The sequence below is a fragment of the Salmo salar genome, chromosome 18 (genome assembly GCF_965601325.2).
Source record: "Salmo salar chromosome 18, fSalSal1, whole genome shotgun sequence".
Classification (NCBI taxonomy): Eukaryota; Metazoa; Chordata; class Actinopteri; order Salmoniformes; family Salmonidae; genus Salmo; species Salmo salar.
Window position 1 is genome coordinate 100,213,749 of NC_138308.1, and position 72,089 is coordinate 100,285,837.

The 72,089-nt window shown below is 42.4% G+C and overlaps 1 protein-coding gene and 4 long non-coding RNA genes across 5 annotated transcripts in view; 3 read left to right on the forward strand and 2 right to left on the reverse strand.

Moving 5' to 3' along the window:
- LOC123732518 (Fc receptor-like protein 5) overlaps positions 1-5,174 on the forward strand; it is a 20,601-nt gene extending 15,427 nt beyond the window's left edge. The window contains exons 6-7 of the mRNA XM_082965436.1: positions 3,278-3,319; positions 4,538-5,174. Coding sequence (XP_082821562.1) covers positions 3,278-3,319; positions 4,538-4,560 — 65 coding nt within the window. The 3' untranslated portion in view covers positions 4,561-5,174. The remainder of the gene's footprint in view (positions 1-3,277; positions 3,320-4,537) is intronic.
- Positions 5,175-9,850: 4,676 nt separating this feature from the next.
- LOC145861822 (uncharacterized) lies at positions 9,851-13,028 on the forward strand. Its single transcript, XR_014381524.1, has 2 exons — positions 9,851-10,006; positions 12,765-13,028. It is a non-coding gene; the product is annotated as an uncharacterized LOC145861822 (long non-coding RNA).
- Positions 13,029-13,643: 615 nt separating this feature from the next.
- On the forward strand, positions 13,644-14,354 carry LOC145861823 (uncharacterized). Its single transcript, XR_014381527.1, has 2 exons — positions 13,644-14,089; positions 14,201-14,354. It is a non-coding gene; the product is annotated as an uncharacterized LOC145861823 (long non-coding RNA).
- Positions 14,355-28,435: 14,081 nt separating this feature from the next.
- LOC123732539 (uncharacterized) lies at positions 28,436-52,030 on the reverse strand. Its single transcript, XR_006763206.2, has 6 exons — positions 51,893-52,030; positions 51,660-51,716; positions 44,500-44,577; positions 44,330-44,387; positions 43,362-43,404; positions 28,436-29,307 (listed from the first exon to the last, which is right to left on the reverse strand). It is a non-coding gene; the product is annotated as an uncharacterized LOC123732539 (long non-coding RNA).
- LOC145861825 (uncharacterized) lies at positions 52,020-55,450 on the reverse strand. The gene is made up of 4 exons (XR_014381530.1): positions 55,309-55,450; positions 53,320-53,595; positions 52,360-52,602; positions 52,020-52,106 (listed from the first exon to the last, which is right to left on the reverse strand). It is a non-coding gene; the product is annotated as an uncharacterized LOC145861825 (long non-coding RNA).
- Between the last annotated feature and the right edge of the window lie 16,639 nt (positions 55,451-72,089).

The following is a 72,089-nucleotide window of genomic DNA, read 5'->3' on the forward strand; positions in this document are numbered from 1 at the left end:
CCATGTTGTAAAGTGTTGATAACTGTATCTCTGATTGAACCATGTTGTAAAGTGTTGATAACTGTATCTCTGATTGAACCATGTTGTAAAGTGTTGATAACTGTATCTCTGATTGAACCATGTTGTAAAGTGTTGATAACGGTAGCTCTGATTGAACCATGTTGTAAAGTGTTGATAACTGTATCTCTGATTGAACCATGTTGTAAAGTGTTGATAAATGTAGCTCTGATTGAACCATGTTGTAAAGTGCTGATAACTGTATCTCTGATTGAACCATGTTGTAAAGTATTGATAACTGTATCTCTGATTGAACCATGTTGTAAAGTGTTGATAACTGTATCTCTGATTGAACCATGTTATAAAGTGTTGATAACTGTATCTCTGATTGAACCATGTTTAACTTCTAAGGGCTAGGTGGGAAGTTAGCGTCCCACTCTATTCAACAGCCAGTGGAAGAGCGTGGCGCAAAATACAAAACCTCAAAAATGCTAAAATGTCAGTATTTCAAACATAAGACTATTTTACACCATTTGAAAGATAAGACTCTCGTTAACCTCTTATGGCTAGGGAGCAGTATTTTCACGGCCGGATAAAAAACGTACCCGATTTAATCTGATTATTACTCCTGCCCAGAAACTAGAATAGGCATATAATTATTAGCTTTATGGCTAGCCGTGATGGCTGGGCTATCTACTGAGAATATTGCAAAATGTGCTTTCACCGAAAAGCTATTTTAAAATTGGACATATCGAGTGCCTAGAGGAGTTCTGTATCTATAATTCTTAAAATAATTGTTATGTTTTTTGTGAACGTTTATCGTGAGTAATTTAGTAAATTCACCGGAAGTTTGCAGGGGGTATGCTAGTTCTGAACGTCACATGCTAATGTAAAAAAGCAGGTTTTTGATATAAATATGAACTTGATTGAACAAAACATGCATGCATTGTATAACATAATGTCCTAGGGTTGTCATCTGATGAAGATCATCAAAGGTTAGTGCTGCATTTAGCTGTGGTTTTGTTTTTTGTGATATTATATGCTAGCTTGAAAAATGGGTGTCTGATTATTTCTGGCTGGGTACTCTGCTGACATAATCTAATGTTTTGCTTTTGCTGTAAAGCCTTTTTGAAATCGGACAGTGTGGTTAGATAAAGGATAGTCTTGTCTTTAAAATGGTGTAAAATAGTCATATGTTTGAAAAATGGAAGTTTTCGGATTTTAGAGGAGTTTGTATTTCGCGCCACGCCCATCATTGGATATTGGAGCGGTGTTCCACTAGCGGGACGTCTAGATAACCACATTGTCCGATTTCAAAGGCTTTACAGCGAAAGCAAAACATTAGATTATGTTAGGAGAGTACATAGACACAAATAACCACACATTCATTTTTCAAACAAGCATATATGTCACAAAAACCCAAACCACAGCTAAATGCAGCACTAGCCTTTGATGATCTTCATCAGATGACACTCCTAGGACATTATGTTATACAATACATGCATGTTTTGTTCAATGAAGTTCATATTTATATCAAAAAACAGCTTTTTACATTGGCGTGTGATGTTCAGAAATTGTACTCCCACCGAAAACTTCCGGTGAATTTACTAAATTACTCATGATAAATGTTGGCAAAATAAATAACAATTATTTTAATAATTATAGATACAGAACTCCTTTATGCAATCGCTATGTCAGATTTTAAAATACCTTTTCGGCGAAAGCACATTTTGCAATATTCTGAGTACATAGCTCAGCCATCACGGCTAGCTAATTTGACACCCGCCAAGTTCGGGGCTCACTAAACTCAGAATTAGTATTAGAAAAATTGGATTACCTTTTCTGTTCTTCGTCAGAATGCACTCCCAGGACTGCTACCTCCACAACAAATGTTGTTTTTGTTCCAATAATCCATAGTTATGTGCAAATACCTCCGTTTTGTTCGTGCGTTCAGGTCACTATCCAAAGGGTAACGCGCGAGCTCATTTCGAGACAAAACACTTCAAATTGTTCATTTACCGTACTTAGAAGCATGTCAAACGCTGTTTCAAATCAATTTTTATGCTATTTTTCTCGTGAAATAGCGATAATATTCCAACCGGACAATGCTGTATTCATTCAAAAAGGAAGAGAAAAAATAGCGAGGTCTCGTGAATGCGCATTTCCAATCTCTTAGTCACTAGGCAGTCCACTGACAAACTGTGCTCCTGTACTCTGCCCAGAGACACCTCAATCCACTTTCTGAACGCTTTAGAGAGCCAATGGAAGCCTTCGAAAGTGCTACATAACCCCACGGGCACTGTAGTTTCGATAGAGATGCAAATGGAGAACTAAAAATTCGCAGACAGGCCACTTCCTGCTTGGAATTTTCTGAGGTTTTTGCCTGCCATATGAGTTCTGTTATACTCACAGACACCATTCAAACAGTTTTCGAAACTTCAGAGTTTTCTATGCAAATCTATGCATATTCTCGTTTCTGGGCAAGAGCAGTAACCAGTTTAAATCGGGTACGTTTTTTATCCGGCCGTGAAAATACTGCCCCCTATCCCAGACAGGTTAAAGCATTGATAACTGTATCTCTGATTGAACCATGTTGTAAAGTGTTGATAACTGTATCTATGATTGAACCATGTTGTAAAGTGTTGATAACTGTAGCTCTGATTGAACCATGTTTAAAGTGTTGATAACTGTAGCTCTGATTGAACCCTGTTGTAAAGTGTTGATAACTGTATCTCTGATTGAACCATGTTGTAAAGTGTTGATAACTGTATCTCTGATTGAACCATGTTGTAAAGTGTTGATAACTGTATCTCTGATTGAACCATGTTGTAAAGTGTTGATAACTGTATCTATGATTGAACCATGTTGTAAAGTGTTGATAACTGTAGCTCTGATTGAACCATGTTTAAAGTGTTGATAACTGTAGCTCTGATTGAACCCTGTTGTAAAGTGTTGATAACTGTATCTCTGATTGAACCATGTTGTAAAGTGTTGATAACTGTATCTCTGATTGAACCATGTTGTAAAGTGTTGATAACTGTATCTCTGATTGAACCATGTTGTAAAGTGTTGATAACTGTAGCTCTGATTGAACCATGTTTAAAGTGTTGATAACTGTAGCTCTGATTGAACCCTGTTGTAAAGTGTTGATAACTGTATCTCTGATTGAACCATGTTGTAAAGTGTTGATAACTGTATCTCTGATTGAACCATGTTTAAAGTGTTGATAACTGTATCTCTGATTGAACCATGTTTAAAGTGTTGATAACTGTATGTTTAGGTGAAACCAGGGTACCCAGGAAGACCCACCAAGACCAATTAGGTGAGTTTCTACCTTACAACACAACAGCTGCAGGGGCACAACATGGTATTCTGAACACAGTGTGTACTATATTATGTTACCTCCTAGTAGAAGTAGAAAGTAGGATGGATTAACTACCACAATATGTAATCTAACTGATATGAACTGATAAGGAGTAAATAGCCCTGGTATTGATGAAGAATAAACATCCAAAGTATTGATCAGGAGTAAATATCATGTGTATTGATAAGGAGTAAATAGCCTGGGTATTGAAAAGGAGTAAATAGCCTGGGTATTGAAAAGGAGTAAATATCCTGGGTATTGAAAAGGAGTAAATATCCTGGGTATTGATAAGGAGTAAATTGCCACATACTGATAAGAAGTAAACAGCCCAGGTATTGATAATGAGTAAATAGACCTGGTATTGATAATGAGTAAATAGACCTGGTATTGATAATGAGTAAATAGACCTGGTATTGATAATGAGTAAATAGACCTGGTATTGATAATGAGTAAATAGACCTGGTATTGATATGGAGTAAATAGACCTGGTATTGATATGGAGTAAATAGACCTGGTATTGATGAGTAAATAGACCTGGTATTGATATGGAGTAAATAGACCTGGTATTGATATGGAGTAAATAGCCCTGGTATTGATAAGGAGTAAATAGCCCTGGTATTGATAAGGAGTAAATAGCCCTGGTATTGATAAGGAGTAAATAGCCCTGGTATTGATAATGACTAAATAGCCCTGGTATTGATGAGTAAATAGCCCTGGTATTGATAAGGAGTAAATAGCCCTGGTATTGATAAGGAGTAAATAGCCCTGGTATTGATAAGCAGTAAATAGCCCTGGTATTGATAAGGAGTAAATAGCCCTGGTATTGATAAGCAGTAAATAGCCCAGGTATTGATATGGGAGAGCTGGACATAAGTAGTAAAAAGCCCAGGTATTGATATGGGAGAGCTGGACATATCAGCAAATAGCCCAGGCATTGATGAGGAGTAAAAACCCCTGGTATTGATATCGGAGAGCTGGACATATCCGTAAATAGACCTGGTATTGATAAGGGAGAGCTGGACATAAGCAGGTTCCTCATTGGAAATAATTTGATAGGATTCTAAGTAGCACAGTATTCACTAGTAAATCATCTGATATGATTTACATTTCTAAGTGGTTCTGTATTGGATAAGTAAATACATGGCCACACTGATGAACTACTTCTGTGTTGAACAGGTGATCATGTTGAAGAAGAGTGAGGCTGAGATCACCTGATCACCATAACAACCATCAGAATGGAACTCATGGAATTCTAATATAGAACTGTGAGTCACAATGCTGTATGTTGTTACATTGTAGCTCCACCTGCTGGAACAATAGTGGCATTTGATCAAATGTGATCTATTAACTGATACATGTATTATTCTGATTGGAATGTGTTTTAATATAATGTGTGTTGTATTATTCATTCAGAAGCTGTCCTTTAACATCAGTCATATACTGGTCATATACTGTATAGCATTATGGTTGATATATTGTAAATGCCTTCACTTTTCATGTCTATACAGATCAACTGATAGGTGTTGAGGTTCAGGCATTATTGTTACAGGTTCAGTATAATGTTACATGTTACAGAGATAGAAAACATACAGGAGAGGAGAATTCAATTATTACAATTATTTACTTTATTTTCCAATTTAGGTCTCTATAGAAATTCATCATTATTTGATTTGATTTAAACATTAAACTCTTGTAGGCCCTTTGTTATATTGTGGTTGTTTTGTGCAAAACCATTATTTTTCAATTAATCATCTTGGTAAGATATTGCTTTTGTCTTTGTAGCATATAGAATTAAATTAATGATTTTCCTCAATCATGTAGCCTGTTTTTAATCTGTTCTGAATGACATCACAACCACTCAGTTTTTAATTTCATTCACTTCCCTTCATGTATCTTCTAAATACTCCATTCCAGGTTCCCCCTACAGCCCCCAGGGCCTTGAGTATCTTCTAAATGATCCATTCCAGGTTTCCCCTATAGCCCCCAGGTCCTTGAGTATCTTCTAAATACTCCATTCCAGGTTTCCCCTACAGCCCCCAGGGCCTTGAGTATCTTCTAAATGCTCCATTCCAGGTTTCCCCTACAGCCCCCAGGGCCTTGAGTATCTTCTAAATACTCCATTCCAGGTTTCCCCTACAGCCCCCAGGGCCTTGAGTATCTTCTAAATGCTCCATTCCAGGTTTCCCCTACAGCCCCCAGGGCCTTGAGTATCTTCTAAATGCTCCATTCCAGGTTTCCCCTACAGCCCCCAGGGCCTTGAGTATCTTCTAAATACTCCATTCCAGGTTCACAACACAACTGACTGGCTCAAACACATTAAGAAAGTAAGAAATGCCACATTAACTTTTAACAAGGCAGACCTGTTAATTGAAATGCATTCCAGGTGACTACTTCATGAAGCTAGATTAGAGAATGCCAAAAGTGTGCAAAGCTGTCATCAAGGTAAAGGGTGGCTATTTGAACAATCTCAAATATAACATGTTTCGATTTGTTTAACACTTATTTGGTTACCACATGATTCCATATGTGTTATTTCATACTTTTGATGTCTTCACTTTTATTCTACAATGTAGAAATTAGTAAAAATAAAGAAAACCCCTTGAATGAGTACATTTTCTAAAACTTATGAATTGTAGTGTGTGTATATAGGTAAACAGGTAGTGTTCAACCCACCTGCCCAGAATGACGGGTCGCCACTGTTGTCATGTTTATTTCACGATTCACATTTGTGCTCCTATGTGTTTTAGGACATTTGACACAAAGTTAATGTCCATATCAGACTATCCTACCGATCCTTGATTTTGGCGATGTCATTTACAAAATAGCCTCCAACACTCTACTCAGCAAACTGGATGTAGTCTATCACAGTGCCATCCGTTTTGTTTTGTTACAATGAACCACAACTAGTTGCTATACTTCAATCAAGTGATCTGGATACACTTATTGTGACGGTGGAGTTTGTAGTATTTATATCCACAGTGATTAATTGCACAGGACAAGTGTCCAAGAAGTCCAAGAATCTGGACATCATTATATCTGAAGCCGGGACGTTTTTGGGCCTCCAAGACTTAATGGCAGAAGTACTGCAAGGACTGTCCCTCTATCACATGATCCTTCTGAGCCTGTGTAGGTACCTGATTAAAACAGAAAAGATGATTTAACATTTCGTTACTGATAGTTTGTATGGATTAATTTTTAAATCCTTATTACCCAGCTGTACAGTAGGTGGCGGAATGCACATATCATTGTTGCGTTTTAGGTCAAAACATTTGTCTCCGTCTGGGCTGGAGAAGAGGGAAGATTCACGCAGGTGAAAAAGATGGCGGAAGCGGATGATGAGTTCTGAATCTAATGGTGGTAGAATCAAGGAGAAGTGGAGTCCAAAACAAAGGAAAAAGGAGCAAAGTAGAGAAGACAGAGAAGAGAATGTTACTTTGTATCTTGTAGGAGTACGGTTTGTAAATGAGGAGCAGCTGAACCAATTACCAATCTGGAGGAATCCATTTGAGGTATTCAAACTGGTGGAGAGAGTTCTGGGTAGAGTGAGGATCACTGGAGGCTGTCTCATTTAAATGTTTTGTGCTTCTGAGGAACAGAAGAAATGTGTGTTGCGTCTCACCAGTTTGATACGTTTGAAGTGTCGTGTTTCTTAGGAAAAGGGAACCTCTCAAGGGGGTAATATCTGGAGTCTAGTGGGAAGTCGATGTTGAAGAGATGAAAAATATTCCTGGAGTGATTGATGCACGTCGGATGAATCGCATGGTGAATGAGGAAAAAGTGAAGAGTTTATCAGTTCTTTTGTTTTTTGATATGGAGTCTCTCCAGTGCAGTTGGGGTATATTAACTACAGAGGCAGAGCATTTATCCCAAGACCAACGCAGTGGGATCACTGTATAGCTTTTGGTCATGTATCAAGTGTTGGCAGAAGGGAGAAGCCGAGATGTCCAAGTTGTGGAAAAGACCATATTATGTGTTATAAAAGTGATGAACATGTGACATGTTGTAATTGTGGTGGGAACCATGAAGCCACGTCTTCCTAACGCCCCACAAGGGGGAAACAGAATGAGGTGGCCAAAGCCAGGGCTGTCCAGAGCATTTCAGCAGCTGGGAAAAGGGTAGAGGGGTTGAATGGTGCATCAGAAGAGCCCATGGAGTTACATGGAATATTTGCACAAGCCGTACCACCCTCTCAGGCCCTAGAGCTGTACCACCCTCTCAGGCCCTAGAGCCGGACCACCCTCTCAGGTCCCAGAGCCGTACCACCCTCTCAGGTCCTAGAGCCGTACCACCCTCTCAGGTCCCAGAGCCGTACCACCCTCTCAGGTCCCAGAGCCGTACCACCCTCTCAAGCCCTAGAGCCGGACAACCCTCTCAGGCCCTAGAGCCGGACCACCCTCTCAGGCCCTAGAGCAGTACCACCCTCTCAGGTCCCTAGAGCCGGACCACCCTCTCAGGCCCTAGAGCCGGACCACCCTCTCAGGCCCTAGAGCCGTACCACCCTCTCAGGTCCTAGAGCCGGACCACCCTCTCAGGCCCTAGAGCCGGACCACCCTCTCAGGTCCCTAGAGCCGGACCACCCTCTCAGGCCCAGAGCCTGACCACCCTCTCAGGCCCTAGAGCCGTACCACCCTCTCAGGCCCTAGAGCCGGACCACCCTCTCAGGCCCTAGAGCCGGACCACCCTCTCAGGCCCTAGAGCCGGACCACCCTCTCAGGCCCTAGAGCCTGAAAAGGGAGATATGGAAAACTACAAGAAGGAAGAAGTGGGAGTTTGTTTGTTTTGGCAGTGTACTATTTTAATTAGGATGGATTAAGTTAGTTTCACTATTCCGCATGGATTTTACATTTTGGGGTTTCAAACCGTCAATTTGGTGGCATAAGCAGAACTCTGGAAGGGGAAAATGGAGTCCCTAGAGAAAGCAAGTCCAAGATGTGTGTCAGGGATGGAGCAGCAGTATTAACATAAGGAGACGTGAACGTGGAAAACGGAGAAGGATGAGGAGGGAAAGAGGGAGAAGAGGTCTAAGAGAGGGAGGGAAGAAGAGGGGGAGCTGGAGTTGTATAAAAATGGTGGGAAAAAGGGAGATGGTTTGTTAAAGAAGAATGGTAGGAAGTGTAAGCAGAGGGAGCTGAAGACAGGAGGAGAAATGGAAGTGAATGAGGGTGAAGTATCAGAGGTGGTAGGTGTAGTAAAGTTATCAGAGACCGAGGCACCGAGGATCAGGAAAAAGATGAGTCTGTGACAGTAGGAGTGAAGTTTATGGAAAAAGTGGACTCTTGCCTTTTTGCTGATCCATTTGTGGTTTCACGGTGGGTGAGAAAAGAGTTGGGTCATGTGGAGTCGGTGAGGGTAACTAGAAGTGGTCTAGTGATAATCGTTTGTGTTTCTGTTGGGCAGAGGAAGAATGTGCTCAAAGTAAAATGAATGGGGGCAAGAAATGTGAATTGTTTCTTTCTCAAGAAAAGGGCACCAATGAAAGGAGTGATAACTGGGGTAGCAGTAAATAGAAAAGTTGACCAGCTGAGGGGAAAGAGGCCCGGTGTATGTGATGCTCGTCGTTTGATGCAACGCAGACAGGGTGGGGAGAGTGGGGAAACAGAAGAGTCATTGTCTGTTATTTTGAGTTTTGAAGTTGAGTCTCTGCCTGACAAGGTGAAGTTAGGATATATAAGTTATCCTGTAGGAGCGTATGTTCCGAATACATTACGATGTTACAGGTGTCCAGCTGATGGGCAGGTGGCAGCAGTGTGTAGGAGGGAGGGTCCAAGGTGTGAGAAATGTGCAGAAGGGCACGAGACAAAGGAATGTGTAGTATTGGGGAAAGTAGTGGTATCTGTTAATTGTAGGGGTGCCCATGGAGCTGGGGATCAGAAATGTCCCGTGCGAGAGAAGGCAGGTTGAGGTTTCCAGGGTCATAGTAGCGCAGAAGTTGTCATATGCTGAGGCAGTGAAGAAAGTAGAGGAAGATGGGTTAAGGGGAGGAGTGGTGAGAGTAGTGGAGATATACCAGTACAGAGGGATAGGACAAAATGTGAAATACGTTTCAGTAAGATTGGATTTTTAGCATTTATAGCAATGGTTATCAACTGTACAGCAGGGATGGATCTGAAGTCTCAGGAAATAGAGGTTGTGGTGGCAGCTGCAGAGAGGGATTTGGGTGTGTGGGAGACTTGACAATAGAAAGAGTAACAGGGTGTGTTAAGTGGTGATGTCCCATCCTTTCAGGGTGATGGCATGAGGTAGGAATAAATACATTTAATTAGTGGAGTAGGGGGGTGTTCATTTTATTCTATATAATTTTGAAATTAGTGAGTATAGTGTTAGATGGTAGGGTATTTATTCAGTACATTTTTTCTTTTTCAAGTAAAGTATAAGGGAGTTGTACTCCAGGCTAGTAGGTGGCGGTAATGCAACAAATTGGATGCCAACCGCCGTTAAACCTCAGAAGAAGAAAATTGATTGGAACGTCTAGACGGAAAGGAAGACGTCATTAGACGGAAGAGGAAGGAAAGTGTGTTTGAAACTAAAATCGCTAGTAACAACCAGCATCAAACGTAACATTGCTTGTCAAAATGGATATCATTTCTCGTTATGGTTTGTAGTTATGCTGGCTGTGCTTCTGCTGTCTTTCTACAACATCCGAAGGTGGGTTGCTCACACCATCGCTTAGCTAGCTTCAGAAAGCTCAGCTACCTAGCTAGCTAAGTTAGCTAGTAAACAAAATGTAAGCTGGCTAGCAAAGATACATCCTGAAGTGATATAACGTTGTTAGCAATACGATGTGAAGTTCTATGGTGTTATTCTCAACTTGCTATCATCTTAGATCATCCAGATCCAAATTAACTGGGTCAGCATGTCATTACGTTAACTAGTTAACTGGGTCAGCATGTCATTACGTTAACTAGTAATGTTGACATTATGGTCAACTGTGGCTCCCGAGTGGTGCAGCGGTCCGGGTTTGGCCCGTGTAGGCCGTTCATTGTAAATAAGAATTAGTTGTTAACTGACTTGTCTAGTTAAACAAAGGTCACAAAAAATGACAATTTCCAGTGACACAGTAGCCAGCTAGCTCTGCAGACCCTGTTGTACTTCAGTAGCCAGCTATCTCTGCAGACCCTGTTCTACTTCAGTAGCCAGCTAGCTCTGCAGACCCTGTTCTACTTCAGTAGCCAGCTAGCTCTACAGACCCTGTTCTACTTCAGTAGCCAGCTAGCTCTACAGACCCTGTTCTACTTCAGTAGCCAGCTAGCTCTGCAGACCCTGTTCTACTTCAGTAGCCAGCTAGCTCTGCAGACCCTGTTCTACTTCAGTAGCCAGCTAGCTCTACAGACCCTGTTCTACTTCAGTAGCCAGCTAGCTCTGCAGACCCTGTTCTACTTCAGTAGCCAGCTAGCTCTGCAGACCCTGTTCTACTTCAGTAGCCAGCTAGCTCTGCAGACCCTGTTCTACTTCAGTAGCCAGCTAGCTCTGCAGACCCTGTTCTACTTCAGTAGCCAGCTAGCTCTGCAGACCCTGTTCTACTTCAGTAGCCAGCTAGCTCTGCAGACCCTGTTCTACTTCAGTAGCCAGCTAGCTCTGCAGACCCTGTTCTACTTCAGTAGCCAGCTAGCTCTGCAGACCCTGTTCTACTTCAGTAGCCAGCTAGCTCTGCAGACCCTGTTCTACTTCAGTAGCCAGCTAGCTCTGCAGACCCTGTTCTACTTCAGTAGCCAGCTAGCTCTGCAGACCCTGTTCTACTTCAGTAGCCAGCTAGCTCTGCAGACCCTGTTCTACTTCATTAGCCAGCTAGCTCTGCAGACCCTGTTCTACTTCAGTAGCCAGCTAGCTCTGCAGACCCTGGTCTACTTCAGTAGCGAGTATCAAGTGAATGAGTGTGTCCTCATTGCACGTCTGTTATTTGATGTCGCACCTCAAATGATGAGCTGGTGGACTGAGACCAGATGGGGGGTGTAATAGGTGGTGACATGACAGTGTGTTATCAGAGGACTGAGACCAGATGGGGGGGGTGAAATAGGTGGTGACATGACAGTGTGTTATCAGAGGACTGAGACCAGATGGGGGGGGGGTGAAATAGGTGGTGACATGACAGTGTGTTATCAGAGGACTGAGACCAGATGGGGGGTGTAATAGGTGGTGACATGACAGTGTGTTATCAGAGGACTGAGACCAGATCGGGGGGTGAAATAGGGGGTGACATGAGGGGGGGTATAATTTGTGGAACGTTCCAACAGGAATAGCCAGGTTGCCAACAAACAACGCAAACAAAGTTGTAGAATGAGATACCGGGTAGAGAGTGAACAATGTAATAACGTTTTTCAACCACCACGTTTATTCTGAAAAATGTCTCTCTTCGTTCTGGTAGCCTCCACCATTCCTCGTTCGTTGGTTTAGTTATTATTTCCGGGGTTCCTGCATTCGCCAGGTGAACTCTGTTGCGCCTCAATTAGGGAATCGCTATGGTTGAAATGTAACTAATCACTGCCAGCCCCAGTATTTTATTAGCTAGGTGGCTTGGACACAATTGTTACCGATGATGCTGTATACACCAGCCTACTCGTACTACAGAAACATACATTGTATTTTACCAAGTTCTCTCTGTGTTAATCCTGTTTTCCAAATATATCAGCTAACTTGTGTCGATGTTGTTTAGTTCAACTTGCCTAGTTAAATAAAGATTAAATAAATTAGAACATATAAAATATATGCTTTGACCTATTCCAGGTAACCTAAAGATGCTTGATTCACTACAGCTGCTTTTGAGGAACTTTCCAGTCGTTTTTGCTTTACATTCCGACTTTACATTCCGACTTTTGAACGTCTGTTTATTGGACATATATATTAGTGTCTAATAAAACAGAGCAACGTATGTAAAGCATCCCATCTGTTTTAAGGTTATAGTTTGTGTGATGTAGTTCCTCTTGATGTCCACTAGGTGTCAGCACAGTTTCAATAATGTCACACCAGGTTACTACATGTTTTCATGTTGTGAATGCTACATGTGTAGACCTTACAGTGAAATGCTGACTAACAAGCACTTAACCAACAATTTAGTTTTAAGAAAAATATTGTGTTAAGTAAAAAATAAGAAATAAAAGTAACAAATAACTAAAGAGCAGCAGTAAAATCAAAATAGCGAGGCTCTATACATGGGGTACCGGTTAGTCGAGGTAATTGAGGTGTTCCTTTCAAGTCCAGTGGTGTAAATTACTATTAATAGTATAATTAGTACTTAGTATTTATTATTATTATTATAACAAAAATGTTTTTTAAACTACTCCACTACATTCTGTTTATATATCTGGTTATTTTTTATCTGTACTTTTACTCTTTCTGTTTCTTTACAACTTAAAATTTTACTTCACTACATTTCTAAATAAAATAATGTTTTTTTTACTCCATACAGTTTCCCTGGCACACAAAAGTACTTGTTTCAATTCGAATGCTGAGCCGGACATTAAAATGGTCCAATTCACACACTGATCAAGAGAACATCCCTGGTCATCCCTACTGCCTCTGATCTGGAGGACTCACTAAACAGAGAACATCCCTGGTCATCCCTACTGCCTCTGATCTGGAGGACTCACTAAACACATGCTTCATTTGTAAATGATGTCTGATTGTTGGAGTGTTCCCCTGGTTATTTCTTAAATAAAATAACAAGAGAATCGTGCTGTCTGGTTTGCTTAATATATGGAAGGTCAAATAATTTATACTTTTACCACTGTACTTAAGTATATTTTAGCAATGACGTTTACTTAGTATTTTACTGGGTGACTTTAACTTTTACTTGAGTCATTTTCTATTAACATCATCTTATTATTGTACCTTTTTCCCTTCATTTGCCTCCTACTGTCTATAAGCTGTCATAACATGTGGGTTTTTTCATGGGGACCAGGTATCGGAACGCCTTTGAAGGGTCTACAAAGCCCCCAGGTAAAAGTTGGCTTTTGCAGACAAGGATTGTATTGTTACTCCACGACATAATATGTTATCACAACTCTATTAAAATTACATTCTACACAAGGTGTCACTTCATTCCTTCTATTTGATGGGAACTCCTGTTTAGGAATGGTGAACGAGTGCTCTCTCTCTGGGGAAAAAACATGTTTATACCTATGCAGTACCTTTAGCAATAATAATAATAAACCTCTACTTTAGTAAAGTTAATAATTATGACAGGTGTGTTGTAATAAAAATGAGTGGTGTCCACTGACTAAATGCACTCTTTCTGGAAAACCCAGATATTCACGAAGTGTTTGATGAATGACACGTTGCCTCTTCATGCAAAATAGATTTGACCTTTAAAATTCAATTAAGCTGCTTTATTTTCAGGGTTTAGTGAAGGTGGGTCATTTTTTACCCTTGGGACAATGGGAGTAAACAGACTGCTAAGACTACACAAGGGTTAAGTCAAGTATTTACAAGGTGTCTAGTCATTTCTGGTCGTTAATGTCTAATTGACCACACATTAGTGCAAGTTGAAGTGTTGTCAGTGCTACACAGGTGTCTGTAGTCTAGGTGCTCGTTATAAGTGCTTGAAATCATAGATTGCCGTGTTCCAGAGCATCAAGACTGTGATCGAAGGGTGAATTGTGACTGAATTACTGAGCTACAAATAATATGAAGTAGTTATTTATAAGTCAAGGTTACTCTACATCACTCTCGACTCGCCTTAAAAGTCATCTGCAATGTGGAACCTCCAACAATTCATTGACACAGTTGTGACTGGTAAGGTTTATTTGTTATAGCATCACATTTTACACTAAACATGCCAAAATTCATATAAAGATAATTGTAACATACACATGCCATTGTCATGTCTCATTGTTCCTCCTCCAGACTCCTTCATAGCCGTCGGCCAGCTCTTTCACATCCACCATCTAATTGAGGTGAAAGGACAGAAATGTTGAAAGTGTGTTTTCTGCAGCACCAGTAAGGACCGTTCTCCTATGATGTAGTCGACCCTATCAGAAAACATTTACTCACTTTTTGCTTTTATACAAAAAACATGCCATTTCTCCATTTTGGTGAAAAGTGGGCCATTAGCTAAACCACAACCTTCCTGTCCAAAGACCTTCATGAACTAATGAAACTATATCTGACAGTTTGGGGAGGAATTCATTCTAACGGGTGAAAATGAACCAGGTCTTTTCTGTGTATGTGCCGGTCTTTAAGCATAAATGTAAATATATAAAATATACTAATAATGCATCCAGTCTCTGGTTATTGGTGATACTTCCCATTCTGCACAATTGTGACCTTTGACCCCTTGCACGTGGTCTTAAATGTCCACATTCTGGATGACATCCTGCCAGACTTTGTTGGTATTTCACTGTTTGATCTAGCATGTGACTGTTTTTCCCCCCCAGCACTTGTCCCATGTTGGCTGGCCCACTATGCAGTTAAATGGAAAGGTTTTTCCCCAGCACTTGTCCCATGTTAGCTGGCCCACTATGCAGTTAAATGGAAAGGTTTCTCCCCAGCACTTGTCCCATGTTGGCTGGCCTACTATGCAGTTAAATGGAAAGGTTTTTCCCCAGCACTTGTCCCATGTTGGCTGGCCCACTATGCAGTTAAATGGAAAGGTTTTTCCCCAGTACTTGTCCCATGTTGGCTGGCCCACTATGCAGTTAAATGGAAAGGTTTTTCCCCAGCACTTGTCCCATGTTGGCTGGCCCACTATGCAGTTAAATGGAAAGGTTTTTCCCCAGCACTTGTCCCATGTTGGCTGGCCCACTATGCAGTTAAATGGAAAGGTTCTACAGATGTAGACGTGTGAATTGGGATGAGGGGAAATGACAATCAATGACAACTGAAATAGCAAACATTATCTGTATATCGCTATATTTGTTCTTGTAGATGTACTTTGAATATGTTTAATATGTGGGGGAAGCATTTCATTTGTAGTCTTTCTTAATTTGTCGTTTTCAGTGGCCTGTGAATATTTGTATATAATTTGGTCGGATGTCTGTGTAACTAATAACTAATTATCATGATTTCAATTCAGTTTAATGACATCACTCACTTCTCCTGAAGGGCGCACATAATACCATTCACTATTCACCATAAATGTAAAAGCATTAGATTGGCTATGCATTAGTATATATGTTATATATTAGTATATATATATATATGCATTAGTATATATGTTATATAGTATATATGTTATATATTAGTATACCAATTCTCTCAACCAGCTTCATGAGGTAATCACTTGGAAAATATATTTTGATTTGTTTAACACTTTTTTTGGTTACTACTATACAGTATGAGTTATTTCATAGTTTTCATGTCTTTACTATTATTCTGTAGAAAATAGCATAAATGAAGGAAACCCCTTCCCCTCACACATGGTTTAGATGGTAAATATTTATGTTCCCTTAGAGGTTCATCACGTCAGCTAAAGGGAATATGTTCCATCATCTATGTTTATTTACATTAGTGCAAATGGTCCACTGATATTGGTGTAATTTCTCACCCCTTTTGGCTGGAAGTTAATTTCCCCTCAGGGGGACACATTTGTTATTATGAAGGTAATTTGTGTAGAATGTACTTTTCCCACTCATTCACCCCATCTCTTTACATTGCTGATTTATATGCAGTGGCCCAGACCTCAAACCCAATGAAAGTCATGGGGGGAAATGAGGCTGAACGCTACGCACACACACACACACACACACACACACACACCCGCGTAAACACACCAGCACACACACACACACCAGCGCACACATCTACAGGAAGAGAGAGGGAAAGAGTGTCTGTGTGTTTACACGTGCACTTGTTTTATGTCTGTGCCTTTTCATGTGTGTACACGTGTTAGACTTCCTGTTTGTCCTCGTTCAATGCTGTTGTTTCCCCTTCTAGCAGATACTGTGTGAACTAATTTAAATACTATTGGTATATAAATTAGAGTAGTGTTTAACCAAAATGTGATACAGCACTGTGTGTAATTACAAACTGTATGGAGAAACAGTCATGTAGAAAACGCTACAGAAACAAACAACTATTTGTACATACGGTATGTGTTTATAGGTTTGCTTGAGCTGTTCTATGCATGTATGAGAGTGTGCCTGTGGTTGAGGATGACTATATTATTGAGAGCCATTAAACGAGTATATACTTAATTACAACCTTGTTGGTCAACTGCAATTTACAGAGTTATTTAATGAGCTGGTAGAGATATAACGTAGGATAGTATCACCTCTAACATCAGACAGGGATGTCTGGGAGAAAACACGAGTGTTCTCTTTGAAACCACCAGATGGCAGTGCATCCAAATCAAATCAAATTTATTAATATAGCCCTTCGTACATCAGCTGATATCTCAAAGTGCTGTACAGAAACCCAGCCTAAAACCCCAAACAGCAAGCAATGCATGTGAAAGAAGCACGGTGGCTAGGAAAAACTCCCTAGGAAAAACTCCCTAGAAAGGCCAAAAACCTAGGAAGAAACCTAGAGAGGAACCAGGCTATGAGGGGTGGCCAGTCCTCTTCTGGTTGTGCCGGGTGGATATTATAACAGAACATGGTCAAGATGTTAAAATGTTCATAAATGACCAGCATGGTCAAATAATAATAATCATAGTAGTTGTCGAGGGTGCAACAAGCACGTCCGGTGAACAGGTCAGGGTTCCATAGCCGCAGGCAGAACAGTTGAAACTGGAGCAGCAGCACGGCCAGGTGGACTGGGGACAGCAAGGAGTCATCATGCCAGGTAGTCCTGAGGCATGGTCCTAGGGCTCAGGTCCTCTGAAAGAAAGAAAGAAAGAAAGAAAGAAAGAAAGAGAGAAAGAGAGAATTAGAGAGAGCATATTTAAATTCACACAGGACACCGGATAAGACAAGAGAAATACTCCAGATGTAACAGACTGACCCTAGCCCCCCGACACAAACTACTGCAGCATAAATACTGGAGGCTGAGACAGGAGGGATCAGAAGACACTGTGGCCCCATCCGATGATACCCCCGGACAGGGCCAAACAGGCAGGATATAACCCCACCCACTTTGCCAAAGCACAGCCCCCACACCACTAGAGGGATGTCTCCAACCACCAACTTACCATCCTAAGACAAGGCCGAGTATAGCCCACAACGATCTCAGCCATGGCACAACCCAAGGGGGGGCGCCAACCCAGACAGGAAGACCACGTCAGTGACTCAACCCACTCAAGTGAGGCACCCCTCCCATGGACGGCATGGAAGAACACCAGTAAGCCAGTGACTCAGCCCCTGTAATAGGGTTAGAGGCAGAGAATCCCAGTGGAAAGAGGGGAACCGGCAAGGCAGAGACAGCAAGGGCAGTTCGTTGCTCCAGCCTTTCCGTTCACCTTCACACTCCTGTGCCGGACTATACTTAATCATAGGACCTACTGAAGAGATAAGTCTTCAGTAAAGACTTAAAGGTTGAGACTGAGTCTGCGTCTCTCACATTGGTAGGCAGACCATTCCATAAAAATGGATCTCTATAGGAGAAAGCCCTACCTCCAGCCGTTTGCTTAGAAATTCTAGAGACAATAAGGAGGCCTGCGTCTTGTGACCGTAGCGTACGTGTAGGTATGTACGGCAGGACCAAATCGGAAAGATAGGTAGGAGCAAGCCCATGTAATGCTTTGTAGGCTAGCAGTAAAAGCTTGAAATCAGCCCTTGCCTTAACCAGCCCGTCTGGTGTTCAACCTTCCCAATTTCTCTCACGTCACCCCGCTCCTCCGCTCTCTCCACTGGCTTCCAGTTGAAGCTCGCATCCGCTACAAGACCATGGTGATTGCCTACGGAGCTGTGAAGGGAACGGCACCTCCATACCTTCAGGCTCTGATCAGGCCCTACACCCAAACAAGGGCACTGCGTTCATCCACCACTGGCCTGCTGGCCCCCCTACCTCTGAGGAAGCACAGTTCCCGCTCAGCCCAGTCAAAACTGTTCGCTGCTCTGGCACCCCAATGGTGGAACAAGCTCCCTCACGACGCCAGGACAGCGGAGTCAATCACCACCTTCCGGAGACACCTGAAACCCCACCTCTTTAAGGAATACCTAGGATAGGATAAAGTAATCCTTCTAACCCCCCCCCCTTAAAAGATTTAGATGCACTATTGTAAAGTGGTTGTTCCACTGGATATCATAAGGTGAATGCACCATTTTGTAAGTCGCTCTGGATAAGAGCGTCTGCTAAATGACTTAAATGTAAATGTAAATGTAAACCTCTTACATCTAGACGTTCCGCTAGCGGAACACCTGCTCCAATATCCAATGATAGGCGTGGCGCGAATTACAAATTCCTCAAAAATACAAAAACTTCAATTTTTCAAACATATGACTATTTCACAGCATTTTAAAGACAAGACTCTCCTTTATCTAACCACACTGTCCGATTTCAAAAAGGCTTTACAGCGAAAGCAAAACATTAGATTATGTCAGCAGAGTACCAAGCCAGAAATAATCAGACACCCATTTTTCAAGCCAGCATATAATGTCACAAAAACCCAGAAGACAGCTAAATGCAGCACTAACCTTTGATGATCTTCATCAGATGACACACCTAGGACATTATGTCATACAATACGTGCATGTTTTGTTCAATCAAGTTCATATTTATATCAAAAAACAGCTTTTAACATTAGCATGTGACGTTCAGAACTAGCATACAGTAGTATGATTTGATATGTTTTCTTATTTCTCTTAAAAATTTTATCCTGTTTTAGCATATAAAAAATGCTTGGAAAGATCAGAGGTTGGACCTAAGCAAGTGTTTAAATACTTCCCTACACATATAGAATAGGTTAACCTGTTAGGGCTAGGGGGCAGTATTTGCACGGCTGGATAAAAAAAATGTACCCGATTTAATCTGGTTACTAATCCTACCCAGTAACTAGAATATGCATATACTTATTATATATGGATAGAAAACACTCTAAAGTTTCTAAAACTGTTTGAATGGTGTCTGTGAGTATAACAGAACTCATTTGGCAGGCAAAACCCTGAGACATTTTCTGACAGGAAGTGGATACCTGATGTGTTGTATTACCTTTAAACCTATGCCATTGAAAAACACAGGGGCTGAGGAATATTTTGGCACTTCCTATTGCTTCCACTAGATGTCACCAGCCTTTACAAAGTGTTTTGAGTCTTCTGGAGGGAGATCTGACCGAACAAGAGCCATGGAACAATGATGGCCCATTAGACACCTGGCGCGCGAGTTCATGTTGGGTACCCTCGTTCCAACACGTTATAAAAGAGTATGCATTCGTCCACCTTGAATATTATTCATGTTCTGGGTAAAAAAGGCCCTAATGATTTATGCTATACAACGTTTGACATGTTTGAACGAACGTAAATATATTTTTTCCCCTCGTTCATGAAGTGAAGTCCGGCGGGCTTAGATCATGTGCTAACAAGACGGAGATTTTTGGACATAAATGATGAGCTTTTTTGAACAAAACTACATTCGTTATGGACCTGTGATACCTGGAAGTGACATCTGATGAAGAGAATCAAAGGTAATGGATTATTTACATAGTATTTTCGATTTTAGATCTCCCCAACATGACGACTAGTCTGTATCGCAACGCGTATTTTTCTGGGCGCAGTGCTCAGATTATTGCAAAGTGTGAATTCCCAGTAAGGTTATTTTTAAATCTGGCAAGTTGATTGCGTTCAAGAGATGTAAATCTATAATTCTTTAAATGACAATATAATATTTTACCAATGTTTTCTAATTTTAATTATTTAATTTGTGATGCTGACTTGACTGCCGGTTATTGGAGGGAAACGATTTCCTCAACATCAATGCCATAGTAAAACGCTGTTTTTGGATATAAATATGAACTTGATAGAACTAAAAATGCATGCATTGTCTAACATAATGTCCTAGGAGTGTCATCTGATGGAGATTGTAAAAGGTTAGTGCATCATTTTAGCTGGTTTTATGGTTTTGGTGACCCTGTCTTTGAATTGACAAAACATTACACACAACTCTTGTAAATGTACTGTCCTAACATACTCTAAATGTATGCTTTCGCCATAAAACCTTTTTGAAATCGTAAAACGTGGTTAGATTAAGGAGATGTTTATCTTTCAAAGGGTGTAAAATAGTTGTATGTTTGAAAAATTTGAATTTTGACATTTATTTGGATTCAAATTTGCCGCTCTTGAAATGCACCTGCTGTTGATGGAGTGCACCACGGGGGGGACGCCTGCGTCCCACCTAGCCCATAGAGGTTAACAGGAAGCCAGTGTAGGGAGGCTAGCACTGGAGTAATATGATCACATTTTTTGGTTCTAGTCAGGATTCTAGCAGCCGTATTTAGCACTAACTGAAGTTTCTTTAGTGCTTTATCCGGGTAGCCGGAAAGTAGAGCATTGCAGTTGTCCAGCCTAGAAGTAACAAAAGCATGGATTAATTTTTCTGCGTCATTTCTGGACAGAAAGTTTCTGATTTTTGCAATGTTACGTAGATGGAAAAAAGCTGTCCTTGAAACAGTCTTGATATGTTCTTCAAAAGAGAGATCAGGGTCCAGAGTAACGCCGAGGTCCTTCACAGTTTTATTTGAGACGACTGTACAACCATCCAGATTAATTGTCAGATTCAACAGAAGATCTCTTTGTTTCTTGGGACCTATCAACATTCAATCTAACCTATCAAGTGTCTGTGGCGGATGAATCAGAATTAGTTGGGTAACATAGATAATTAAGATGTCTTATCTGTATAATGTGCAGATGTGATATACTTGTTATTAGAATGTATCCCTTCGGACTCTGGTGTTGGCAGTTGCACTTCTTCCCTCAGCTGGGGCTCAGTCACACTGGGGCTTAGTCACACTGGGGCTCAGTAACACTGGGGCTTAGTCACACTGGGGCTCAGTCACACTGGGGCTCAGTCTCACTGGGGCTCAGTCACCTGGGGCTCAGTCACACTGGGGCTCAGTCACACTGGGGCTCAGTCACACTGGGGCTCAGTCACCTGGGGCCCAGTCACCTGGGGCTCAATCACCTGGGGCCCAGACAGAGGAGAAGTCAGGCTTGTCTTTCACATATCCCTGCTGCTATGCAGAATATCAGGAAGGGAAGAGGACAGGATGGAACATTGTCTTCATATGTGAATGTATCTGTTAACCTGTTAGGGCTAGGGGGCAGCATTGACACGGCTGGATAAAAAACATACCCGATTTAATCTGGTTACCACTCCTACTCAGTAACTAGAATATGCATATACTTATTACATATGGATAGAAAACACCCTACATTTTCTAAAACTGTTTGAATGGTGTCTGTGAGTATAACAGAACTCAAATGGCAGGTCAAAACCTGAGAGATTCCTTTACAGGAAGTGGCCTGTCTGACCATTTGTTGAACTTCTTTTCCATCTCTATCATTTACTAAGGATCTCTGCTCTAACGTGACACTTCCCACGTCTTCCATAGGCTCTCAGAGCCCGGGAAAAAACTGAATGTCGTCATTCCAGCCCCAGGCTGAAACACATTATCGCCTTTCTCAAGTGGCCCATCAAGAGACACTAGCTTATGCGCGTGACCCCGACCGCCCCCGCCTTTGGGATTTTTTCCTCTGTTTGCCGAAAAGGAGATTCCCTGTCGGAATATTATCGCTTTTCTACGAGAAAAATGACGTAAAAATTGATTTTAAACAGCGGTTGACATGCTTTGACGTACGGTAATGGAATACTTTGAATTTTTGTCAGGATTTGCGCCAAGCGCATGACACTTCTTTACTATTTCGGATAGTGTCTGGAACGCACGAACAAAACGCCGCTATTCGGATATAACGATGGATTATTTTGGACCAAACCAACATTTGTTATTGAAGTAGCTGTCCTGGGTGTGCATTCTGACGAAGACAACAAAAGGTAATGACATTTTTATAATAGTAAATATGATTATGGTGAGTGCTAAACTTGCCGGGTGTCTAAATAGCGAGCCCGTGATGCCTGGGCTATGTACTTAGAATATTGCAAAATGTGCTTTCACCAAAAAGCTATTTTAAAATCGGACATATCGAGTGCATAGAGGAGGTCTGTATCTATAATTCTTAAAATAATTGTTATGCTTTTTGTGAACGTTTATCGTGAGTAATTTAGTAAAATGTTAGCGAATTCCCCGGAAGTTTGCGGGGGGTATGCTAGTTCTGAACGTCACATGCTAATGTAAAAAGCTGGTTTTTGGATATAAATATGAACTTGATAGAACTAAAAATGCATGCATTGTCTAACATAATGTCCTAGGAGTGTCATCTGATGGAGATTGTAAAAGGTTAGTGCATCATTTTAGCTGGTTTTATGGTTTTGGTGACCCTGTCTTTGAATTGACAAAACATTACACACAACTCTTGTAAATGTACTGTCCTAACATACTCTAAATTTATGCTTTCGCCATAAAACCTTTTTGAAATCGTAAAACGTGGTTAGATTAAGGAGATGTTTATCTTTCAAAGGGTGTAAAATAGTTGTATGTTTGAAAAATTTGAATTTTGACATTTATTTGGATTCAAATTTGCCGCTCTTGAAATGCACCTGCTGTTGATGGAGTGCACCACGGGGGGGACGCCTGCGTCCCACCTAGCCCATAGAGGTTAACAGGAAGCCAGTGTAGGGAGGCTAGCACTGGAGTAATATGATCAAATTTTTTGGTTCTAATCAGGATTCTAGCAGCCGTATTTAGCACTAACTGAAGTTTCTTTAGTGCTTTATCCGGGTAGCCGGAAAGTAGAGCATTGCAGTTGACCAGCCTAGAAGTAACAAAAGCATGGATTAATTTTTCTGCGTCATTTCTGGACAGAAAGTTTCTGATTTTTGCAATGTTACGTAGATGGAAAAAAGCTGTCCTTGAAACAGTCTTGATATGTTCTTCAAAAGAAAGATCAGGGTCCAGAGTAACGCCGAGGTCCTTCACAGTTTTATTTGAGACGACTGTACAACCATCCAGATTAATTGTCAGATTCAACAGAAGATCTCTTTGTTTCTTGGGACCTATCAACATTCAATCTAACCTATCAAGTGTCTGTGGCGGATGAATCAGAATTAGTTGGGTAACATAGATAATTAAGATGTCTTATCTGTATAATGTGCAGATGTGATATACTTGTTATTAGAATGTATCCCTTCGGACTCTGGTGTTGGCAGTTGCACTTCTTCCCTCAGCTGGGGCTCAGTCACACTGGGGCTTAGTCACACTGGGGCTCAGTAACACTGGGGCTTAGTCACACTGGGGCTCAGTCACACTGGGGCTCAGTCTCACTGGGGCTCAGTCTCACTGGGGCTCAGTCACACTGGGGCTCAGTCACACTGGGGCTCAGTCACACTGGGGCTCAGTCACACTGGGGCTCAGTCACACTGGGGCTCAGTCACACTGGGGCTCAGTCACCTGGGGCCCAGTCACCTGGGGCTCAATCACCTGGGGCCCAGACAGAGGAGAAGTCAGGCTTGTCTTTCACATATCCCTGCTGCTATGCAGAATATCAGGAAGGGAAGAGGACAGGATGGAACATTGTCTTCATATGTGAATGTATCTGTTAAACCATGTGAAGGGATGGTGTGATTAATGGGGAACCAATTACTTGTCTCCACAATGTCTGTGAGCAAGTCACTCCCTCCTTTGGCATTGGGGGAGGTGTATGGCGGTGTCTGGACCATTGGATGTCCTCTGATGTTGCACTTATCCTGGGATAGTGTATGACCTAGAGGCTCACTCTCCTCAGTGAGCTTGTCCAGGAGAGGGGTCAAGAAGGGGTTTTACTTGAGATGGGAGTATCTAGAGTTGACAATTGAGTTATGCCATTGGATGAGTTGGTGTTTTTGTGCTATGAAGTACCAGGAATGAGATTAGAACCTCGTTTTAGGGACCAAACTGAACGATCATTTATAGTGAATGCTATCTGGCTACGGGATACTCCTTTCTCATTATAAAGTCTTCCTTTGTGAACTGTTCATTATATCTGTGGTTTGTTATGTCGACTAGGGGGGGGTGGATCTTTGCTATAAAATATCTCAGTAGCCGTTGTGTTGTCACTCTAAACGGATCATTCGAAATGGTGAATCGTTGAAAGTCATTGCTATTGCAAAGCTCTTATTATTAAAGATCTAGTTATAAGTATAACTCTGACTGTGTGAAGTTTGTTTCTCCTCATTTGGTAATGCAGAAATGAACCACCACATGTCTCAGAGTAGAAGTGTTCCTCTCGGATCAGTTTTGCAGTTTACAACAAGAATGAGATTATAGACACATCCTAGATCAGCAATTACTGTGAGATGATTTGTGGATGAAGTCCCAGGTCCCCCTCTGTCCATGTTCTGATGTTCATTTGGATCTTAACATGCCTTTTGGGGGCCCTAACTGAGATTTTGTTGGGGTGCCCCCCACCTCACTGGCAAAACATTTTACCTCCCCCTCCCTCCTGACGGTGGAGTGAAATAGACATTTATAATACATTTCATGCAATTAGACTCATTTTGCCATGGAGCAGTATTGCAGGGAATTTCCTGCGATTCTACACATTTTGCCAAGACTTATGTTTGTTAACCATATCTGAGAGTGACTTAACAAAATTGGTATTGGGGCATTATTACCAGAAGTTTAGACAACTGGCTAGACTAACTTACCAATCTAAATGTTTGTAGCTGACATGTGACTCAGTGACTTACACAACTTGTTCTGATATTTATTATATACATTTTTAAGATTGTGTTTTCTATTGTTAGGTATTACTGTGTATGTGGGAGCTACAAACAAACCTTTTGTTGGGTATTACTGTGTATGTGGGAGCTACAAGCCTTTTTGAAATCGGACAATGTGTTTAGATTAACGAGAGTCTTATCTTTCAAATGGTGTAAAATAGTCGTATGTTTGAAATATTGAAATTATAGCATTTTTGAGGTTTCGAATTTCGCGCCACGCTCTACCACTGGCTGTTGAATAGAGTGGGACGCTCACGTCCCACCTAGCCCAGAGAAGTTAAAATGTAACTAAATGACTGCCAGCTCCAATATTTTATTAGCTAGGAGGCTTGTACACAACAGCCTACTCGTACTACAGAAACATACAATGTATTTTGCCAAGTTCTCTCTGTGTTAATCCTGTTGCCCAAATATAGCAGGTAACTTATGTCTGTGTTGAAGATGTTGTTGAGTTGTATTTAATATATGCTTTGACCCATTTCAGGTAACCTCAAGATACTTCACTCACTACAGCTGCTTTTGAAGAACTTTCCAGGTGTTTGTGATTTACATTCCGACTTTTGAAATGTCTCCTTGATTGGACATATTTAGCTAATAAAAAAGAACAATATATAAAGCATGCATCTGTTTTAAGGTTATTGTGTTTGTGTGTGTGGTGTAGTTCCTCTTGGTGTCCACTAGGTGGCATTACAGTTTCAATATTGTCACACCAGGTTTTCATGTGTAACAATGTTCCTTTTATGTCCAGTGGTGTAAATTACTGAAGTAAAAATACTTTAAAGTACTACTTAAGTCGTTTTTTGGTGTATCTGTATTTATATTTATAAAATGTATATTTTGACAACTTTTACTTTTGCAAAAATTCTAGATCACCTTTACTCCACACAGAGACGCGTACAAAGCTCTCCCTCGCCCTCCATTTGGTAAATCCGACCACAACTCTATCCTCCTGATTCCTGCTTACAAGCAAAAATTATAGCAGGAAGCACCAGTGACTCTGTCTATAAAAAAAGTGGTCAGATGAAGCAGATGCTAAACTACAGGACTGTTTTTCTATCACAGACTGGAACATGTTCTGGGTTTCTTCCGATGGCATTGAGGAGTACACCACATCAGTCACTGGCTTTATCAATAAGTGCATCGAGGACGTCGTCCCCACAGTGACTGTACCTACATACCCCAACCAGAAGCCATGGATTACAGGCAACATTCGCACTGAGCTAAAGGGTAGAGCTGCCGCTTTCAAGGTGCGGGACTCTAACCCGGAAGCTTACAAGAAATCCTGGTATGCTCTGCGACGGACCATCAAACTGGCAAAGCGTCAATACAGGGCTAAGATTGAATCATACTACACCTGCTCTGACGCTCGTCTTATGTGGCAGGGCTTGCAAACTATTACAGACTACAAAGGGAAGCCCAGCCGCGAGCTGCCCAGTGACACGAGACTACCAGACGAGCTAAACCACTTCTATGCTCGCTTCAAGGCAAGCAACACTGAGGCATGCATGAGAACATCAGCTGTTCCGGAAGACTGTGTTCACGCTCTCCGTAGCCGACGTGAGAAAGACCTTGAAACAGGCCAACATGCACAAGGCTGCGGTGCCAGACGGATTACCAGGATGTGTGCTCCGGGCATGTGCTGACCAACTGGCAGGTGTCTTCACTGACATTTTCAACATGTCCCTGATTGAGTCTGTTATACCAACATGTTTCAAGCAGACCACCTTAGTCCCTGTTCCCAAGAACACCAAGACAACCTGCCTAAATCACTACAGACCCGTGGCACTCAGGTCCATAGCCATGAAGTGCTTTGAAAGGTTGGTAATGGCTCACATCAACACCATTATCCCAGAAACCCTAGACCCACTCCAATTTGCATACCGCCACAGATCCACAGATGATGCAATCTCCATTGCACTCCACACTGCCCTTTCCCACCTGGACAAAAGGAACACTTATGTGAGAATAATATTCATTAACTACAGCTCAGCGTTCAATACCATAGTACCCTCAAAGCTCATCGCTAAGGATCCTGGGACTAAACACCTTCCTCTGCAACTGGATCCTGGACTTCCTGACGGGCCGCCCTCAGGTGGTGAGGGTAGGTAGCACATCTGCCACGCTGATCCTCAACACCGGAGCTCCCCAGGGGTGCGTGCTCAGTCCCCTCCTGTACTCCTTGTTCACTCACAACTGCATGGCCAGGCACGACTCCAAATCCATCATTAAGTTTGCAGACGACACAACAGTGGTAGGCCTGATCACCGACAACGACGAGGCAGCCTATAGGGAGGAGGTCAGAGACCTGGCCGGGTGGTGTCAGAATAACAACCTATCCCTCAACGTAACCAAGACTAAGAAGATGATTGTGGACTACAGGAAAAGGAGGACCGAGCACGCCCCCATTCTCATCGACGGGGCTGTAGTGGAGCAGGTTGAGAGCTTCAAGTTCTTTGGTGTCCACATCAACAACAAACTAGAATTGTCCAAACACACCGAGACAGTCGTGAAGAGGGCACGACAAAGCCTATTCCCCCTCAGGAAACTAAAAAGATTTGGCATGGGTCCTGAGATCCTCAAAGGGTTCTACAGTTGCAACATCAAGAGCATCCTGACTGGTTGCATCACTGCCTTGTATGGCAATTGCTCGGCCTCTGACCGCAAGGCACTACAAAGGGTAGTGCGTATGGCCCAGAACATCACTGGGGCTAAGCTGCCTGCCATCCAGGACCTCTACACCAAGCGGTGTCAGAGGAAGGCCCTAAAAATTGTCAAAGACCCCAGCCACCACAGTCATAGACTGTTCTCTCTATTACCGCAATGCAAGCAGTACCGGAGTGCCAAGTCTAGGACAAAAAGGCTTCTCAACAGTTTTTACCCCCAAGCTTTAAGACTCCTGAACATGTAATCAAATGGCTTCCTGGACTATTTGCATTGTGAGCATAATGTCAAAGAAAGTAAATTCACGTGAGCACCACAATGCCTTCTACACCCATGCTCTACCAAGGTTTTCCAACACACAGATTTCACCTACTACGGTAGCTATGTTGGTCTATTTTACTTCAAACAATGTGTTGGCAGGTTGCTTAGGATTCAAACCTTCTCAGATCATGCTAATACCCACCAGACATTTCTAAACCAAGAGGCACAATATCGCCAGACTTTGGGGAATGCTTGTGAAACAGACCAATGAGACCAGGTTGGGGTTTGGGGTTAGAGAAGTCACAAAGAGAAGTGAAACATTCTTCCTGAGTTGTTCATTTTCTCTAAATATAAAGGCACAACCTAGATTAGAGCCAATGTCTTCAGTAGTGGAACATGTTATTACTCTAAACTCATGAAAGTGACAAACTGACTGTAACGGCTGTCGTAGAGAGGGGACCAAAGTGCAGCGTGTTGATTGCTCATGATGAATATTTATTTTAACTCAGAACACTAAAGAAAAAATAACGACGCGAAAACAAAAGCACACAGTTCTGTCAGGTACAGAAAACTAAGCAGAAGACAACTACCCAAAAACACAGGTGTAAAAAAAACATACTTAAGTATGATCTCCAATTAGAGACAACGAGGACCAGCTGCCTCTAATTGGAGATCATCCCAAATAAACAACATAGAAATACAAAACATAGAAAAACACAACACCCCCTGTCACACCCTGCTCTAAAAATAACATCTTACTATGGTCAGGACGTGACATTAGTATAGTTGTGACACTGACACATTCTCTAACAAATTTTAGGAAGCTTAATTTGACAAGTTAGCAACCATACAATGGTGTTGCTCAAGGTAAACACACACAATGACATTACATCATGGACATAACACTACAACTTTCCTTCTGTTAGTAGTAATGAAGCCTTTTCATCATGGACATAACACTACAACTTTCCTTCTGTTAGTAGTAATGAAGCCTTTACAACTGATACTGTCAGCTGGTTCCAGTCAGTGGTGTCTGTATGTTCTCATGATAAACTAACTCTAACTCTGTTGATGGAGGTCAAGGCTGCAGCATCTAAAGAGAAGTACATGATAAACTGACTCTAACTCTGTTGTGGAAACTTCACACCTCTCTGTTGCTGATACTGTTGATGGAGGTCAAGGCTGCTGCATCTAAAGATAAGTGTGCTGGTGTGAAAAGGGAAGGGGGAGAGAGAAAATAAGAGAAATGAGAAGTAAAGAGATGGACTGACAGGGTTGTGGTTATTCACCGCTGCTGAAGAGAGCATCTTTTTCCACCCACCATGACGTTCTGATGAACAGGGTCACTAGGTAAAGAGAGAGGAGAGAGAGATGAGTGAGGGACAGAGGAGCTGATCCAGTCTACTACAGTGAAGACCTCCAACACCACAGGAACATTGATACACCCCTACAGGTCTCAGTGTTTAATGTGTAGTTAGATACATTTATACACCCCAACATACAGTCCAATTATAATGACTGATTCAATCAGATGTTTGACTGGTGTTTTAAGTGTTTAGAACTCTGAATGTACATCATACAGAATACGTACAGTTGAAGTTGGAAGTTGACATACACCTTAGCAAACTACATTTAAACTTAGTTTTTCACAATTCCTGACATTTAATCCCAGTAAAACGTTCCTGTCTTAGATCAGTTAGGATCACCACTTTATTTTAAGAATGTGAAATGTCAGAATAATAGTTGAGAGAATGATTTCTTTCAGCTTTTATTTCTTTCATCACATTCCCAGTGTGTCAGAAGTTTACATCCACTCAATTATTATTTGGTTGTTTAAATTGTTTAACTTGGGTCAAACGTTTCAGGTAGCTTCCCACAATAAGTTGGGTGAATTTTGGCCCATTCTTCCTGACAGAAATGGTGTAACTGAGTCAGGTTTGTAGGCCTCCTTGCTCGCACACACTTTTTCAGTTCTGCCTACACATTTTCTATAGGATTGATGGCAGGGCTTTGTGATGGCCACTCCAATACCTTGACTTTGTTGTCCTTAAGCCATTTTGCCACAACTTTGGACGTATGCTTGGGGTCATTGTCCATTTGGAAGACCCATTTGCGACCAAGCTTTAACTTCCTGACTGATGTCTTGATATGTTCAATATATCCACATAATTTTCCCACCTCATGATGCCATCTATTTTGTGAAGTGCACCAGTCACTCCTGCAGCAAAGCACCCTCATAACATGATGCTGCCACCCCCGTGCTTCACGGTTGGGATGGTGTTCGTTGGCTTGCAAGCCTCCCCCTTTTCCTCCAGACAAAACAATGGTCATTATGACCAAACAGTTCTATATTTGTTTCATCAGACCAGAGGACATTTCTCCAAAAAGTACGATATTTTTCCCCATGTGCAGTTGCAAACCGTAGTCTGGCTTTTTTATGGCGGTTTTGGAGCAGTGGCTTTTTCCTTGCTGAGCGGCCTTTCAGGTTATATCGATATAGGTGTAACGCCCTGGCCATAGAGAGGGTTTTTTTGTTCTCTATTTTGGTTAGGCCAGGGTGTTACATGGGTGGGCGTTCTATGTTTATTTTTCTATGTTGGTTTGTTTCTTTGGTTAGGCCGTGTGTGGCTCTCAATCAGGAATAGCTGTAGATCGTTGTTGCTGATTGAGAGTCATACATAGGCAGCCTGTTTTTCCTTTGGGGTTTGTGGGTGATTATTTTCTGTCTAGGTTTGTGTTAATCCTGACAGGACTGTTTGGCTGTCGTTTCTTTTCGTGTTTTGTTTGTAGTGTTCATTCGTTTATTAAAATCCTTTATGATGAACACATCCTCCGCTGCACCTTGGTCTCATTGCGACGACGGTTGTTACAGAATCACCCACCAGAAAAGGACCAAGCAGCGGAGGAAGGAGCTGCACCAGGAGAAGAGCATGGTCTCCAGTGCGCCGTTTCGGTCCAGGTTATCCTGCGCCGGCTCTGCGCACTGTGTCTCCGGGGTGCTGGGAGGGCTCAATTCGCCCTATGCCTGCGCTCCGCCCGTGCCGGCCAAGAGTGGGCATTCAGCCTGGAGTATGGGTGGCAAGCCTACGCACTAGAACTCCAGTGCTCCCCCACAGCCCGGTTTATCCTGTGCCTCCTCCCAGGACCAGGCCTCCAGGGGGTCTCACCAGCCTGGTCTATTGTGTGCCTCCTCCCAGGACCAGGCCTCCTGTGGGTCTCCCCAGCCTGGTGAGTCCTGTGCCTGCGCCCAGAGCCAGGCCTCCTGCATGTCTCCCCAGCCTGGTGAATCCTAGTCCGGAGCCGCCAGAGCCGCCCGCCAGTCCGGAGCTGCCAGAGCCGCCCGCCAGTCCGGAGCCGCCAGAACCGCCCGCCAGTCCGGAGCCGCCAGAGCCGCCCGCCTGTCCGGAGCCGCCAGAGCCTCCCGCCAGCCGGGCACAGCCAGAGTCGCCCGCCATCCGGGCGCGGCCAGAGTCGCCCGCCAGCCGGGCGCGGCCAGAGTCGCCCGCCAGCCCGGAGCTGCCAGAGCCGCCCGCCAGCCGGGCGCGGACGAATTTGTCCCACCTACGCATCAGCCAGTGTAATCCAGTGGCGCGATTTTCAAATACCTTAGAAATGCTATTACTTAAATTTCTCAAACATATGACTATTTTACAGCATTTTAAAGACAAGACTCTCGTTAATCTAACCACACTGTCCGATTTCAAAAAGGCTTTACAACGAAAGCAAAACATTAGATTATGTCAGCAGAGTATCCAGCCCAGCCAGAAATAATCAGACACCCATTTTTCAAGCTAACATATAATGTCACAAAAACCCAGAAGACAGCTAAATGCAGCACTAACCTTTGATGATCTTCATCAGATGACACACCTAGGACATTATGTTATACAATACATGCATGTTTTGTTCAATCAAGTTCATATTTATAGCAAAAAACAGCTTTTTACATTAGCATGTGACGTTCAGAACTAGCATACCCCCCGCAAACCTCCGGTGAATTTACTAAATTACTCACGATAAACGTTCACAAAAAACATAACAATTATTTTAAGAATTATAGATACAGAACTCCTTTGTGCAATCGAGGTGTTCGATTTTAAAATAGCTTTTCGGTGAAAGCACATTTTGCAATATTCTCAGTAGATAGCCCAGCCATCACGGCTAGCCATTTAGACACCGACCAAGTTTAGCCCTGACCAAACTCCGATTTACTATTACAAAAGTTTGATTACCTTTGTTGTCTTCGTCAGAATGCACTCCCAGGACTGCTACTTCAATAACAAATGTTGGTTTGGTCCAAAATAATCCATCGGTATATCCAAATAGCGGCGTTTTGTTCGTGCGTTCCAAGACACTATCCGAAGTGTAAATAAGGGTTACGAGCATGGCGCAAATCGTGACAAAAAAAATTCTAAATATTCCATTACCGTACTTCGAAGCATGTCAACCGCTGTTTAAAATCCATTTTTATGCCATTTTTCTCGTCAAAAAGCGATAATATTCCGACCGGGAATCTGCGTTTAGGTAAACAGAGGAAAGAAAACAAAGCATTCGGTCGACGCGGGCACGCGCCTGAGTCTCACAGTACTGTAACCAGCTACTACCCAAACGCGCTACTTTTTTTCAGCCAGAGCCTGCAAAGCCACGATTCAGCTTTTTTCCTCCTTCTGAGAGGCAATTGGAGCCGTAGGAAGTGTCACGTAACAGCAGAGATCCTTTGTTTTGGATAGAGATGACAAAGAAGGCCAAGAAATGGTCAGACAGGGTACTTCCTGTACAGAATCTTCTCAGGTTTTGACCTGCCATTTGAGTTCTGTTATACTCACAGACACCATTCAAACAGTTTTAGAAACTTTGGAGTGTTTTCTATCCAAAGCCAATAATTATATGCATATTCTATTTACTGGGCAGGAGTAGTAACCAGATTAAATCGGGTACGTTTTTTATCCAGCCGTGTCAATACTGCCCCCTAGCCCTAACAGGTTAATCTCTAGGAAACAGAATGTGTCTCCATCCTGAGCGGTATGATGGCTTCGTGGTCCCATTGTGTTTATACTTGCGTACTATAGTTTGTAGAGATGAACGTGGTACGTTCAGGCATTTGGAAATTGCTCCCAAGGATGAACTAGACTTGTGGAGGTCTTAAATTTTGTTTCTGAGGTCTTGGCTGATTTATTTTTATTTTCTCATGATGTCAAGCAAGGAGGCACTGGGTTTGAAGGTAGGCCTTGAAATACATCCACAGGTAATCCTCCAATAGTGTATGTAAACTTCTGACCCACTGGAATTGTGATACAAGTAATTATAAGTGAAATAATCTGTCTGTAAACAATTGTTGGAAAAATTACTTGTGTCATGCACAAAGTAGATGTCCTAACGGACTTGCCAAAACTATAGTTTGTTAACAAGAAATGTGTGGCGTGGTTAAAAAATGAGTTTTAATGACTCCAACCTAAGTGTATGTAAACTTCTGACTTCAACTGTACGTTCCCATTCAGACTAAAATAGACCTGCTGCAACAGTCAGCAAAGGCAAGAAGAGGGAGGTACATGTCTGGGCCTGTGCGTGTGCGTGTGTGTGTGTGTGTGTGTGTGTGTGTGTGTGTGTGTGTTTTTGTTTCTCTGCATGTGTGTCCTGTGTGGCTCAGTTGGTAGAGACTGGTGCTTAGAAAAGTACAAAAATGTATCCGCTCACTTCTGTAAGTCTCTCTGGACAAGAGCGTCTGCTAAATGACTCACTAGTGTAAGTCGCTAAATGACAAAAACATATAAAAATACATGTAAAATGTGTGACAGAGGGACAGAGGTGTTTAACAATGGGTGATGTTGTTCACATACAGCTATAACCTCAAACATACACAGATCTCCTGCTCTGATAAGTATCTATATGTGGTGGGGTGGAGACAGCCTCTATTTTTACTAATGCTTTCAGTTGTTCGCCTAGCTTCCTGAAACAGGTCACATCTGTGTGTGACAAAGGGACATTGGTGTTTAACTATGGGTGATGTTGTTCACATAAAGCTACTACTAATGCTCTCAGCTGTAAGCATCATGTTATACTGTTTAAATGTCAGCCACCAGACCAGAGCATCATGTTATACTGTTTAAATGTCAGCCACCAGACCAGAGCATCATGTTATACTGTTTAAATGTCAGCCACCAGACCAGAGCATCATGTTATACTGTTTAAATGTCAGCCACCAGACCAGAGCATCATGTTATACTGTTTAAATGTCAGCCACCAGACCAGAGCATCATGTTATACAGTTTAAATGGAACCAGTTATTACCATTTGGCTCTACTGGCTTTCTACTGGGCCCACCCATAACCACAGCCATAAAATAGACCTGGTTATTACCAAGGGGCTTTCTACTGGGCCCACCCATAACCACAGCCATAAAATAGACCTGTTTATTACCAAGGGGCTTTCTACTGGACCCACCCATAACCACAGCCATACTCTGGACCTGGTTATTACCAAGGGGCTTTCTACTGGGCCCACCCATAACCACAGCCATACTCTGGACCTGGTTATTACCAAGGGGCTTTCTACTGGGCCCACCCATAACCACAGCCATGCTCTGGACCTGGTTATAACCAAGGGTGTTTCTACTGGGCCCACCCATAACCACAGCCATACTCTGGACCTGGTTATTACCAAGGGGCTTTCTACTGGGCCCACCCATAACCACAGCCATACTCTGGACCTGGTTATTACCAAGGGGCTTTCTACTGAACCCACCCATAACCACAGCCATACTCTGGACCTGGTTATAACCAAGGGGCTTTCTACTGGGCCAACCCATAACCACAGCCATACTCTGGACCTGGTTATTACCAAGGGGCTTTCTACTGGGCCCACCCATAACCACAGCCATACTCTGGACCTGGTTATTACCAAGGGGCTTTCTACTGGGCCCACCCATAACCACAGCCATACTATAGACCTGGTTATTACCAAGGGGCTTTCTACTGGGCCCACCGATAACCACAGCCATACTCTGGACCTGGTTATTACCAAGGGGCTTTCTATTGACATATCCTCTATTGTTGATGTTGCTTTCTCTGATCACCACTGGGGATTTTTTTACTAGCTTGTTGCCAGTCAACGTTAGTTAAATAAAAACATTGTAAATGAAGGGAAAACATTGATGCCATAGATCCAGTAAAGTTGAAAAAAGGAGAGGCCCTTGGATGACTGAGGAAACTAATAAATTAAAGAGAAACTGCAGAAAGACGGAGTGGAATTGGATGAAGTCAAAGTTGCAGGTCCATTATGATATTCTGAGAGAGCATCATATATAACAAGGCCATTAGAAATGAGAGAGCATCATATATAAATCCTCTTACATCTAGACGTTCCGCTAGCGGAACACCTGCTCCAATATCCAATGATGGGCGTGGCGCGAAATACAAAGTCCTCGAAAATCCGAAAACTTCCATTTTTCAAACATATGACTATTTTACACCATTTTAAAGACAAGAATCTCCTTTATCTAACCACACTGTCCGATTTCAAAAAGGCTTTACAGCGAAAGCAAAACATTAGATCATGTCAGCAGAGTACCCAGCCAGAAATAATCAGACACCCATTTTTCAAGCTAGCATATAATGTCACAAAAAACAAAACCACAGCTAAATGCAGCACTAACCTTTGATGATCTTCAGCAGATGACACTCCTAGGACATTATGTTATCCTGTTAGGGCTAGGGGGCAGCATTGGCACGGCTGGATAAAAAACATACCCGATTTAATCTGGTTACCACTCCTACTCAGTAACTAGAATATGCATATACTTATTACATATGGATAGAAAACACCCTAAATTTTCTAAAACTGTTTGAATGGTGTCTGTGAGTATAACAGAACTCAAATGGCAGGTCAAAACCTGAGAGATTCCTTTACAGGAAGTGGCCTGTCTGACCATTTGTTGAACTTCTTTTCCATCTCTATCATTTACTAAGGATCTCTGCTCTAACGTGACACTTCCCACGTCGTCCATAGGCGCTCAGAGCCCGGGAAAAAACAGAATGTCGTCATTCCAGCCCCAGGCTGAAACACATTATCGCCTTTCTCAAGTGGCCCATCAAGAGACACTAGCTTATGCGCGTGACCCCGACCGCCCCCGCCTTTGGGATTTTTTCCTCTGTTTGCCGAAAAGGAGATTCCCTGTCGGAATATTATCGCTTTTCTACGAGAAAAATGTCGTAAAATTGATTTTAAACAGCGGTTGACATGCTTCGAAGTACGGTAATGGAATACTTAGAATTTTATTGTCACGAATTGCGCCAAGCGCGTGACACTTCTTTACTATTTCGGATAGTGTCTGGAACGCACGAACAAAACGCCGCTATTCGGATATAACGATGGATTATTTTGGACCAAACCAACATTTGTTATTGAAGTAGCTGTCCTGGGTGTGTATTCTGACGAAGACAACAAAAGGTAATGACATTTTTATAATAGTAAATATGATTATGGTGAGTGCTAAACTTGCCGGGTGTCTAAATAGCGAGCCCGTGATGCCTGGGCTATGTACTTAGAATATTGCAAAATGTGCTTTCACCAAAAAGCTATTTTAAAATCGGACATATCGAGTGCATAGAGGAGGTCTGTATCTATAATTCTTAAAATAATTGTTATGCTTTTTGTGAACGTTTATCGTGAGTAATTTAGTAAAATGTTAGCGAATTCCCCGGAAGTTTGCGGAGGGTATGCTAGTTCTGAACGTCACATGCTAATGTAAAAAGCTGGTTTTTGATATAAATATGAACTTGATTGAACAAAACATGCATGTATTGTATAACATAATGTCCTAGGGTTGTCATCTGATGAAGATCATCAAAGGTGAGTGCTGCATTTAGCTGTCTTCTGGGTTTTGGTGACATTATATGCTGGCTTGAAAAATGGGTGTCTGATTATTTCTGGCTTGGTACTCTGCTGACATAATCTAATGTTTTACTTTCGTTGTAAAGCCTTTTTGAAATCGGACAGTGTGGTTAGATTAACGAGAGTCGTGTCTTTAAATGGCTGTAAAATAGTCATATGTTTGAGAAATTGAAGTAATAGGATTTTTAAGGTTTTGAAAATCGCGCCACCAGATAGCAGTGGCTGTTACGTAGGTGGGACGAATTCGTCCCGCCTAGCCTAGAGAGGTTAAACAATACATGCATGTTTTGTTCAATCAAGTTCATATTTATATAAAAAAATAGCTTTTTACATTAGCATGTGACGTTCAGAACTAGCATTCCCACCGAACATTTCCGGTGAATTTACTAAATTACTCACGATAATTGTTCACAAAAAACATAACAATTATTTTAAGAATTATAGATACAGAACTCCTTTATGCAATCGCGGTGTCCGATTTTAAAATAGCTTTTCGGTGAAAGCACATTTTGCAATATTCTGAGTAGATAGCCCGGCCATCATGGCTAGCTATTTTGACACCCACCAAGTTTGGTATTCACCAAACTCAGATTTACTATAAGAAAAATTGGATTACCTTTGCTGTTCTTCATCAGAATGCACTCCCAGGACTTCTACTTCATCACCCAATGTTGTTTTGGTTTCAAATAATCCATAGTTATATCCAAATAGCGGCGTTTTGTTGTGCGTTCAAGACACTATCCGAAGGGTAATGAAGGGTGATGCGCCCGGCGCGTTTCGTGACAATACATTTCAAAATATTCCATTACCGTACTTCGAAGCATGTCAAACGCTGTTTAAAATCAATTTTTATGCAATTTTTCTCGTAAAAAAAGCGATAATATTCCGACCGGGAGTCGTTGTTTTCGTTCAAAGATAGAGAAAGTAAAATGGACTCTTCTCGTGCACGTGTGCGCCAGTCTCATTGTTCTCAGATCGACCACTATCCAAATGCGCTACTGTTTTTCAGCCATGGCCTGCAAAGTCATCATTCAACGTTCTGGCGCCTTCTGAGAGCCTATGGGAGCATTAGAAAATGTCACGTTACAGCAGAGATCCCCTGTTTTGGATAGAGATGATCAAGAAGGCCAAGAAATGGTCAGAGAGGGCGCTTCCTGTTTGGAATCTTCTCAGGTTTTGGCCTGCCAAATGAGTTCTGTTATACTCACAGACACCATTCAAACAGTTTTAGAAACTTTGGAGTGTTTTCTATCCAAAGCTAATAATTATATGCATATTCTAGTTTCTGGGCAGGAGTAATAATCAGATTAAATCGGGTACGTTTTTTATCCGGCCGTAAAAATACTGCCCCCTATCCATAACAAGATAACAAGGCCATTAGAAATGAGAGAGCATCATATATAACAAGGCCGTTAGAAATGAGAGAGCATCATATATAACAAGGCCGTTAGAAATGAGAGAGCTTCATATATAACAAGGCCATTAGAAATGAGAGAGCATCATATATAACAAGGCCATTAGAAATGAGAGAGCATCATATATAACAAGGCCATTAGAAATGAGAGAGCATCATATATAACAAGGCCATTAGAAATGAGAGAGCATCATATATAACAAGGCCATTAGAAATGAGAGAGCATCATATATAACAAGGCCATTAGAAATGAGAGAGCATCATATTTAACAAGGCCATTAGAAATGCCAGATGGGCTCATTTTACTAACTTGATCACTATTAATCAGAATAATTAGAGAGTGCTCTTCTCCACCATTGATGGCCTGATAAATCCTACCTCCGCAGACACCTGAAACCCCACCTCTTTAAGGAATACCTGGGATAGGATAAAGTAATCCTTCTAATCCCCCCCCCCCCTAAAAGATTTAGATGCACTATTGTATGTAAAGTGGTTGTTCCACTGGATATCATAAGGTGAATGCACCAATTTGTAAGTCGCTCTGGATAAGAGTGTCTGCTAAATTACTTAAATGTAAAATGTAAATGTATGAGAACTTTCCTCCACATCTAAATGTGGTGAGTTTGCAGCATATTTCAGGTACTAGATTCAACATTGGACTGGGTATCAGTCAAGACCTGATGAGAAGTTTGATGATAATGTGTACTAATCTACCACACAAAGGTACTATGGATTTCTTTTCCCTGGTTGACACAGACATGTTCAGGAAAATGATATCACAATTTAAGCCTTCCAATTCCAATCTGGTTTTTGTGCCCACCAAAGCACAGAGGCAAAGTAGTAAATTATCTTAGAGCCAATACAGAGACAGTCTGAGTTAAAGTAGTAAATTATCTTAGAGCCAACACAGAGACAGTCTTAGTTAAAGTAGTAAATTATCTTAGAGCCAACACAGAGACAGTCTTAGTTAAAGTAGTAAATTATCTTAGAGCCAACACAGAGACAGTCTTAGTTAACTTGTTATGGATAGGGGGCAGTATTTTCACGGCCGGATAAAAAACGTACCCGATTTAATCTGATTATTACTCCTGCCCAGAAACTAGAATATGCATATAATTGTTTGATTTGGATAGAAAACACCCTAATGTTTCTAAAACTGTTTGAATGGTGTCTGTGAGTATAACAGAACTCATTTGGCAGGCCAAAACCTGAGAAGATTCCAAACAGGAAGCGCCCTCTCTGACTATTTCTTGGCCTTCTTGATCATCTCTATCCAAAACAGGGGATCTCTGGCATAACGTGACATTTTCTAACGCTCCCAAAGGCTCTCAGAAGGCGCCAGAACTTTGAATGATGACTTTGCAGGCCATGGCTGAAAAACAGTAGCGCATTTGGATAGTGGTCGATCTGAGAACAATGAGACTGGGGCGCGTGCACGAGCCGACACCATGTTTTTATTTTTTCTTCTTTGAACGAAAACAGGGTTTCCCGGTCGGAATAGTATCGCTTTTTTACGAGAAAAATTGCATAAAAATTGATTTTAAACAGCGTTTGACATGCTTCGAAGTACGGTAATGGAATTTTTTGAATTTTTTTGTCACGAAACGCGCCGTGCGCGTCACCCTTGTTTACCCTTCGGATAGTGTCTTGAACGCACGAAGAAAACGCCACTATTTGGATATAACTATGGATAATTTGGAACCAAACCAACATTTGTTATTGAAGTAGAAGTCCTGGGAGTGCATTCTGATGAAGAACAGCAAAGGTAATAACATTTTTCTTATAGTAAATCTGACTTTGGTGAGTGCTAAACTTGGTGGGTGTGTAAATAGCTAGCCCTGTGATGCCGGGCTATCTACTTAGAATATTGCAAAATGTGCTTTCACCGAAAAGCTATTTTAAAATCGGACAAAGCGAGTGCATAGAGGAGTTCTGTATCTATAATTCTTAAAATAATTGTTATGTTTTTTGTGAACGTTTATCGTGAGTAATTTAGTAAATTCACCGGAAGTTTGCGGGGGGTATGCTAGTTCTGAACGTCACATGCTAATGTAAAAGCTGGTTTTTTATATAAATATGAACTTGATTGAACAAAACATGCATGTATTGTATACAGAAACTAAAACAGGAAACGCCCGTGCTCAGGTCTGTTCAATGTTGGTCCGACCAATCGGATTCCACGCTTCAAGATTGCTTCAATCACGTGGGCTGGGATATGTTCCGGATAGCTTAAGACAACAATATTGATGTATACGCTGTTTCGGTGAGCGAGTATATTAGCAAGTGCATCGTTGATGTTGTACCCACGGTGAATATTAAAACCTTCCCCAACCAGAAACCGTTGATTGATGGCAGCATTCGCGCAAAACTGAAAGTGCGAACCCCTGCTTTTAATCATGGCAAGGCAACTGGAAACATGACCGAATACAAACAGTGTAGCTATTCCCTCCGCAAGGCAATCAAACAAGCTAAGTGTCAGTATAGAGACAAAGTAGAGTTGCAATTCAACGGCTCTGTCACGCCCTGACCTGAGAGAGACGGTTTATTTCTCTATTTTGTTAGGTCAGGGTGTGGGGTGGGCAGTCTGTGGTAAATTTCTATGTTACATTCTATGTTTTCTTTTTCTTTGTGTTGAGCCGAGTATGGTTCCTAATCAGATGCAGCTGCCTACCAATCATACTTAGGCAGCCCTTTTTTCCACCTTCAGTTGTGGATCTTGTGTTTGTACAGCTCAGTAAAGCCTGCAAGACTGCAGTTGTTTCGTTATTTTGCTTTAGTGTTCTGAGTTACAATAAATATAAATATGACAACTTTCCACGCTGCACCTTGGTCTCCTCCTTACGACGTTCGTCCCACCACAAAAGGACCAAGCAGCGTGGTCAGGAGAAATGGACCTGGGAAGACATCCGGGATGGCAAGGGATCCTGGACGTGGGAGGAGATCCAGGCTGGATGGGATCACCTCCCATGGGAACAGGTGGAGGCAGCGAGAGCAGAACGGCAACGTGACGAGGAACTAGCACGGCAACGACGGAAGCACGAGAGGCAGCCCCAAAAAATGGGGGGCACACGGGTAGATTGGCAGAGTCAGGGTGGAGACCTGAGCCAACTCACCGTGCTTACCGTGGGGACCAGGTGAACAGCCAGGCACCGTGTTATGCTATGATGCGCACTATATCTCCAGTGAGCATTCATAGCCCGGTACGCGATGTGCCTGCGCCCCGCATTTGCCATGATAGAGTGGGCATTCAGCCAGGATGGATTGTGCCAGCTCAGCGCTCCTGGTCTCCAGTGCGCCTCCTCGGTCCAGGATATCCTGCTCCAGCTCTACGCACTGTGTCGCCAGTACGCCTTCACAGCCCAGTTCGTTCTGTGCCAGCGCTCCGCCCTTGCCGGGCTAAAGTAAGCATCCAGCCAGGACGGGTTGTGCCAGACCTAAGCTCCAGACCTCCAGTGCGCCTCCACGGCCCAGTATACCCTGTGCCAGCTCTGCGCATCCGGTCTCCAGTGCGTCTCCCCAGTTCGGTGAAACCGGTTCCAGCTCCACATAAGAAGCCTCCAGTGATGATCCATGGTCCGAAGCCTCCAGTGATGATCCATGGTTCGAAGCCTCCAGTGATGATCCATGGCATGAAGCCTCCAGTGATGATCCATGGCCCGGAGCCTCCAGTGATGATCCATGGCCCGGAGCCTCCAGGGATGATCCATGGCCCGAAGCCTCCAGGGATGATCCATGGCCCGGAGCCTCCAGGGACGATCCACGGCCCGGAGCCTCCAGGGCGCCACGCGCGGACCCCTGGCGGCCACGGCGCGGAACCTCCTGAGACGGCCCGCGGTCCGGAACCTCCTGAGACGGCCCGCGGTCCGGAACCTACTGAGACGGCCCGCGGTCCGGAGCCTCCGGCGACGGTCCGCAGTCTTCGGCGACGGTCCGCAGTCTTCGGCGACGGTCCGCTGACCGGAGCATCCGGCGGCGGCCTGCAGTACAGAGCCTCTAGCGATGATCTACGGTCCGGTTCCTCCGACAACAATCCACGGTCCGGTGGCACAAAAGCAGAGGGATCAGCGGGCGGAGCGGGAGCTACGCCCCGAACCGGAGCCACCACCATGTGTAGATGTCCACCTTGGTCTCCTCCTTACGACGTTCGTCACAGGCTCAGACACAAGACGTATGTGGCAGGGTCTACAGTCAATCACTGATTACAAAAAGAAAACCAGCCCCGTCGCGGGCACCGACGTCTTGCTCCCAGACAAATTAAATTGTTGTTTTGAATTGTTGTGAAATTGTTAGTTAACTTGTTAGATATTACTGCATGGTCGGAACTAGAAGCACAAGCATTTCGCTACACTCACATTAACATCTGCTAACCATGTGATTTGAACAAACGCAACATGCCACATCATTCATACCACAACATGCTACATCATTCATATCAAACACAACATGCTACATCATTTATAACAAACACAACATGCTACATCATTCATAACAAACACAACATGCTACATCATTCATAACAAACACAACATGCTACATCATTTATAACAAACACAACATACTACATCATTAATAACAAACACAACATGCTACATCATTCATAACACAACATGCTACATCATTCATAACACAACATGCTACATCATTCATAACACAACATGCTACATCATTTATAACAAACACTTCATTTTGAAGTTAAGGATGAATTTAGGGTTATATATACATCTGGACCTGGACCTACCTCAGTCTGTACATTAAGGTTAGTGATACAGTGATATGGACCTACCTTAGTTTGTAAATTAGGGTTATTGATACAGTGATCAGGACCTACCTCAGTCTGTACATTAGGGTTAGTGATGCAGTGATCTGGACCTACCTCAGTCTGTACATTAGGGTTAGTGATACAGTGATATGGACCTACCTTAGTTTGTAAATTAGGGTTATTGATACAGTGATCAGGACCTACCTCAGTCTATATTACAGTTTGGTGATACAGTGATATGGACCTACCTCAGTCTGTACATTAGGGTTAGTAATACAGTGATCAGGACCTACCTCAGTCTGTACATTAGGGTTAGTGATACAGTAATATGGACCTACCTCAGTCTGTACATTACTTCCCTGGGTCCAGATACAGCTCTACCTATAGGACACATAGATTTAATTAGTTAAACTGGCAATATGTTATTTTTGGGGCGACCTGACAAAATTCACATAGAAATGTGTGTTATAGATCTTATAGTAGCAGTAGATCTGTTCTATGTGAGCAATGATATACGTTCCCTTATGTTTTGTTTTTGCATCTTTTAGAAACAGCTGAAACAACAATATTCTTGGTTATAGAATATATATTTCACAGTGGTTTTGATGGTACAATGATTCTCTACACTATGCACAGAAACTGATGGGTGTTGCTGAGCCCTCTGGCACAAAATGGCTGCCATGATCTCTACTTCTCATCATCATCATTGAGCCTGACCTGTATCTCTGTCTGTCTGTCTGTCTGTCTGTCTGTCTGTCTGTCTGTCTGTCTGTCTGTCTGTCTGTCTGTCTGTCTGTCTGTCTGTCTGTCTGTCTGTCTGTCTGTCTGTCTGTCTGTCTGTCTGTCTGTCTGTCTGTCTGTCTGTCTGTCTGTCTGTCTGTCTGTCTGTCTGTCTGTCTGTCTGTCTGTCTGTCTGTCTGTCTGTCTGTCTGTCTGTCTGTCTGTCTGTCTGTCTGTCTGTCTGTCTGTCTGTCTGTCTGTCTGTCTGTCTGTCTGTCTGTCTGTCTGTCTGTCTGTCTGTCTGTCTGTCTGTCTGTCTGTCTGTCTGTCTGTCTGTCTGTCTGTCTGTCTGTCTGTCTGTCTGTCTGTCTGTCTGTCTGTCTGTCTGTCTGTCTGTCTGTCTGTCTGTCTGTCTGTCTGTCTGTCTGTCTGTCTGTCTGTCTGTCTGTCTGTCTGTCTGTCTGTCTGTCTGTCTGTCTGTCTGTCTGTCTGTCTGTCTGTCTGTCTGTCTGTCTGTCTGTCTGTCTGTCTGTCTGTCTGTCTGTCTTCACTGCTGAGTAGACAGGGACTGGATCGACCTTCTGACCTGTATCTCGGTCTGTCTGTCTTCACTGCTGAGTAGACAGGGTCTGGAACGACGTTCTCTGAAAGAAACATATAAACAGGTTACAACTAGTGACATGTTAAAACACTAAAAACATATTTTTTACTTCAGAAAGATGAGCGGAGTGTTGTTGGCCTCTCCCTTCTTCCTACCTCTCCTCCTGTTGTGTTGTCTTTTTGTGTGGTTGACGTCAGCATAGGTCACATCACCTGGACCGGATCCACCTGGAACTAAACACAGGAGAGAGCGAGGATATTAACACAGACTGGACCAGATCCACCTGGAATTATAGTGTTGGAGTGTTTTACAGTAGTACAGTACCTGTGGTGTTATACAGTATTACAGTACCTGTGGTGTTATAGTGTTATTCAGTACTACAGTACCTGTGGTGTTATAGTGTTATACAGTATTACAGTACCTGTGGTGTTAGTGTTATTCAGTACTACAGTACCTGTGGTGTTATAGTGTTATACAGTATTACAGTACCTGTGGTGTTATACAGTATTACAGTACCTGTGGTGTTATAGTGTTATTCAGTACTACAGTACCTGTGGTGTTATAGTGTTATACAGTATTACAGTACCTGTGGTGTTAGTGTTATTCAGTACTACAGTACCTGTGGTGTTATAGTGTTATACAGTATTACAGTACCTGTGGTGTTATACTGTCGCAAAGTTAACTAAAAAGCAGCATTCCCCAGGAGAGGATAGCTTTCACTTCAGCAGTGATGAATTTATGAACTTCTTTGAGGAAAAGATCATGATCATTAGAAAGCAAATGACAGACTCCTCTTTAAATCTGCATATTCCTCTAAAGCTCCGTTGTCATGAGTCTGCACAACCCTGCCAGGACCTAGGATCAAGGGAGACACTAAAGTGTTTTAGTACTATATCTCTTGACACAATGATGAAAATAATCATGGCCTCTAAACCTTCAAGCTGCATACTGGACCCTATTCAAACTAAACTACTGAAAGAGCTGCTTTCTGTGCTTGGCCCTCCTATGTTGAACATAATAAACGGCTCTCTATCCACCAGATGTGTACCAAACTCACTAAAAGTGGCAGTAATAAAGCCTCTCTTGAAAAAGCCAAATCTTTACCCAGAAATTATAAAAAATATCGGCCTATATCGAATCTTCCATTCCTCTCAAAAAAATTGAAAAAGCTGTTGCACAGCAACTCACTGCCTTCCTGAAGACAAACAATGTACACGAAATGCTTCAGTCTGATTTTAGAACCCATCATAGCACTGAGACTGCACTTGTGAAGGTGGTAAATTACCTTTTAATGACGTCAGACCGAGGTTCTGCGTCTGTCCTCGTGCTCCTAGATCTTAGTGCTGCTTTTGATACCATCGATCACCACATTCTTTTGGAGAGATTGGAAACCCAAATTGGTCTACATGGACAAGTTCTGGCTTGGTTTAGGTCTTATCTGTCGGAAAGATATCAGTTTGTCTCTGTGAATGGTTTGTCCTCTGACAAATCAACTGTAAATTTCGGTGTTCCTCAAGGTTCCGTTTTAGGACCACTATTGTTTTCACTATATATTTTACCTCTTGGGGATGTCATTCGAAAACATAATGTTAAATTTCACTGCTATGCGGATGACACACAGCTGTACATTTCAATGAAACATGGTGAAGCCCCAAAATTGCCCTCGCTAGAAGCCTGTGTCTCAGACATAAGGAAGTGGATGGCTGCAAACTTTCTACTCTTAAACTCGGACAAAACAGAGATGCTTGTTCTAGGTCCCAAGAAACAAAGAGATCTTCTGTTGAATCTGACAATTAATCTGGATAGTTGTACAGTCGTCTCAAATAAAACTGTGAAGGACCTCGGCGTTACTCTGGACCCTGATCTCTCTTTTGAAGAACATATCAAGACTGTTTCAAGGACAGCTTCTTTCCATCTACGTAACATTGCAAAAATCTGAAACTTTCTGTCCAAAAATGACGCAGAAAAGTTAATCCATGCCTTTGTTACTTCTAGGTTGGACTACTGCAATGCTCTAGTTTCCGGCTACCCGGATAAAGCACTTAATAAACTTCAGTTAGTGCTAAATACGGCTGCTAGAATCCTGACTAAAACCAAAAAATGTGATCATATTACTCAAGTGCTAGCCTCCCTACACTGGCTTCCTTTTAAGGCAAGGGCTGATTCCAAGGTTTTACTGCTAACCTACAAAGCATTACATGGGCTTGCTCCTACCTATCTTTCCGATTTGGTCCTGCCGTGCATACCTACACGTACGCTATGGTCACAAGACGCGGGCCTCCTAATTATTCCTAGAATTTCTAAGCAAACAGCTGGAGGCAGGGCTTTCTCCTATAGAGCTCAATTTTTATGGAATAGTCTGCCTACCCATGTGAGAGACGCAGACTCAGTCTCAACCTTTAAGTCTTTACTGAAGACATATCTCTACAGTAGGTCCTATGATTAAGTGTAGTCTGGCCCAGGGGTGTGAAGGTGAACGGAAAGGCTGGAGCAACGAACCGCCCTTGCTGTCTCTGCCTGGCCGGTTTCCCCTCTTTCCAATGGGATTCTCTGCCTCTACCCGTATTACAGGGGCTGAGTCACTGGCTTACTGGTGTTCTTCCATGCCGTCGCTGGGAGGGGTGCATCACTTGAGTGGGTTGAGTCACTGACGTGGTCTTCCTGTCTGGGTTGGCGCCCCCCCTTGGGCTGTGCCGTGGCGGAGATCTTTGTGGGCTATACTCGGCCTTGTCCCGGGATGGTATGTTGGTGGTTGGAGATATCCCTCCAGTGGTGTGGAGGCTGTGCTTTCGCAAAGTGGGTGGGGTTATATCCTACCTGTTTGGCCCTGTCCGGGGGTTTCATCGGATGGGGCCACAGTGTCTCCTGACCCCTCCTGTCTCAGCCTCCAGTATTTATGCTGCAGTAGTTTATGTGTCGGGGGGCTGGGGTCAGTCTGTCACATCTGGAGTATTTCTCTTGTCTTTTCCGGTGTCCTGTGTGAATTTAAATATGCTCTCTCTAATTCTCTCTTTCTTTCTTTCTCTCTCTCGGAGGACCTGAGCCCTAGGACCATGCCTCAGGACTACCTGGCTTGATGACTCCTTGCTGTCCCCAGTTCACCTGGCCGTGCTGCTGCTCTAGTTCCAACTGTTCTGCCTGCAGATATGGAACCCTGACCTGTTCACCGGACATGCTACCTGTCCCAGACCTGTTGTCCCAGACCTGCTGGAACCCTGACCTATTCACCGGACGTGCTACCTGTCCCAGACCTGCTGTTTTCAACTCTCTAGAAACAGCAGGAGCTGTAGAGATACTCTCAAAGATCGGCTATGAAAAAGCCAACTGACACTTACTCTTGTGTTACTGACTTGTTGCACCCTCGACAACTACTATGATTATTATTATTTGACAATGCTGGTCATTTATGAACATTTGAACATCTAGGCCATGTGCTGTTATAATCTCCACCCGGCACAGCCAGAAGAGGACTGGCCACCCCTCATAGCCTGGTTCCTCTCTAGGTTTCTTCCTAGGTTTTGGCCTTTCTAGGGAGTTTTTCCTAGCCACCGTGCTTCTACACCTGCATTGCTTGCTGTTTGGGGTTTAAGGCTGGGTTTCTGTACAGCACTTTGTGATATCAGCTGATGTAAGAAGGGCTATATAAATACATTTGATATGATGAATGAAACCGGGGATGCAGTAAAGGGGATCTCTGATCAATTATCCGCCACCTCCTTCATGACCTGGCAAAATAGGCTGGCTCTTGATATGTCATTGGCAGAAAAGGGCGGGGTATGTAGAACAATAGGGGTTCGTTGTTGTACGTTTATTTCTAATAAAACTAGAGCTCTAGCAGGGTTAATGGCTCTAAGTGAAGAATGGGCTGAGAACTCAGGGGTTAATACATCTGTGACAGGGTGGTTCGATAGTATGTTTGGGAAGTATGTTTTAGTATGTTTGAGAAATGGAAAAATGTTATAAAAATGTTATAATCACCGTGTTGCCGCTTTAGCCTGTATGAGTGTGTTGATGTGTGTGGATATGTTTGAGAAATTGAAATTATAGATTTTTTGAGGTATTTGTATTTCGCACCATTCGACACCATTGGCTGTTGGCTAGAGGTTCCACTGGCAGAACGGGGTTTAATATCCAAATCTACTAATAATATGCATATCCTACCTCCTGGGCCCGAGTAGCAGGCAGTTTAATTTGGGTACATTTTTCATCCGGCCATGAAAATACTGCCCGTACCCTAGAGAGGATAATGAAGATTATAATGAAAATCCTAAAAAGAAGAGTTATAATTGGATATAGGCCTAGAACAGTCGTTGATGAGTATGTGATGTAAATACATGTATTGGTTTTGTTTGATTTGGTATGACTTTATTTTCTAATAAAGATTGAAGTATCAGTGTGTAATATTTAGTAAAAGGGTGGATTGATAAAGGAATTCATATGTTTAACCTGTTGGGGGTAGGGGGCAGTATTGACACGGCTGGATAAAAAACGTACCCGATTTAATCTGGTTACTACTCCTGCCCAGTAACTAGAATATGCATATAATTATTGGCTTTGGATAGAAAACACCCTAAAGTTTCTAAAACTGTTTGAATGGTGTCTGTGAGTATTACAGAACTCATATGGCAGGCAAAAACCTGAGAAGATTTCATGCAGGAAGTGGCCTGTCTGACAAGGTGTCGTTCTTCTTGTCTCTGTTTATTGAAGAGTGAGGATCTTAGCTGTCCCGTGACACTTCCTACGGCTGCCATAGGCTCTCAGAAGGCGGCAAAATGCTGAATCATGGCTTTGCAGGCTCTGGCTGAAACAAAGTAGCGCGTTTGGGTAGTGGCTGGATACAGTACTGTGAGACTCAGGCTCGTGCCCGCGTCGACCGAAAGCTTTGTTTTCTTTCCTCTGTTTAGCTAAATGGACATTCCCGGTCGGAATATTATCGCTTTTTTACGAGAAAAATGCAATAAAATGGATTTTAAACAGCGGTTGACATGCTTCGAAGTACGGTAATGGAATATTTAGAATTTTTTTTGTCATGAATTGCGCCATGCGCGCGACCCTGATTTACCATTTCGGATAGTTTCTGGAACGCACGAACAAAACGCCGCTATTCGGATATAACGATGGATTATTTTGGACCAAACCAACATTTGTTATTGAAGTAGCAGTCCTGGGAGTGCATTCTGACGAAGACAACAAAAGGTAATCAAACTTTTGTAATAGTAAATCTGATATTGGTGAGTGCTAAACTTGCCGGGTGTCTAAATAGCTAGCCCGTGATGGCTGGGCTATGTACTTAGAATATTGCAAAATGTGCTTTCACCAAAAAGCTATTTTAAAATCGGACATATCGAGTGCATAGAGGAGTTCTGTATCTATAATTCTTAAAATAATTGTTGTGCTTTTTGTGAACGTTTATCGTGAGTAATTTAGTAAATTGTTAGTGAATTCGCCGGAAGTTTGCGGGGGGTATGCTAGTTCTGAACTTCACATGCTAATGTAAAAAGCTGGTTTTTGATATAAATATGAACTTGATTGAACAAAACATGCATGTATTGTATAACATAATGTCCTAGGGTTGTCATCTGATGAAGATCATCAAAGGTTAGTGCTGCATTTAGCTGTCTTCTGGGTTTTTGTGACATTATATGCTAGCTTGAAAAATGGGTGTCTGATTATTTCTGGCTTGGTACTCTGCTGACATAATCTAATGTTTTGCTTTCATTGTAAAGCCTTTTTGAAATTGGACAGTGTGGTTAGATTAATGAGAGTCTTGTCTTTAAATAGCTGTAAAATAGTCATATGTTTGAGAAATTGAAGTAATAGGATTTTTAAGGTATTTGAAAATCGCGCCACTGGATTAGACTGGCTGTTGCGTAGGTGGGACGAATTCGTCTCGCCTAGCCCAGAGAGGTTAAGATAATGAATAAACTCTTCCATCCTGAAACCATATAATTGTATGAAATGTGTGTGTTTGTGACCAGGCCATTGTGTTACTTTGTAGCAATGTGAACTACACATGACCTACTTATAACTCTGAAAACTTACGACAGGAAAGAGGCCCCTTCCAAGGCCCCTCTAATCTAGGGAGGAGAGGAATGGCTAGAAACTGCCAGGCTGGTAGAAAAGTGATAACCTGTTTGGGACAGGGGCAGTATTTTCACGTTCGGATGAAAAGCGTGCCCAGAGAAAACTGCCTGCTACTCAGGCCCAGAAGCTAATATATGCGTATTATTAGTAGATTTGTATATTAAACACTCTGAAGTTTCTAAAACTGATTTTTTTTATCCAGACGTGCAAATGCTGCCCCCTAGCCCTAACAGGTTAATTAGAGCTGTATTTCTGGTTTTTGTGACGCCTCTCCTTGCTTGGAAAATGGCTGTGTGGTTTTTCTTGTCTAGGCGCTGTCCTAACATAATCCAATGGTATGCTTTCGCTGTAAAGCCTTTTTGAAATCGGACACTGTGGTTGGATTAACGAGAAGTGTATCTTTAAAATGGTGTATAATACTTGTATGTTTGAGAAATTTGAATTATGAGATTTTTGTTGTTTTGAATTTGGCGCCCTGCTATTTTCACTGGCTGTTGGCGAGGGGTTCCGCAACAGGATAAACTAAGAATGTGAACTGTGGAAAAAGATACGGCCCACCTAAAGAGAGGTGGAGTTTCTACTAATGTGTGTGTGTGTGTGTGTGTGTGTGTGTGTGTGTGTGTGTGTGTGTGTGTGTGTGTGTGTGTGTGTGTGTGTGTGTGTGTGTGTGTGTGTGTGTGTGTGTGTGTGTGTGTGTGTGTCTGTGTGTGTGTGTGTTATAAATGTATTGTTTTTATTTTGAAGGCATAGGTATAAATAATAGAGAATAAAGAGTAAAGGATGAACCTTTTGCAGAATCTGAGACTAATTATTATTAAACACAGGGTCTTACAAACATCGGGGAATTTGTCAAAGCTTAAATTATTGTTTAGTTATCATCATTGGGATTAAAAATTCTCGTGACAGTTCGCTTCCAAGTTGGGAAATGAGCAAGTATATAAAAATATAAAAATAAAATAAAATAGTGTTATATAGTAATACAGTAGCTGTGGTGTTATAGTGTTATACAGTATTACAGTACCTGTGGTGTTATAGTGTTATACAGTATTACAGTACCTGTGGTGTTATAGTGTTATACAGTATTACAGTACCTGTGGTGTTATAGTGTTATTCAGTACTACAGTACCTGTGGTGTTATAGTGTTATTCAGTACTACAGTACCTGTGGTGTTATAGTGTTATACAGTACTACAGTACCTGTGGTGTTATAGTGTTATACAGTATTACAGTACCTGTGGTGTTGGAGGTCTTCACTGCAGAGTAGACTGGATCAGCTCCTGGAGACTTCTCTGGAGGAGACGAGACAATGGGTTAAAGACATAAAGACACTGTACTGTGTGTGTGTGTGTGTGTGTGTGTGTGTGTGTGTGTGTGTGTGTGTGTGTGTGTGTGTGTGTGTGTGTGTGTGTGTGTGTGTGTGTGTGTGTGTGTGTGTGTGTGTGTGTGTGTGTGTGTGTGTGTGTACCTCTCCTTCTCCTGGGTTCTGGGTCCTGTGTGATTCTAACGTCAGCATACGTAACATCTCTGGGTTCAGCTGCTACATCTTTGTTCCTCTTCTTGCAGAACAGGACCAGTAGAAATGATCAGAGAGATGGAGAGAGCAGCCACCAACCCAGAGACAGACAGAGGGAGGAGGAGAGAGGAGGTAGGAGAGGATGGGGTGGGGGTAGATCCCTTAGCTTGAAAAACACAAGAAGAAACAACACAGTAAATAGTTAGAAACTGTGATCTGATTAATGTTATCAGTATTAATGTACCTACATCTACAGAATTACGTCTATTGTCCATGCAGAGATTATAAGAACTATTATGAATGTAATGTCTCACCCTATGAACCTGGATCCACCCAGTTTATAATGTAGGTTTTAGCACCACTTAACAGTGTAAAGAAGAACCAGATAATCTGAATGTCAAGGTTTCTCATATTCTCACCTGTCACAGTCATCCAGCTCTCTGGTGAATCTCCTTCAGAGTTGGTACACTTGTAGAGTCCTTCATCTGACTTGGATACTGCAGGGATGGTCATCTCTCCTGTAGTCTCAGCCCTGATGAGGGATCCATCTTTGTAGAAATCAGCTGTGAGGTTAGAGGGAGTTCCCTGATATCTGCAGCGCAGAGTCACAGAATCTCCCTCAGTCACAGGAAGGGCAGGGCTCTCCAGGATCACAGCTCCAGCTGTATATAATATATAAACATCATATATAAACAGGTCTCTCCAGGATCACAGCTCCAGCTGTATATAATATATAAACATCATATATAAACAGGTCTCTCCAGGATCACAGCTCCAGCTGTATATAATATATAAACATCATATATAAACAGGTCTCTCCAGGATCACAGCTCCAGCTGTATATAATATATAAACATCATATTTAAACAGGTCTCTCCAGGATCATAGCACCAGCTGTATATAATATATAAACATCATATATAAACAGGTCTCTCCAGGATCACAGCTCCAGCTGTATATAATATATAAACAGGTCTCTCCAGGATCACAGCTCCAGCTGTATATAATATATAAACATCATATATAAACAGGTCTCTCCAGGATCACAGGACCAGCTGTATATAATATATAAACATCATATATAAACAGGTCTCTCCAGGATCACAGCTCCAACTGTATATAATATATAAACAGGTCTCTCCAGGATCACAGCTCCAGCTGTATATAATATATAAACATCATATATAAACAGGTCTCTCCAGGATCACAGCTCCAGCTGTATATAATATATAAACATCATATATAAACAGGTCTCTCCAGGATCACAGCTCCAGCTGTATATAATATATAAACATCATATATAAACATAACATCAGCTATCTGAAACCAGATGAACCACTACACACTATAATGTTAGTAGATGGTGTTTGTGGACATACCAGGTACTGTGATGTTGACAGCATTGCTGTGTTCTCCAGACCCAGACTCACACCAGTACACTCCACTGTATGATGGTATTAGTGACACATTGCATGAAGACGCTAGTTGTTTTCCCCAGTCAGTATTACAATCTGAAAGGATTCCTCTTTCTGTGTTCCTCACCACTCTCCATCCATCAGCGTTCCCCTGAACCTCACAGCTCAGAGAGACAGACTCATATGTAAAGAACTGAGATCTGTCATTACTGATGCTCAGAGAGGCTGGAGGAGAGAGATCTAAGAGAGAGAAAGGGAGAGAGAGAGAGAGAGAGAGAAAAAGAAAGAATTTATGATTATGTCCTGGTCTGCCATAATATAATAGAGACAGTAGATCTAGCTGGTCTGTCATAATATAATAGAGACAGTAGATCTAGCTGGTCTGTCATAATATAATAGAGACAGTAGACCTAGCTGGTCTGTCATAATATAATAGAGACAGTAGACCTAGCTGGTCTGTCATAATATAAAAGAGACAGTAGATCTAGCTGGTCTGTCATAATATAATAGAGACAGTAGATCTTTCTCCAGATTATGTCCTGGTCTCCAGACAGAAGGGAGGGAGAGAGCCAGTTGGTGTCTGACTTTATTAAAAAATATATATATTTAACCTCTATTTAATTAGTTACTTATTAATTACTATTGACCTGATCACTGCCCTATTGTAGTACTGTAGACCTGATCACTGCCCTATTGTTGTACTGTAGACCTGATCACTGCCCTATTGTTGTACTGTAGACCTGATCACTGCCCTATTGTAGTACTGTAGACCTGATCACTGCCCTATTGTTGTACTGTAGACCTGATCACTGCCCTATTGTTGTACTGTAGACCTGATCACTGTCCTATTGTAGTACTGTAGACCTGATCACTGCCCTATTGTTGTACTGAAGACCTGATCACTGCCCTATTGTTGTACTGTAGACCTGATCACTGCCCTATTGTTGTACTGTAGACCTGATCACTGCCCTATTGTTGTACTGTAGACCTGATTAGTGACACCCCCCACAGGGTTGGAGTTATAGTCATTATGTAGCTATATGAGTGTATGGAGTTATAGTCATTATGTAGCTATATGAGTCTGTATGGAGTTACAGTCATTATGTAGCTATATGAGTCTATGGAGTTATAGTCATTATGTAGCTATATGAGTCTGTATGGAGTTATAGTCATTATGTAGCTATATGAGTCTGTATGGAGTTATAGTCATTATGTAGCTATATGAGTCTGAATGGAGTTATAGTCATTATGTAGCTATATGAGTCTGAATGGAGTTATAGTCATTATGTAGCTATATGAGTCTGAATGGAGTTATAGTTATAATCATTATGTAGCTATATGAGTCTGTATGGAGTTATAGTCATTATGTAGCTATATGAGTCTGAATGGAGTTATAGTCATTATGTAGCTATATGAGTCTGTATGGAGTTATAGTCATTATGTAGCTATATGAGTCTGTATGGAGTTATAGTCATTATGTAGCTATTATATTTGAGTCTATATCTCACATCACAGAGTATCACTTTCTACCCTGTGATGTGTTGCAGGTGAGAGCAGCTAGAACAGGTGGAGATCCATTATGGAACCTTCTATACTAAGAGAATAAGGACTGGAGACATGAAGAACCAATGAAGAGACCAGGAAGAAATGATACTATTATAGAACAGGTGATGAATATAGATAAATGTTACTATTATAGAACAAGTGAAGAATATAGATAAATTATACTATTATAGAACAGGTGATGAATATAGATAAATGTTACTATTATAGAACAAGTGAAGAATATAGAGAAATGTTACTATTATAGAACAGGTGATGAATATAGATAAATGTTACTATTATAGAACAGGTGATGAATATAGATAAATTATACTATTATAGAACAGGTGATGAATATAGATAAATGTTACTATTATAGAACAGGTGATGAATATTGATAAATGTACTCACCTCCACCTTGTCCGAGGCTACAGTATACCAGTGTACTCAACAGCACTGAAACACACAGAGAGAACTATCACTATGGTACATGATGTAAACACTGAAATACACAGAGAGAACTATCACTATGGTACATGATGTAAACACTGAAACACACAGAGAGAACTATCACTATGGTACATGATAGTGATAGTTATAGATATATAGATATATATTAAACCTTAATCTGAAGGTAACCCATACAAATGAATGAGCTGTACCACATATTCCTGACGCATTTTGCTCTACGATTCTCAAGGGATTCATCTGAAGTCAGTATCGCAACTTCTATCTGTACCGTCTGAACCGTTGGGGCTACAAACTAATATGACCCCACTATGGAAAGAGGAGACTCTCAGCAACAAACTAATACGACCCCACTATGGAAAGAGGAGACTCTCAGCTACAAACTAATATGACCCCACTATGGAAAGAGGAGACTCTCAGATACAAACTAATATGACCCCACTATGGAAAGAGGAGACTCAGCTACAAACTAATATGACCCCAGAATAGAAAGGGGAAACTCCCCAAACTCTCACGAACACGATGGTGCTCTACGACCTCCACAAGTCTCAAGGGACTCGACTGAAGGTAACCCATGGTAACCCATACAAATGAATGGTAGTATGGAGGTATATATAGATATTAACCTTCATCTGAAGGTAACCCATACAAATGAATGGTAGTATGGAGGTATATATAGATATTAACCTTAATCTGAAGGTAACCCATACAATTGAATGGAGATATCTATATATATATAGATATTAAACCTTAATTTTATTTTTATTTTGTTATTTCACCTTTTTTAACCAGGTAAGCTAGTTGAGAACAAGTTCTCATTTACAACTGCGACCTGGCCAAGATAAAGCAAAGCAGTGCGACACAAACAACAACACAGAGTTACACGTGGAATAAACAAATGAACAGTCAACGTACAGTCAATAACACAATAGAAAAAAGTGTATATATACAGTGTGTGCAAATGAGGTAAGGTAAGGTAGGTTAGGCAATAAATAGGCCATAGAGGTGAAATAATTACAATTTAGCAATTAAACACTGGAGTGATAGAGACTGGAGTGATAGATGTGCAGAAGATGAATGTGCAAGTAGAGATACTGGGGTACAAAAATAAAGAATAACAGTATGGGGATGAGGTAGTTGGATGGGCTGTTTACAGATGAGCTATGTACAGGTGCAGTGATCTGTGAGCTGCTCTGACAGCTGGTGCTTAAAGCTAGTGAGGGAGATATGAGTCTCCAGCTTCAGTGATTTTTGCAATTCGTTCCAGTCATTGGCAGCAGAGAACTGGAAGGAAAGGCGGCCGAAGGAGGAAATGCTTTTGGGGGTGACCAGTGAAATATACCTGCTGGAGCGCGTGCTACGGGTGGGTGCTGCTCTGGTGACCAGTGAGCTGAGATAAGGCGGGGCTTTACCTAGCAAAGACTTATAGATGACCTGGAGCCAGTGGGTTTGGCGACGAATATGAAGCGAGGGCCAGCCAACGAGAGCATATAGGTCACAGTGGTGGGTAGTATATGGGGCTTTGGTGACAAAACAGATGGCACTGTGATAGACTACATCCAATTTGTTGAGTAGAGTGTTGGAGGCTATTTTGTAAATGACATCGCCGAAGTCGAGGATCGGTAGGATAGTCAGTTGTTTTACGAGGGTATGTTTGGCAGCATGAGTGAAGAATGCTTTGTTGCGAAATAGGAAGTCGATTCTAGATTTCAATTTGCATTGGAGATGCTTAATGTGACTCTGGAAGGATAGTTTACAGTCTAACCAGACACCTAGGTATTTGTAGATGTCCACATATTCTAAGTCAGAACCGTCCAGAGTAGTGATGCTAGGTGGGCAGGTGCTGGTAGCGATTGGTTGAAGAGCATGCATTTAGTTTTACTTGCATTTAGCAGTTGGAGGCCACGGAAGGAGAGTTGTATGGCATTGAAGCTCATCTGGAGGTTAGTTGACACAGTGTCCAAAGAAAGGCCAGAAGTATACAGAATGGTATCGTCTCCATAGAGGTGGATCAGAGAATCAACAGCAGCAAGAGCAACATCATTGATGTATACAGAGAAAAGAGTCGGCCCAAGAATTTGACCCTGTGGCACCCCATAGAGACTGCCAGAGGTCTGGACAACAGGCCCTCTGATTTGACACACTGAACTCTGTCTGAGAAGAAGTTGGTGAACCAGGCGAGGCAGTCATTTGAGAAACCAAGGCTGTTGAGTCTGCCGATAAGAATGTGGCAATTGACAGAGTCGAAAGCCTTGGCCAGGTCGATGAAGACAGCTGCACAGTACTGTCTCTTATTGATGGAGGTTATGATAACTTTTAGGACCTTGAGCGTGGCTGAGGTGCACCCATGACCAGCTGGGAAACCAGATTACATAGCAGAGAAGGTACGGTGGGATTTGAAATGGTCGGTGATCTGTTTGTTAACTTAGCTTTCAAATACCTTAGAAAGGCAGGGTAGGATAGATATAGGTCTGTAGCAGTTTGTGTTTAGAGTGTCTCCCCCTTTGAAGAGGGGATGACCGCGGCAGCTTTCCAATCTTTGGGAATCTCAGACGTTACGAAAGAGAGGTTGAACAGGCTAGTAATAGGGGTTGCAACAATTTCGGCTGATAATTTTAGAAAGAGAGGGTCCAGATTGTCTAGCCCGGCTGATTTGTAGGGGTCCAGATTTTGCCGCTCTTTCAGAACATCAGCTATCTGGATCTGGGTAAAGGAGAATAGGGAGGAGGCTTGGGCAAGTTGCTGTGGGGGGTGTAGGGCTATTGACCAGGGTAGGGGTGGCCAGGTGGAAAATATGGCAAGCCGTAGAAAAATGCTTATTGAAGTTCTCAATTATCATGGATTTATCAGTGGTGACAGTGTTTCCTAGCCTCAGTGCAGTGGACAGCTGGGAAGAGGTGCTCTTATTCTCCATGGACTTTACAGTGTCCCAGAACTTTTGGGAGTTTGTGCTGCAGGATGCACATTTCTGTTTGAAAAAGCTAGCCTTTGCTTTCCTATCTGCCTGTGTAAATTGGTTCCTAACTTCCCTGAAAAGGAATATCACATATCACAGGGCCTATTCGATTCTAATGCAGTATGCCACAGGATGTTTTTGTGCTGGTCAAGGGCAGTCAAGTCTGGATTGAACCACGGGCTATATCTGTTCCTGGTTCTACACTTTTTCATTGGGGCATGCTTATTTACGATTGTGAGGAAAGCACTTTTAAAGAATAACCAGGCATCTTCTACTGACGGAATGACGTCTGAAGGTAACCCATGGTAACCCATACAAATGAATGGAAGTATGGAGATATATATAGATATTAAACCTTCATCTGAAGGTAACCCATACAAATGAAGTGAATATACAAATATATTTCCTTATCTTTCTTATATCTCGTAGATACGAGACACTATCCTAAACCTTATTCCTTAAACCTTAAATGAAAAAAATGTTTACTGTATTTTTTGCCATTTCTGAATGTGTTATTAAATGCACAGGTGTAGTAGTAGTAGTACAGGCCAAATTAAATATTTTATCAAATCATATTTATTTAAAAAAATATACAGACTGTTTGGCCATAATGACCATCGTTATGTTTGGAGGAAAAAGGGGGAGGCTTGCAAGCCGAATAACACCATCCCAACCGTGAAGCACGGGGGGTGGCAGCATCATGTTGTGGGGGTGCTTTGCTGCACCAGTGTGCACTTCACAACATAGATGGCATCATGAGGAATGAAAAATGATGTGGATATATTGAAGCAACATCTCAAGACATCAGTCAAGAAGTTTAAGCTTGGTAGCAAATGGGTCTTCCAAATGGACAATGACCCCAAGCATTCTTCCAAAGTTGCGGCAAAATGGCTTAAGGACAACAAAGTCAAGTATTGGAGTGGCCATCACAAATCCCTGACCTCAATCCTATAGAAAATGTCTGGGTAGAATTAAAAAATGTGTGCGAGCAAGAAGGCCTACAAACCTGACTCAGTTACACCAGCTCTGTCAGGAGGAATGGGCCAAAATTCACCCAACTTATTGTGGGAAGCTTGTGAACGGCTACCCTAAACATTTGACCCAAGTTAAACAATTTAAAGGCAATGCTACCAAATACTAATTGAGTGTATGTAAACTTCTAACCCACTGGAAATGTGATGAAAGAAATAAAACCTGAAAAAATCATTCTCTCTACGATTATTCTGACATTTCACATTCCTAAGATAAAGTGGTGATCCTAACTGACCTAAGACAGGGAATTTTTACTAGGATTAAATGTCAGGTGTAGTGAGAAACTGAGTTTATATGTACTTGGCTAAAGTGTATGTAAACTTCTGACTTATTGACAATAGACAAAATAGATATTCAACTATACATATGATAAACTATTTAGATATTAAACTATTTAGATATTAAACCATATTGATATTAATCCATATAGATATTAAACCATATAGATATTAATCTATATAGATATTAATCTATATATATATTAACATATACAGATATTAAACTATACATATATTAAACTACATAGATATTAAACTATACAGATATTAGACTATATATATATATATATATATATATATATATATTAAATTATGTTGATATTAAACCATACAGATATTAAACTATACAGATATTAAACTATTTAGAAATTAAACTATATAGATATTAAACTATATAGATATTAAACTATATATATTAAATATTATAGATATTAAACCATACACATTTTAAAATATATAGATATTAAACTATATAGATATTAAACCATATATATATGAAATATTATAGATTTTAAACCATACAGATATTAAAGTATACAGATATTAAACCATATAGATATACAGATATTAAACCATACAGATATTACAATTATATCTAGACATTGAACTGTATATATATTAAACCATTTAGATAATATTCAACTCACAGAGTAGAAGACAGGTGCGTTCCATCTCAACGTGACGATAACTAACTGTATCTAAACTCTAGTGACTTGTAGTAGCCTGTCCATCCCCCCACCGACCCACCCACCCACCTCTCCTCTCTAACCATCTATACTTCCTCTTGAGAAGGACTGAGAGGTATGAAAGATGTGTGTGACAGAATGAGGGGCCCTAGAGAGGAGAGATACACAGAAAGAGAGAGAGATAGAGAGGGAGAGAAAGAGAGAAAGAGAGAGAGAAACACAGAGAGAGAGGTAGAGAGAGATAAATAGATATATATAGAAGAAAGGGACAGAGAGAGAGAGAGAGAGAGAGAGAGAGAGATGGAGAGAGGGAGAGAGAGAGAAAGACAGACTCTCTCTCTCTCTCTCTCTCTGTCTCCCTCTCGCACACACACTTGCTGTCTTGATCTCTGAATGCTCGGCTATGAAAAGCCAACTGACATTTACTCCTAAGGTGCTGACCGGTTGCTCCCTCTACATCCACTGTTTATATTATTTGAATGTCTATGAATGTTTGAACAGCTTGAAAAATGACCTAGCATTTATGGCCATGTACTCTTATAATCTCCAACCAGTTCGGATTTAAGTATAACTTTTGTATGACTGAAGCCTTTAATGAGAGGTCTAATGCTTCAAAATGTAATAATATTTTAATCATTTCTGCCTGCCCTCCGATTTCATACTCATTATATAAATAGGCCCATGTGCACCTCCATCAGATGAACCGCACTGAAGCGATTTTATTAAAGTTTGTAATATTGTCATAGTGATCTGTTATCAAACGATTATTATTATTATTATTATTATTAACACTGCATTATAATTACATAAAAGCCCCTTAGAAATTCTGTGTTTTTAAATACAGTATGTTTATTAAACTACAGTGCAGTCTGACAAGTTAACATAACTGTGACGTCAAGTACTCATTAACTCTGTCTTCAATGATTTTTTGGGTTGCATCATTCATGGACAGAAACTTCCAGTAAAAAGCCCCTTGGTAATAACCAGGTCTAGAGTATGGCTGTGATAATGGGTGGGCCCAGTAGAAAGCCCCTTGGTAATAACCAGGTCCAGAGTATGGCTGTGGTTATGGGTGGGCCCAGTAGAAAGCCCCTTGGTAATAACCAGGTCCAGAGTATGGCTGTGGTTATGGGTGGGCCCAGCAGAAAGCCCCTTGGTAATAACCAGGTCCAGAGTATGGCTGTGGTTATGGGTGGGCCCAGTAGAAAGCCCCTTGGTAATAACCAGGTCCAGAGCATGGCTGTGGTTATGGGTGGGCCCAGTAGAAAGCCCCTTGGTAATAACCAGGTCCAGAGTATGGCTGTGGTTATGGGTGGGCCCAGCAGAAAGCCCCTTGGTAATAACCAGGTCCAGAGTATGGCTGTGGTTATGGGTGGGCCCAGTAGAAAGCCCCTTGGTAATAACCAGGTCCAGATGTATGGCTGTGGTTATGGGTGGGCCCAGTAGAAAGCCCCTTGGTAATAACCAGGTCCAGAGTATGGCTGTGGTTATGGGTGGGCCCAGTAGATAGCCCCTTGGTAATAACCAGGTCTATAGTATGTGGTGTGGCTTTGGTAATGGGTGGGTCCATTAACATGTTGGATAAAGTCCAAAGAGCTAAAATGGTTCATAAATCCAATGGCCTTTGGAGTCAGTCTCTTTGTCAACATGAATATTAGACAAATCAGTAAGGAAAGTGGGGCAGTGGTTTGGTGGTCTATACAGGGTTATGGCCAGCACAGTTGGCTGACATTTAAACAGTATAACATGATGCTCTGGTCTGGTGGCTGACATTTAAACAGTATAACATGATGCTCTGGTCTGGTGGCTGACATTTAAACAATATAACATGATGCTCTGGTCTGGTGGCTGACATTTAAACAGTATAACATGATGCTTACAGCTGAGAGTATTAGTTGTAGCTTTATGTGAACAACATCACCCATAGTTAAACACCAATGTCCCTTTGTCACACACATATGTGATCCGTTTCAGGAAACTAGGCATACAACTGAAAGCACTAGTAAAAATAGAGGCTGTCTCCACCCCACACACACATACATACTTATCAGAGCAGTAGATCTGTGTCTGTTTGAGGTTATAGCTGTGTATATATATAGACTTTTCAGATCAGTAGGTCTGTGTCTGTTAGAGGTTATAGCTGCATGTGAACAACATCACCCATTGTTAAACACCTCTGTTCCTCTGTCACACATTTCACATGTATTTTTAGGTCATTTATCTCTTGTCCAGAGCAACTTGCAGTAGTGAGTGAATACATTTTCATACTTTTTCCTGGAATGGTCCACCGTGGGAATCAAACCCACAAACCTGGCGTTGCAAGGGCCATGCTCTACCAACAGAGCAACACGGGAAACAGACACACACACTGAGCCATATACACAGACAGACACACACACAGACAGATAAACAAACACGCACACACAAACACACACAGACACAGCAACACAAACACACACAAACATACACAGACACACACAGACAGACACTGTACCATGACAGGTTGGGCCTTCCAGGTCAGGTCACACAGGGGTCCTGAAATGATGGCATATTCCTGGATGAAATGTCTGTAATAACCGGTTATTCCCAGAAAAGCACATACCTTTTTCTTATTCACTGGTCGAGGCCAATTCTGGATCTCAGCGACCTTCTTCTCTTGTGGTTTGATCAACCCTCGCCCTATGGAATAGCCCAGATAGTCTGCTTCACTTACCCCCAGCGTGCATTTCCTTGGGTTGGCCGTGAGTCCTGCTTGTCCAAAGACCCTCAATGACCGCTGTTAATCGGATTAGGTGCTCCTCCCAAGTGTAGCTGTGGATTATCAAATCATCCAGGTTGTCACGTTCTGACCAGTAAAGGGGTCATTTGTTATTGTAGTTTGTTCAGGACGTGGCAGGGGGGTATTTGTTTTATATGGTTCGGGGTGTGTGTTTATGTAGAGGGGTGTTTGATTTATGTATTCCGGGGTTTTGGTCTATGTTCTATGTTAGAGTATTTCTATGTTCCGTATAGTCATTCTATTTCTATGTTTAGGTAATTGGGATTGGGGCCTTCAATTGTAGGCAGCTGTTTATCGTTGCCTCTGATTGAAGGTCCTATAATTAGGACTTGTGGTGTTTGTTATGGGAATGGTGGGAGGTTGTATTCGTGCACTGCTATGTCGAGCCTGCAGAACTGTTAGCTGTCGTTCGTTTTTTCGTTTTGTTGTTTTTGTGTGGTGTTCGTAATAAAATAAATATGAGCATTCACGTACCCGCTGCATTTTGGTCCACTTCCTACGACGGCCGTTACACAGGTAGGCTGCAGCATAGGATTGATGTGGGCGCAGAATACGGTCCATCAGCCTTTGAAACGTGGTGATGGCTCCATGAAGTCCAAAGGGCTTTGCTCTTTGCTCTCAATTAATTGGACAAAGCGTTGCACACATTGGAACAGGCCATCTGGAGTAAAGAATGCAGTCTTCTCACAAACTTGGTCAGAGGAACCTTTGGTGATTCTTCAATGACTTTCAGCTCCAACATCTTCCTCACTTCTTATTTTATTGCCGCTCTCTTCGCCTCTGGCGACCAATAAGGTTTTTGATGAATCCCCAGAGGTGTCATGATGTCATGTTGGATGTGATTGGTGTTTTCAGGTAAGGAAGAAAACATCTTTATTTTTCATAACCAACTCACTTAACTCCTGGGTCTGGGAAGGCGAGACATCTCAAAGTTTGTGAGGGTTTTAGGTGCCAAGCCAAATTTCTTCAGCGTCCTGAGGTTGAAGAAGCACTGTTGCGCCTTCTTCACCACACGATCAGTGTTGATGGACCATTTTCAGTGATGTGTACAAATTGAAGTTTTCCACCTTCTCTAATGTGGTCCCGTCGATATGGATAGGGGGTGCTCCCTCTGCTGTTTCCTGAGTCCACAATCAGCTCTTTTGTTTTGTTTACGTTGAGTGAGAGGTTATTTTCCTGGCACCACACTCCCACACTTACCAGGTTACCTGCCAGCCTGACTGGGGACCAGCGTATTTGACCTTCTCTTCACCCAACTGTGGCAAGACTCCATGTTTCATGACCTCTACCTACCTCTAGCCTCAAAGACACAAGCTGTTTCATGACCTCTACCTACCTCTAGCCTCAAAGACAGAAGCTGTTTCATGACCTCTACCTACCACTAGCCTCAAAGACAGAAGCTGTTTCATGACCTCTACCTACCCCTAGTCTCAAAGACTGAAGCTGTTTTATGACCTCTACCTACCTCTAGCCTCAAAAACAGAAGCTGTTTAATGTTAAACAAAGCTACTAATATTGCACGGCAGACATGGGTTCATTCCCACTGTTGAAAAAATGGGGAAGGAGACAAACTGACTGATTAACTCATGTTGATGTAGGATCCGGTCTGTAGCTTTTTGTGTAGAAATGCTTTTTGACAGAAAGGATGATCACATTAGTACTATAGACTGGTAGTGGACTTGGTAGATTGTCTTAAATGAGTGTGTATACGGTTTATTTGATAGGTAGGTCATAGGTCGTCATAGAGTGTAGACTAAGTCTTCATAGAGGGAACAGTGGTGGGCGTGATAAGGGGCTCCAGTGTCAAACTGGAGGGTATCAGAGGAACAATGGTAGATGGTGTCACCATAGTTAAATCAAACTGGAGGGTATTAGAGGGACAATTGTAGAGGGTGTCACCATAGTTAAATCAAACTGCAGGGTATTAGAGGAACAATGGTAGATGGTGTCACCATAGTTAAATCAAATCAAACTGGAGGGAATTAGAGGAACAATGTGTTGACTATGGGTGTCACCATAGTCAACAAGTGAAACTATAGTTTTTCCGATAGCCCAGTTGAGATTAGATCTTAGCATGGTTGAAGGTGGCTTTGAGAGTGTCCATATCTGTAGATGAGTCAGATTGTGGCTTTGGAAACATCAAATCAAATCAAATCAAATGTTATTGGTCACATACACATGGTTAGCAGATGTTAATGTGAGTGTGGTGAAATGCTTGTGCTTCTAGTTCTGACCATGCAGTAATATCTAACAAGTAATCTGACAATTTCACAACAACTACCTAATACACACATTGAACCCGGAAGGAGTAGGCCTGCTCAGCATGCCAGGTCTCCAGTTTGCCTACATAGTCCGATACGTCCTGTTCCTGCTCCCTGCACTCGTCTTGAGGTGCGTGTTGCCAGTCTGGCGCCACCTAAGCCAGCCCCACGCATCAGACTTCCAGTGCGCCTGCCCAGTCCGGGGTGTCCTGTTCCTGCTCCCCGCACTCGCCCTGAGGTGCGTGTTACCAGTGTGGTGCCTCCTGTGCCAAACCCATGCATCAGGCCTCCATTGCGCATTCCCCGTCCAGAGCTTCCGGCGACAGTTCCCCGTCCAGAGCTTCCGGCGACAGTTCCCCGTCGAGAACCTACTGAGACGGCCTACAGTCCGGAACCTACTGAGACGGCCCTCAACCCGGAGCCTTCAGCGACGCTCCTCAGCCCGGAGCCTCCAGCGACGCTCTTCAGTCCGGAGCCTCCAGCGACGCTCTTCAGTCCGGAGCCTCCAGCAACGCTCCTCAGTCCAGAGCCTCCAGCGACGCTCTTCAGTCCAGAGCCTCCAGCGACGCTCTTCAGTCTGGAGCCTCCAGCGATGCTCTTCAGTCTGGAGCCTCCAGCGACGCTCTGCAGCTATGAGTCTTCAGCGGCGGGCGGCAGCCCCGTGTCTTCAGCGGCGGCCTGCAGCCCAGAGTCTTCAGCGCGGGTCCACCACCCAAAGGACATCCAGCCAACTTGACACAACTGTAGGGAGTATTGAAGTCTACATGATTCAGCATCCCTGTGGAACACTTTTGACACCTTGTAGAGTTCATGCCCTGAGGAATTGAGGCTGTTGAGTAGGGTATCAAATGATGACTGTGATATAGAGTTAGTATCTTGTCAAGCCTCATCAATGTCCCCCTTCCTAAAAATATCGAGACACCAACAAAAGGTTGGTTGAACCTCACAAAGCAATACATCGGTCTATTTTTTCTCATACTATTTTGACTTTTAGGGATTCAACAGTCTTAGTCAAGGGTTTCATAAAATGTGTTTTATTTCAGCAGTTACTCTTTCATACATGGACTGTTCTCAAACAGGGTACACTCGGAGCAGGTGAGGGAACACTCAAAGAAGGTGAAGGGTTAAAGTTGATTTTTGGGGTCTTCTAAAGACCCCTATCATTGATTATGTTGTTATTAATTTGCTTACGTGCCATGGTACTGTTTAGCTGAATATTGAGGCCTCTCTGTGTCTAGCTCTCTGCCAAAACCCACAGCCCCGCATCTGTGAGTAAAGATGAGAAAAGGGACTGAGGGTGATAGCGAGACACAGAGAGACAGCGTCTGTTTCTCTCTGAAACAAGGGCAGATTTGCATACCACTGAGACAGGTTCTCAGAAACCTTGTGTTAAGAATAACTTGTTCTTTTAGCTGCACATGCAGGGTTTGACAGAGGAGATCACACCATAAGGTATGATCTCGGGTATATAAGGTCCTTTAACCTGTTAGGGCTAGGGGGCAGTATTGACACGGCAGGATAAAAAACGTACCCGATTTAATCTGGTTACTACTCCTGCCCAGTAACTAGAATATGCATATAATTATTGGCTTTTGATAGAAAACACTCCAAAGTTTCTAAAACTGTTTGAATGGTGTCTGTGAGTATAACAGTACTCAAATGGCAGGTCAAAACCTGAAAAGATTCTGTACAGGAAGTACCCTGTCTGACCATTTCTTGGCCTTCTTTGTCATCTCTATCCAAAACAAAGGATCTCTGCTGTTACGTGACACTTCCTACGGCTCCAATGGGCTCTCAGAAGGCGGGAAAAAGCTGAATCGTGGCTTTGCAGGCTCTGGCTGAAAAAAAGTAGCGCGTTTGGGTAGTGGCTGGTTACAGTACAGTGAGACTCAGGCGCGTGCCCGCGTCGACCGAATGCTTTGTTTTCTTTCCTCTGTTTACCTAAACGCAGATTCCCGGTCGGAATATTATCGCTTTTTTATGAGAAAAATGGCATAAAAATGGATTTTAAACAGCGGTTGACATGCTTCGAAGTACGGTAATGGAATATTTAGATTTTTTTGTCACGAATTGCGCCATGCTCGTGACCCTTATTTACATTTCGATAGTGTCTTGGAATGCACGAACAAAATGCCGCTATTTGGATATAACGATGGATTATTTTGGACCAAACCAACATTTGTTATTGAAGTAGCAGTCCTGGGAGTGCATTCTGACGAAGACAACAAAGGTAATCAAACTTTTGTAATAGTAAATCGGAGTTTGGTCAGGGCTAAACTTGGTCGGTGTCTAAATGGCTACCCGTGATGGCTGGGCTATCTACTGAGAATATTGCAAAATGTGCTTTCACCGAAAAGCTATTTTAAAATCGGACACCTCGATTGCACAAAGGAGTTCTGTATCTATAATTCTTTAAATAATTGTTATGTTTTTTGTGAACGTTTATCGTGAGTAATTTAGTAAATTCACCGGAGGTATGCTAGTTCTGAACGTCACATGCTAATGTAAAAAGCTGGTTTTTGATATAAATATGAACTTGATTGAACAAAACATGCATGTATTGTATAACATAATGTCCTAGGTGTGTCATCTGATGAAGATCATCAAAGGTTAGTGCTGCATTTAGCTGTCTTCTGGGTTTTTGTGACATTATATGCTAGCTTGAAAAATGGGTGTCTGATTATTTCTGGCTGGGTACTCTGCTGACATAATCTAATGTTTTGCTTTCTTTGTAAAGCCTTTTTGAAATCGGACAGTGTGGTTAGATAAAGGAGAGTCTTGTCTTTAAAATGGTGTAAAATAGTCATATGTTTGAGAAATTGAAGTAATAGCATTTCTAAGGTATTTGGATAACGCGCCACGGGATTCCACTGGCTGTTGAGTAGGTGGGACGCAAGCATCCCACCTAGCCCATAGAGGTTAACTGCACCTGTTTGATCTCATTACCTGTATAAAAGACACCTGTCCACACACTCAATCAAACAGACTCCAACCTCTCCACAATGGCCAAGACCAGAGAGCTGTGTAAGGACATCAAGGCTGGGATGGCTACAGGACAATAGGCAAGCAGCTTGGTGAGAAGGTAACAACTGTTGGCGCAATTATTAGAAAATGGAAGAAGTTCAAGATGAAGGTCAATCACCCTCGGTCTGGGGCTCCATGCAAGACCTCACCTCGTGGGGCATCAATGATCATGAGGAAGGTGAGGGATCAGGCCAGAACTATACGGCAGGACCTGGTCAATGACCTGAAGAGAGCTGGGACCACAGTCTCAAAGAAAACCATTAGTAACACACTACGCCGTCATGGATTAAAATCATGCAGCGCACGCAAGGTCCCCCTGCTCAAGCCAGCACATGTCCAGGCCCATCTGAAGTTTGCCAATAACCATCTGGATGATCCAGAGGAGGAATGGGAGAAGGTCATGTGGTCTGATGACAAAAAAATAGAGCTTTTTGGTCTAAACGCCACTCGCCGTGTTTGGAGGAAGAAGAAGGATGAGTACAACCCCAAGAACACCATCCCAACCGTGAAGCATGGAGGAGGAAACATGATTCTTTGGGGATGCTTTTCTGCAAAGGGGACAGGACGACTGCACCGTATTGAGGGGAGGATGGATGAGGCCATGTATTGGCCATGTATTGGCCAACAACCTCATTCCCTCTGTAAGAGCATTGAAGATGGGTCCTGGCTGGGTCTTCCAGCATGACAACGACCCGAAACACACAGCCAGGGCAACTAAGGAGTGGCTCCGTAAGAAGCATCTCAAGGTCCTGGAGTGGCCTAGCCAGTCTCCAGACCTGAACCCAATAGAAAATCTTTGGAGGGAGCTGAAAGTCCGTATTGCCCAGCGACAGCCCCGAAACCTGAAGGATCTGGAGAAGGTCTGTATGGAGGAGTGGGCCAAAATCCCTGCTGCAGTGTGTGCAAACCTGGTCAAGAACTACAGGAAATGTATGATCTCTGTAATTGCAAACAAAGGTTTCTGTACCAAATATTAAGTTCTACTTTTCTGATGTATCAAATACTTATGTCATGCAATAAAATTCTAGTGAATTACTTAAAAATCATAAGATGTGATTTTCTGGATTTTTGATTCAGTATCTCACAGTTGAAGTGTACCTATGATAAAAATGACAGACCTCTACATAATTTGTAAGTAGGAAAACCTGCTAAATCGGCAGTGTATCAAATACTTGTTCTCCCCACTGTATATATATATGCACATTTTGAATATTCCTTATTTGTTAAGTAAATAACGGAACCAAGAAAAGATGGAACCAACAAAGGTGATATGAGAACACTCAGAGCAGGTGAGGGAACACTCAGAGCAGGTGAGGGTACACTCAGAGCAGGTGAGGGTACACTCAGAGAAGGTTATATGAGAACACTGAGAGCAGGTGAGGGAACAGTCGGAGCAGGTGATATGAGAACACTCAGAGCAGGTGATATGAGAACACTCAGAGCAGGTGAGGGAACACTCACAGCAGGTGATATGAGAACACTCAGAGAAGGTGAGGGAACACTCACAGCAGGTGATATGAGAACACTCAGAGAAGGTGAGGGAACACTCGGAGCAGGGGATATGAGAACACTCAGAGAAGGTGATATGAGGTCTCTCAGAGAAGGTGGGGGAACACTCCGAGAAGGTGATATGAGAACACTCAGAGAAGGTGACATGAGCACACCCAGAGCAGGAGATATGAGAACACTCAGAGAAGGTGATATGAGAACACTCAGAGCAGGTGAGGGAACACTCAGAGCAGGTGAGGGAACACTCAGAGCAGGTGAGGGTACACTCAGAGCAGGTGAGGGTACACTCAGAGCAGGTGATATGAGAACACTGAGAGCAGGTGAGGAAACACTCAGAGCAGGTGAGGGAACATTCGGAGCAGGTGAGGGTACACTCATAGCAGGTGATATGAGAACACTCATAGCAGGTGATATGAGAACACTGAGAGCAGGTGATATGAGAACAATCAGAGAAGGTGAGGGAACACACAGAGCTGGTGAGGGAACACTCAGAGCAGGTGAGGGAACACTCGGAGCAGGGGATATGAGAACACTCAGAGAAGGTGAGGGAACACTCGGAGCAGGGGATATGAGAACACTCAGAGAAGGTGATATGAGAACACTCAGAGAAGATGATTTGAGAACACTAAGAGCAGGTGATATGAGAACACTCAGAGAAGATGATTTGAGAACACTCAGAGAAGGTGACATGAGCACACCCAGAGCAGGGGAGGGAACACTCAGAGAAGGTGAGGGAACACTCAGCTAAGGTTATATGAGAACACCCTGAGCAGGAGATATGAGAACACTCAGAGAAGGTGATATGAGAACACTCAGAGAAGGTGATATGAGAACACTCAGAGCAGGTGAGGGTACACTCAGAGCAGGTGAGGGTACACTCAGAGCAGGTGATATGAGAACACTGAGAGCAGGTGAGGGAACACTCAGAGCAGGTGATATGAGAACACTCAGAGCAGGTGAGGGAACATTCGGAGCAGGTGAGGGTACACTCATAGCAGGTGCTATGAGAACACTCAGAGAAGGTGAGGGAACACTCGGAGCAGGGGATATGAGAACACTCAGAGAAGGTGATATGAGAACACTCAGAGAAGGTGGGGGAACACTCAGAGATGGTGATATGAGAACACTCAGAGAAGGTGATATGAGAACACTCAGAGAAGGTGATATGAGAACACTCAGAGAAGGTGATATGAGAACACTCAGAGCAGGTGATATGAGAACACTCAGAGAATGTGGGGGAACACTCAGAGAAGGTGATATGAGAACACTCAGAGAAGGTGGGGGAACACTAAGACCAGGTGATATGAGAACACTCAGAGCAGGTGATATGAGAACACTCAGAGAAGGTATATGAGAACAATCAGAGCAGGTGATATGAGAACACTCAGAGCAGGTGATATGAGAACACTCAGAGAAGGTATATGAGAACACTCAGAGAAGGTATATGAGAACAATCAGAGCAGGTGATATAAGAACACTCAGAGAAGATGATTTGAGAACACTCAGAGCAGGTGAGGGAACACTCAGAGCAGGTGAGGGAACACTCAGAGCAGGTGAGGGTACACTCATAGCAGGTGCTATGAGAACACTCAGAGAAGGTGAGGGAACACTCGGAGCAGGGGATATGAGAACACTCAGAGAAGGTGAGGGAACACTCGGAGCAGGGGATATGAGAACACTCAGAGAAGGTGATATGAGGTCTCTCAGAGAAGGTGGGGGAACACTCAGAGAAGGTGATATGAGAACACTCAGAGCATGTGATATGAGAACACTGAGAGCAGGTGATATGAGAACACTCAGAGAAGGTGATATGAGAACACCCAGAGCAGGTGAGGGAACACTCAGAGAAGGGGATATGAGAACACTCAGAGCAGGTGAGGGAACACTCAGAGAAGGTGATATGAGAACACTCAGAGCAGGTGAGGAAACACTCAGAGCACTCCCGGTCAAGGTAGGTGAGGGTGTTCCCTGCAGTGTAGACAACACCTATGCAGGCCTGCAGATCAGCCTCCCCACCATAAGGTCACTGAAATGGTCAAAATGAATTAATGAATATATGGGTCTTACTTGAAGAATGTTTTAAAACCATAATATCAGTAAACGTTATACATGAGACCAACATCAAGCATCATTTAATACAACAATCAGGAAGATGGCCAGGGTTTGAAGTAGTTCAAGTGTTTCCTGATTAGCCAGCTG